Source organism: Chiroxiphia lanceolata, chromosome 24 (genome assembly GCF_009829145.1).
Source record: "Chiroxiphia lanceolata isolate bChiLan1 chromosome 24, bChiLan1.pri, whole genome shotgun sequence".
Taxonomy (NCBI): domain Eukaryota; kingdom Metazoa; phylum Chordata; class Aves; order Passeriformes; family Pipridae; genus Chiroxiphia; species Chiroxiphia lanceolata.
This window is the reverse complement of record NC_045660.1, coordinates 6,845,510-6,911,840: the sequence shown is the minus strand read 5'-3', so window position 1 is coordinate 6,911,840 and position 66,331 is coordinate 6,845,510. Positions and strand designations below refer to the sequence as shown.

The 66,331-nt window shown below is 53.9% G+C and overlaps 6 protein-coding genes and 1 long non-coding RNA gene across 14 annotated transcripts in view; 5 read left to right on the top strand and 2 right to left on the bottom strand.

Annotated features, from left to right (window-relative positions):
• The first annotated feature begins 10,940 nt into the window (after positions 1–10,940).
• On the top strand, positions 10,941–23,271 carry RSPO1 (R-spondin 1). 2 transcript variants are annotated; one of them, XM_032709798.1, is made up of 7 exons: positions 10,941–11,200; positions 11,330–11,449; positions 18,594–18,982; positions 20,602–20,793; positions 21,615–21,764; positions 22,103–22,291; positions 22,844–23,271. In XM_032709798.1, exons 3-7 carry the CDS (start codon positions 18,889–18,891, stop codon positions 22,993–22,995), a joined length of 777 nt encoding a protein of 258 aa, XP_032565689.1. In that variant the 5' UTR covers positions 10,941–11,200; positions 11,330–11,449; positions 18,594–18,888; the 3' UTR covers positions 22,996–23,271. The 2 variants fall into 2 exon arrangements, with proteins under 2 accessions (XP_032565689.1, XP_032565688.1); XM_032709797.1 differs by having other exon boundaries at positions 10,943–11,000; positions 11,125–11,449.
• A 6,596-nt stretch (positions 23,272–29,867) lies between these two features.
• Positions 29,868–39,493, top strand: GNL2 (G protein nucleolar 2). Of its 2 annotated transcripts, XM_032709794.1 has the most exons (17): positions 29,868–29,913; positions 30,004–30,140; positions 30,216–30,300; positions 31,153–31,247; positions 31,695–31,834; positions 33,089–33,273; positions 33,537–33,603; positions 34,660–34,818; positions 35,378–35,491; positions 35,615–35,743; positions 36,075–36,179; positions 36,263–36,421; positions 36,565–36,681; positions 37,006–37,424; positions 38,066–38,145; positions 38,815–38,912; positions 39,313–39,493. In XM_032709794.1, the coding sequence occupies exons 2-17, from the start codon at positions 30,077–30,079 to the stop codon at positions 39,460–39,462; spliced, it is 2,166 nt and encodes a 721-aa protein (XP_032565685.1). In that variant the 5' UTR covers positions 29,868–29,913; positions 30,004–30,076; the 3' UTR covers positions 39,463–39,493. The 2 variants fall into 2 exon arrangements, with proteins under 2 accessions (XP_032565685.1, XP_032565684.1); XM_032709793.1 differs by having other exon boundaries at positions 35,378–35,743.
• Positions 39,494–40,113: 620 nt separating this feature from the next.
• DNALI1 (dynein axonemal light intermediate chain 1) lies at positions 40,114–42,985 on the bottom strand. Its single transcript, XM_032709799.1, has 6 exons — positions 42,866–42,985; positions 42,646–42,752; positions 42,399–42,568; positions 41,794–41,972; positions 41,432–41,596; positions 40,114–40,460 (listed from the first exon to the last, which is right to left on the bottom strand). Exons 1-6 carry the CDS (start codon positions 42,944–42,946, stop codon positions 40,425–40,427), a joined length of 738 nt encoding a protein of 245 aa, XP_032565690.1. The 5' UTR covers positions 42,947–42,985; the 3' UTR covers positions 40,114–40,424.
• An 80-nt stretch (positions 42,986–43,065) lies between these two features.
• SNIP1 (Smad nuclear interacting protein 1) lies at positions 43,066–46,736 on the top strand. Its single transcript, XM_032709795.1, has 4 exons — positions 43,066–43,199; positions 43,276–43,378; positions 43,810–44,369; positions 45,272–46,736. Exons 1-4 carry the CDS (start codon positions 43,072–43,074, stop codon positions 45,534–45,536), a joined length of 1,056 nt encoding a protein of 351 aa, XP_032565686.1. The 5' UTR covers positions 43,066–43,071; the 3' UTR covers positions 45,537–46,736.
• Positions 46,737–47,356: 620 nt separating this feature from the next.
• MEAF6 (MYST/Esa1 associated factor 6) lies at positions 47,357–54,053 on the top strand. 6 transcript variants are annotated; one of them, XR_004360774.1, is made up of 9 exons: positions 47,372–47,489; positions 47,594–47,709; positions 47,789–47,876; positions 48,398–48,443; positions 49,021–49,213; positions 51,999–52,028; positions 52,132–52,189; positions 52,790–52,823; positions 53,291–54,036. XR_004360774.1 is itself a non-coding variant. In XM_032709801.1 (8 exons), exons 1-8 carry the CDS (start codon positions 47,394–47,396, stop codon positions 53,297–53,299), a joined length of 612 nt encoding a protein of 203 aa, XP_032565692.1. In that variant the 5' UTR covers positions 47,369–47,393; the 3' UTR covers positions 53,300–54,053. The 6 variants fall into 6 exon arrangements, 4 of the variants coding, with proteins under 4 accessions (XP_032565692.1, XP_032565693.1, XP_032565694.1 ...); XR_004360775.1 differs by lacking the exon at positions 51,999–52,028 and having other exon boundaries at positions 47,357–47,489; XM_032709801.1 differs by lacking the exon at positions 52,132–52,189 and having other exon boundaries at positions 47,369–47,489; positions 53,291–54,053.
• Positions 54,054–56,809: 2,756 nt separating this feature from the next.
• Positions 56,810–58,307, top strand: LOC116797891. Its single transcript, XR_004360776.1, has 3 exons — positions 56,810–56,912; positions 57,245–57,347; positions 57,616–58,307. It is a non-coding gene; the product is annotated as an uncharacterized LOC116797891 (long non-coding RNA).
• Positions 58,308–61,538: 3,231 nt separating this feature from the next.
• ZC3H12A (zinc finger CCCH-type containing 12A) overlaps positions 61,539–66,331 on the bottom strand; it is a 7,848-nt gene continuing 3,055 nt past the window's right edge. The window contains exons 2-5 of the mRNA XM_032709892.1: positions 65,922–66,061; positions 65,151–65,385; positions 64,548–64,654; positions 61,539–64,443 (exon numbers count right to left, since the gene is read on the bottom strand). Coding sequence (XP_032565783.1) covers positions 63,425–64,443; positions 64,548–64,654; positions 65,151–65,385; positions 65,922–66,061 — 1,501 coding nt within the window. The 3' untranslated portion in view covers positions 61,539–63,424. The remainder of the gene's footprint in view (positions 64,444–64,547; positions 64,655–65,150; positions 65,386–65,921; positions 66,062–66,331) is intronic.

Sequence of the window (66,331 nt, the reverse complement as noted above, 5' to 3'; positions counted from 1 at the left end):
TATTCATTTCTGGCAAAGGGCTGGAGCAGGCTCATGAGGAGGCTGGGCTCAGGCTGGGGTCTTGCAGACCTGTATCAAGAGGATCTGCCATGGCAGAAGTGGCATCTGGATGCCTCAGCCCAGCAGGATCTGGACTTGCCAGCCCTTTGGCAGGGCACTCAGTGTTTGGAAGCCAGCACTAGCACATTGTTACTGCTGTGCAGTGGGATTTCATGGCAGTTTTTCATAAGCCTTGCACGTGTTTGATGGTACAAATAGGAACTGAACCTCCCCACAAGTGACAGCAGCCTGGCTGCCCAGGGCCCGCTGGGGCTTGGGAGCAAAGATGTCCATTCTCATTCAGAAACTGGGCATGAGGGGACAATTTGGCTTCTTTTCTCTGGTGTCATGGCAGAGGAAGGGCTTCTCACTCTCAATTGCAGGTGATCATGCACGGGAAAAGAGCACTCCTGAAACCAGGCAGCAACCTGGAGCTCCACTGCTACATCCTGCAGCGGGAGCTCTCCCTGGACACCTCTGCCACAGGCAATACATGGGTTTGCATTTTGATTTCTTTTGCTTCATCTGGAGAAACTTTGAGAAAAACGTCGTGCAGTCAGGCTGGCTCTTCTTGGTCTCATCTCCTGAATCTGAAAGGAGCCTCCATGGATGGGAAAGGACTGTCTGGGGCACTCAGAGTCTCCCTGTGCCTCTGTGGGGCTTCTTCTCATTGAACCGTCGTCAGATCATCCCTGTCTGTTCCATCACAGGGTTCACTTCCAAAAAGCACGTGGTGGCTCTGGTGACCAGGATCCATCTTGAGACATCTGGAGGGAGGCTGATCTTCAGGAGACAGCAGCAGAAGGGCTTAGCACCTGCTGAAAATTAGGCTCTGCCTATATTGTCCTGAAATTCCTCATGGGTTTTGAAAACACAGGCAGCTGCAAAATTCTCAGTCTTCTAAGGGCAGGAGTTGGTGATGTCCCCACTTCACTGGCCTGGCTCATTCCGTGTGGGGCAGAGGGGGTCATGCATGTGCAATGGCTGCAGTGAAATTGGGAAAGTTTCACTGGATTCATTTTTCACCAGAAAAGGTCAAGAGGTCCAGAATGGGTGTCCCACCCTGGAAGCAGAAGTCATCTGCTGCCAGTGCAGCCACCATCACGGCGGTCTGAGCTGCTGCAGCCCCTGCCTCGCTGGCTCAGTGTGACCCATGGCTATTGGCTATTCCGGAGATGGTTTCCATGAGGACTTTTTATTTTGGTAAAAATGTTGAACAATTCTGGTTTCATCCCATGTGGAGCGGGAAAAATTTTGAAATCTTGAACATTTTTGAGGGCTTAAAAACAATTTCCCACCCAGCTATAGCCACCAGTCTCATCAGGATGTGTTTGAAAACCCTCCAGCAGGAGCTGAGCAGAGCTGGTCTCAGCTGGATACCACTCTCCACGAGAAATGCCGTGGCGAGGGGTCATGTTTCTTCAGAAAAAAAGTATCTTCAATAGCTCAGGAAGTTATTAGTGTCTGCTAACAATAAGAGCTTTGGATTGATTCAATAGATGCTCATTTTAATTGTAAAATGCCAGTAATGAGAAATGTGCCATCCAATGACTCATTTTTCCCTTGTAAAAATTATTGGACATTTTTATTAGTTTTACAAATGACAGGACCTCGTATTTCTGAGAACACTTTATACAAGCCTTGCACAAGCCCACTCTCATAAAAGCGTGTCTGTGGTGACATCCAGAGCCACAAGAAGGGGAGCGGTAGAAAGGCCCAAAGTGGTGAGGACAGCCCACAAGTGGAACTGGCAGGACTGAACCCCAAGAGGGTGGGAAGGGGTGGATACAGCACCGGAGACATGAGCCCCGGCACTCCTTCCCAGCAGTGCCTTTCTGGAGAGGCACGGGGCAGGCAGGGGGATGGGTGCCAGCCGGCGCCCGGAGGTCTACCCGGCGCGGAGCCCCAGCGCGGGGCAGCGGCCGCGCCGCTGAGCCTGGGCGGGCGATGCGCTGGGCGCAGGGAGGGCAGGAGCCAGCCCCGGCCGAGCAGAGCTGAGCCAGGTAAGCGCCGTCCCACGGCACCGGGCAGGGCAGGACCACGGAACCTCTTCCTGCGCTCCCACGGAGACGCAGCTTCGTGCCGCTAGCGCGGCACCCGCCGTGATCCGTCCCGCCGTGATCCGTCCCGCCGTGATCCGTCCCGCCGTGATCCATCCCGGCGTTATCGGTGCTGGAGACAGCCGGGCCCTGGCGCGCGGCGAGCGCAGAGCTCGCCTGCCCTGGCCGGGAGAAGCGCGATAAGAGGTCAAGCACGGCCGGGGAGCCGGGGGCAGGGCCACCGGGACACCCCCGAGCAGCCCAGCTGCGGCAGCAGCGCTGCTGGACTGCGGCGGGCCGGGCTGGAGGGGAGCGCCGGCAGCGTGTTCCTCCTGCTCCAGAGAACAGCAGAGCTGCTCTGGCCAGACTGTGCTCTTTTAAAAAATTCAAACGATTGCCCATGGAGAATTAATTTGCACAAGGGGAAAAAATTAGTTTTAGAGAATTTGTCACTTCAGCATTTTATTTCTCCTCCGTTGCTGACATTATTTGCATTTTTGTTTACATCTCCTCGTGACAAGTCATCTGTGACTCTGCGTGGTGTACTGTGAGCTGGCATGATATGACATAATGCAAGAGCTGAGATAGCCCAACGCTTCTATTTTAGTTCGGAGGATATTTTAAACTTTATGTTATCCAGGAAATTTCTGACATATTTGTCTTCATTCCAAGCCAGAATGAAAACAATTTTGGAAATGTCGGAAGTTCCCATGAAATAAGTAGCGAGAGCTTCCAGCTCACAGCCGCGTGCGACAGGGCGGCCGGCGGGGAGGCCCCGGCCTCGTGCAGGAGGGTGGCAGTGGGCAGTGGGGAGCAGGGTTTGTGTGCACCAGAACATCCCAGGAGGGACCTGAGGTCACTTTACAAACCCTCTCTGGTTTGTGGGGCACCAGCCTAGGGAAGGAGAGGCTCAGTGGGGCTGCAGGCAGGAGCGGTCGGGTCCGAGCCACCAGCCCCGACACTGCATTCGCCAAGGCTGCGCTGCTGTGGGACAGACAGGGCTCTGAGGGGGCCACAGGAAGTCGGGGTCCACATGTCTGTGTGTCTGGGTGGAAAGTGCTATCAGGTTCCCAAAGTCCTTGCCTTTGCCTCTGTGCCGAGACTCAGAGACTCACAGTCCTCAGAGCTTTGTTTTGTGTACTCCGGGAACCGACAATTTGTAAAGACATGCTGCTGGGCTAATCCTCCATCAGCTCCTGGAGCGGAGACCAGCTGGGATCTGGCAGCTCCCTCCCTTCTCCCACTACAGCCTGCTAAAGCAGCGAGTGTCTGTAACCAGTAGCTCACAGGTTTTGACTTCCATGCAAAGCAGAGCAGCAGCTTTCCCAGCCGGCAGCCAGGACCGCACAGGCACCTTGCCCTCCGCGCCAACGCCGGCCATGGCAGCGAGGTGTGTGCACCCCGTGGGTCCTGAGGGTGATGCCAGCCTCGGTGCTGAAACCATCTTGGCTCTCTGCTGGCCTCAGAGCCATTGTTATGCCCTAGAGATGCTCTGAGGGAAGGGAGCTCTTTCCACAGCAAGGTTTGCTGTTGCTCTGCTGCACAAGCTGCTGTATCAGGGAAGCAATAAAATTAAACTCAAAAAAAGACACCTTCCTCTTTGCACTCAGGAAACCTCACAAAGGGGCAAAGAGGCAACAGGCATCACCCTGTTCACAGAGCTCCTCAACAGTGCAGTGGGGTCCCCTGTGGGCAGGGGTGGCCTGGGGAACTGTGGATGTCCACCAGGTTCATCCCTGGAAAATGAGATCACCCTGCAGCCCTCGCTGAGAAGGTACCAGTGCCATTGCTTGGCATGTACAGGGCCCCAGATTTCAGGAAAATTCATTTTGAAGCTGCTTGAGGTCTGTCAGAGCAAATCAGTTGCAGTTTCAGCAGCCACTTGTTCTTGCTTTAACCCTGGGAAAGCAACTGGGCTACAAATATTTACCTGATGAGGTAAACCATCAATATCCTTGAAACTTACATTAAAAAATACTGGACTAGAGCATCTTGTGGACTTCGGCTTTTTCCCCTGCTGATTTGTTTCACAATATGCCAGAAGCATGGCTTGAGTTAGGGCTTTGGCAGGGGCTTTTATCATGATGGATATAGTGGAGGATAGAAAAGAAATTTGGTTATCAGAGGATGCCAAAACTCTACTTCCTAGCACATACATTCAATAATGCAAAAGTTCTCCTTTAAAGATCTCCTTAGAACAAATCCCAGTCATCACAAAACCCATGGAGATAAATTAAATTACATTTTAATAGTGGAGAATTCATTCCTGGGCCGGGCGCAGCAGTGAAAGTATGTTCTCTCTTAGGCAAAAGTAGCGTCATCTCCCATCAAAATTCTGAATGTTACCATATGAAAAACTTAATTGGAAATGAAACTCCGAAGTTCCCAGGGCAGAGACACCACAAGAGGATGTGGTAGTGCCCACCCCACCACCCCAACTCCAGCTCTGCTGCCCCACAGCTGCTCTGGCCATGGTCTCACTTGTCCTGCCCACTCTGGGTTTAGTGTGTTCTGCTCTGCCTCTTGAGAAAGCCAGGCTTGACCTGACTCTTCCTCGTGCCATTGTCCTGTAAATATTTAAAATAACACATAAATGCTTCCTGTGCAAGCAATGGTGTTTAGAGTGGTTGGTGTGTGCACCGAGTGCCGCAGTGCAGGGTGGTGGTGCGGGGTGATGGGGGTGGTGATGAGGGGTGATAGGGGTGGTGATGCAGGGTGCAGGCTGGACCAGCCTCACCCTGAGGTCACACATGACATACATGTCCAAAAACTGAAAGAAAGAGGAAAAAACAGAAAGAGGGAGGGAAGAGCTGCTGCAGCGGTACTGCCGGTCCCTCTCGCCGAGGGGAAGCACGGCAGTCATCCTGCCCTTCACTCCTCATCCTCCCCATCTCAGCCTCCCCTGTCCCCCTGCCCCAGCCCCAGGAGCCTGAATGTTGCTCCCTGCCCAGCCTCCTTCATCCCGGCCTCCTCCTGCAGCACCGGCTGGGCCTCGCTCTTCTCCGTGTCTGTACAGTGACCAAAACCCCCAGGCAGAATTAGCTGCTCACCAAGCACTGCATCCAGTTAATTATATAGTTTAACACACAATACGTAGACATTTCCCATCCACACCAGCAAAGCTCCCAGCTCTGCTGGAAACCTCTGCAGAGTCGCTGCAGGGCAGAAGGTGGCTGGGCACGGGCCGAGCCGTGCGCCCTTGGCACGGGCACGGGAGAGTCCTGAGCTCTAATTAGAGTAATTACAGGTGCCCTGTAAATGGCTCAGAACAGAGTGAGCACATCACTACGGCTTTTGCTGCACAAGGATCCCCTCCACGTGTTTTCAGCTGATCTATTCAGCTGGTTTCAGCACCGTGATGCTCCTGGGCCAACCTGAGCAGGTCCCTGCCCGGGGGACGCGCGTCTGCTGTTGGTGAGGACACACGGACAGGCACTGCTCACCCTTTGGTCTTGTGTCAGTACAACCTGGAGCACCAGCACCAGTTCTGTGGGCCAGCAAGAACCTCTAGCTCATGCCTGGGAGGTTCCCAAGCAACCCCAGGCTCCCCAAATCACCCCCGTGTCCCAAAATCACCCCAGGTCCCTCCTGCCGCAGCCTGTTCTCTGCGGGCACAGCTGGGCCAGGAAGGAGCCCTGTGTCGCTGTCAGCACCAACCTGCCGGCCAGGGCTCTGCTCCCACTGTGGCAGGTAACCCGTGGGGCACTCAGGAATCCCCAGGTCACCAGCCTGTCCCCATGCAGTGATGGGAGTCCACAACAATTACAGGCTTCCTGCGTATCCCGCCTCTGGGGTTTTGTCACACATGATGTCCCACATCTGGGACTCACCAGTTGGGGATGGCAGTGCTATTTCCATGTCAAGCTGTAGCTTTTTTACCCCCAGCCGTTCCAGGGCTTACAGCTATTGTGTGGGGTTTTTAATGTTGCAAGAATTTATATTGGGAAAAAAGTGCCTTTTTTTTTTCCCCTCAATGCCTTGGGAAATGTCATCCAGCAGGAATGTTCCCAAGAGCTGATCATGGCGGAGAAGAGGATGGGCTTGAGCAGGGACTGCATGCCCAGCTCCCATCCCTGTCCCCAGCCTCCCAGGACCAACTCCTTAGGCTGTTGCTCCTGTGGGTGCCCCATCCCTGCTGCCCAGACTCTGCCCCGTGCTCCTGGGGGACCTCTGTAGCAGCAACAGCAGAGGCAGGAGGGAGGGAGCAGATGCCTGGAGAGGGACAAGCTGCTCACAGAGCCACTCCTGCTGCAGAGGCTCTTAGTTTCATGTCCTCTTGGCTGTGTCAGTGGCCTCTTCCACTTCCAGCTCTGGATGGAGTTTACAAGAAACGCTGGAAGTCCCAGCCCTGTGGTGTGTCATCATTCAAACTTCTCTTTAATAGTGTCCCAAAGTAATTTATTTTTCCCAAACATCAAAGCCCCCCGAGCAATCTGGGAGAGGCAGAGCTTCCCCCCAAGCCCTGGCAGCTCCCACACACCCCTGCCCTGCTCATGGGGGCTGGACACCCTCCTTGGCTGTCCTGGGGGAAGCGATGGTCTCAGGTGGGACTGTGGAGCACAGGGGGGCAGAGCTGTGACACTGCACACAGGATGAGAAGGCAGATCTTCCCCCTGAAAACACAAGGGAGATGCATATTGATTGCTCTGCTGTGAGGGTGCTGATGCCTTTTCTGGGCTCAGCATCACATCACAGACCGCTTCCACCAGACTCAGGAGAGGTACGAAGGGAAAAAGAATAATGAGGAGAAAGAAACAGCGAGGAGATGTGAGTCTGCACCTCCTTCTCTTTTGCTGGATCCTGAGCTGCCCTCCACCTTCCAGTATGCCAGAAAATGCTGGGGATGCAGGCAGAGCATCTCATACCCAGGGTGTCCCCCCCGTCCCCCCAGCACTGCTCTTCTCCCCCACCGCAGGAGTTTTGTAGAGGGAATTTGACAGAAACATTGCAGCAGCCTCTAAAAACACAGTGTGCTGCTGTCCCTGCCAGCACTCCATGCTGGTTTGCCTCAAGGAATCTGTGAGATCCGTCCTGCTGTGATCTGTAACAATATTGGGATTAAATTAGCTTCCCTGAGCTGCAGAGGGGTCAGTGTGTAAGGCCCCTGGTTAATCCAGCAGGCCAGAGAGAACAGAAGCCTCCCTGCATTGGGAAAGGAAAACAACAGGGTCTGTTTGCAATCCGTGGAGCTAATTCAAACAGCATTCCTCAAACAACAGGGGAAAAGGGCCTTCAGAGCAAATGGGAAAGGAGCGTTTCCCAACATGCGCATAACATCCCTCCTTGGGGAGAGGGGAAACGTCCAGACTGCACGGCTGAGGTGTCAGAAAACCTGGCAGGCACGAGAAAGGGGTCTGAAGAGCTGGGCAGCTGGTGTGGCACATGGGAACTACCCCCTGCTCTGGGCATGGTGAGCCCAGAGCAGGTCAGTCCTACCGGACGCCACGGGGAGCATCTGGCTGCTGCCTGCACCACACCTCGGTGGGGTGGAGCACCTCATCCCACCCAGCTCTGTGAGTGATGGGATCTTGCTCTCCTGTCTCCCACAGAGAGTTTTACACCGGTGTAATTATGGCTCTGCAGCTCGTGGTGCTCAGCACCAAATGGGGATGACAACCCAGGGGCAATCCCAGATGGAGATGCTTCCTGCCCTGGCCGCTGCCGGGCTGCCAGTGCTGCCACCTCCGAGCACAGCCAGCAAGCAGCTCTGGCTGGATGAGAGCCTGGGCTTGCTTGGGAAGCAGAGGCATGCCCGAGTGATCCTATCAGGAAGTCAGCTCCTCTGGCTCCCACTTCTCCTGTGGAAGGCGTGGTCCTGCGTGCCCCTGTGCCCACCCCAGCATGGGCTGTGCAGCCCCTGCAGGAAGCCAGTCATTGTCCTGTAGCCAGAGCGAGTGTCGGTGCAGTGAGTGGGCACTGGGAGAACAGTGTTCCTGGGACTGCAGGCTGCAGGTGTGCAGGTGTTTACAATTTACAATTACAAATAATTGCCCGGGCTATCAGTCATCCTGCAGCAGAGAACCCTCGGAGCAGCAGACTACAGCAGAGCTCTCATCGAGGCTGGGAGCGTCTCAGACACTTCAGGACGTACTTGCTTTCCTTCCGCTTTCTCTGTGAGCACCTTTTCTGCTTTTTGCTTATGCTGAGATATTATCAAAGGCTTATGAGGCACCAGGGATGAGTAATACACCCTCTGTGCCAGCAGGGAACTTGTAGGCACTGGTAGGGTTAACATGGGTCTGACAGAAGCTGTGGTGCTCAGTGCTGGAGCTGCTGGGTGCAGACCTGGGTGCATCCCCAGGCCCACTGACCTCAGCTGCACCCTGGGCTGAAGGACACGGCTCCTGGATGTCCCTGTGGTCCATGGGCAGGGTGGGCCTTCCATGGAGAAAACCCCTTTCCCCTTGTTGAGAGAGGCAGAGGGGTACACAGGGCAGGACAAAAAAAATGGCAAGTTTTTAACATAAGGGAGAACAACATGTTTAAAGGGTGGTCTGGGGGATGTGGGGGAGTTGGTGCTTCCTCTGCAGAAACAGGAAGCAAGGTTCTCCCCTCAGCTTTGTTCAGTGCCACTGTGCCAGAGTCCCAGCTGGAGGAGCCTGGGCTGCCGGGCACCTGCTGTGGGCGTGAAGGAACCCTCCAGTCAGAGCTCTGCTTTCAATCTGGAGTCACTTGGCATCTTAGCCTGCTAAAATGTGGAATTTCATGTCCTTTTGTAGAAGAGAGAAACAACCTGTTTAGGATTAATTTAGGATCAGCCTGAACAGCCATTAGTTGAAGAAAACCAACTCAGTAAACAAGCTCCTGTCAGAGGGAGAAGAAATGTGGGACTTGATGCTGGATTTACTGTGGAGGGTGTTAAGGCAGGATTTAGTGTGATTTACCATCCCCTGCAATGACACCTCTAGCACCAGGGCACTGTGAGCACGTCCCTTTGCCCTCAGCCAGACCCCCTGCTCTGTTGGCTCATTCCTGCCCTGACGGTAGCCCTGCTCCTGTCAGCATTGCCAGGACAGTGCTCTGTCTTCAGGGTTTATTGCTCACTTATAAACATTTGCTCCAGACTGAAACTTGATCTACAGCTGTCAACTGGGGCTACGGTGCTCCAAGATCAGAGAGGAGAAGGTTTGGCTGTTCAACAGCAGCATAAAAAAAGATCTTGGGTTCATCAGATTTTTCATTCTTACAGTCAACAGAGTGATGTTGTCCCAGAGCAACATTTGATTGTACTTGAGAATTCCCTAGAACAGAAAGTAGAAAAGGTCCAAATATAAATAGAGAAAGGTCTTCAATATGGAGACTTGTGGCAGCGACTGCTGAGCATCTGCCAACATTCAGAACACATTCACAATGCTCTTATGAGATAAGAAGGATCTCGGTGATATCATTTACAAGTGGGAAACGAGGGACATTTAATGAGGTGTCAAGGAAAATTCAGGATGAATAAAACTTCCATGTACATGTGCATTGACCCACACACAGTGCAAAGGAAAAAGCTGCAGAAAGGATGAGTTTTCCCTCCCACCTGTTTTGGGTTATTTTGCACTCTTGTGTTCCCACCTGCCCCCACACAAGCACTGTGCAGAGCAGAGAAGATAGCAGGTGTGTGAGGAATTCAGGAGGCTCTCCAAACCCATGTGGCTGGGGGGCTGCTCGATGCAACATCTTGTACCCATATCCCTGCCCTCCTCTTCCTCGGGGCTGTCAGGTCCGTGGCAAGTCCCATGGAGCATTCCAGGGCTCATGCCAGGGGCTGTCAGGGATGCTTCGGGACCCATCTTCAGTGGGGGCTTGTGGGCAGCAGAATGTCAAAGGGGAACTGCCCTGGCCCCAGCGAGGGACCCAGGAGGGATTCGGGAGCCACCGTAGAGTCTGTCACAACCTTCAAATGAGCCCATGCCCTATGGCTTCCAGCTTAGAGCCCTGCCAGCCTTGGGAGTCTCCCCCAGGAGACTGCCAGGGTCCATGGGCACACTGAGGGGCTGGCCATCGGCTTCTCACACAGCTGAGCCCTGGGACCACCTGCTGGGGCACCAGGGCCCTCAGCAGAGCCCCAGGGCCACGGCCACAGCCCTGCAAGAACCGGGGACGAGGGTCAGTCGTGCCTGGCACCCACTGCCACTGGCCATGTGGCACCGCTGGCCCTTGGGTGGACACTGATTCTGTGTGTGGCTGGTACAGGGCACCGGGTCCAGCATGGTTCCATGCCCACGTGTCCTGGGGCACCAGTTCCCATCTGAGCTCCAGTGCAGGATCCTGCTCGTCCCACCCGGCACGGGGAGTCTCAGGGAAGGTGCCCAAGCCCTGACATGCCCTGTGCACCTGAGAGAAGCAGAGTTTGTCCCATAGCCCTCCTGGACACCTCAGTTCAGGCAGAGGAGGAAAGGGGAGCTGATGGCACTGGGAGCAGGACTCCCAGGCTGCTCAGGTGTGCTGGAGGGCAGGTGTCCAGGCAGCCCCACCACAGGCACCCTGCTCTCCTGAGCAGGAGCATTTCCTTCTGCTGTGCAGCCAGTGATGGAAAAATAAGCAGGCAGTGAGCTCTTTGACTTCATGCCTTCCCCCCTCCAGAGGATAATAAGCTGCTTTTAATATCTAACATGTTTATTAACAGATGCAGTTGTGACAGTTGATGACTTCATATGCCACTTACCACTAAAATGTTAGTAATAACTCAGAATTAACTGTCATAAATAAAAAAGACTACAAAGACAACTCGATGGTGTGTCACTCTGCAGTAATTTACTGAGACCCCATTGGCTCTGGATGTGAGGCTAGAAGGTCCTTTGTGGAGCTCCAGTCCGGGTTTTGCAACAGTCACAATATTTTGGCTGGATATTGTCTTAGGAGGTGGTACTAGTGGGGTGGAATTCCCTCATGCAGGAGTTTGCACTGGATGCCTTTACAAAGCTGGATACTCTGGTAATAATAATAATAAAAAGCCCCGACCCCGTGGATGGGGATGGAGTCTACGGATTGAGACCAGGATTTATTAATGTGCAAATTGCTCTGATATGATCACATACTTTCTGCTTTGCATACGCAGGGAGCAGCGTGGGCTGATGGAGTAGGAACTAGCCTGAGCGATCTTTACGAGCTGAGATCCCGCACATCGCAGAAGGGTTTGTTTCTCCGCGCAAAAGCTGGGACCCTGTAGAAACCTGCTTTAAAAAACAAGTGACCAAAATACTCAAATGCACCAGACTTCTTCATGAACTCGCCATGAACATATTTTTCATTTTTTTTGGCAGAAACGTGCGTGTAACTTTCTCTGGAGGAACTGAGGATTTTTGTAGTTGGTCTCCTAGTGTTTTAAATCTGAGAACCCAGTAGAGTCTTTTCCGCAGTGATGAGGGAGTGACAAGTTGGAGGTAAGGGCTTCAGCATGCATGTTTGTGTCGATGGAGCTTTTGCAATGTGGGCTGCTAATGAGGAACGCGAGCCGTGTCAGCATCCGACTGCGGGTTTGCCTTGTGCAACGTGGATAATGAGTTCAGACAATGAGAGCTGTGCGGAATCACAGCGCGATCTGTGGGATCCACATCCCCCCACCCGAGGGGTGCAGGGAATCTGGGCTGCTGCGTGTGTCCCCTGCCACCGTGCTGCTTCCCGATCTGGGGCAGGGGACACGGAGAACCGGTCTGGATGTTGATCAGCTTGCTGGAGCTCGTTGTTGATCCTGGACTGGCTGCGGGGTCTCGCAAGCCATGGTGCGGCGGGTGGCCGTGCCCTGCTGCCCTCCACTGATCCCAGAGACAGGGAAAACGGGGGGACGGGGCAGTTAAGCAGATGCTGTGTTCAGTACCGCTGTGGCTGTGCCTAACCCAGCCTCCTGCCAGGCACCCATGGGGGCACGGCAGGCACCCAGAGAGCGTGGGGTAAGTATGTGCTCCTTGGGGTTTCAGATGAGGGATCAGTGGAGAAATGGTTAACAGGGATCATGGCAATAATTAGATGTGGTGTGAACACCCAGTGCTGATGTGCCTGGGAAGTGCTGCTGGATCTGTGGCTGCCGTGGGTCAGTGAGGGCTCCCGTGGCCGGGCTGGGACATGGGTCCCCAGTGAGGCTGCTGGTCAAAGTGACATCTCCACACTGACAGAGCTGGGGTGCTGTGAGACATGGGTGTGGGTGACCCTTGGGCTGCTGGAGCATTTTATAGACTCGAGCGTGTATGCTCCCTTGAACAGCCCTGGGGACAGAGGAAGGGTGTTCGGGTGATTCAGTTAAGGTTTGAAGAGGTGCCTTACAGTAAAAGGCATTAAAACAGGGTAATATTGGCAGAGTAAAATGCTGCACAACAAGGCAGGCATGGAGCTTCCACTCTCCAGGAGTGCACCCATGCCTGCACCAGGGTCAGCAGGTACCCATGCAAAAAATCCTGTCACCTGAGTGTCTGTGAACTTGTGGCAGTGCTTACAGTCCTATTTGGGGTGGCCAGGTCTGTGCTGAGATCCCATGGGGACTGGGACTTGCAGTGAAACATCTGCCTGGAGGGTTCTCCAGTTGGAATCATTTTGTCTGAAGTCCATCCATGACCCTGGAGCAGGTGAGCTCCTGACTCCATCCTCTCATCCCCACTGTGGGGCCAGGGCAGCAGAGGCTGGGTGGGAGGATGGTGGCAGCACTGCAGGTCTGGGAATGCCAGCGCTGTGACATGCCTGGAAACCACCCTGGAAAAAGGGCTCGTTTCAGCTGGATCAGCTCCCTGGCCCTCGCGCAGCCGCTGCGAGAGCAGCAGCACCACCCTGAGGGATGCAGCAGGGAGGAGCTGGGGTGAGGAGCACCCGCTCTGGAGGTGCAGGGCAGTGACTCCCTGAGCACAGCCAAAATGAGCTGGCCCTGCCAGTGTGTGCAGGCAAAGCAGAGCTGAGCATGAGCCCCACATTTCCATTACCTGAGTTAGATGTGAGCTGGCAAAGCTCTGTCTGCACTGCAGGGCCGAGACTGCAGTGAGCAATAGAGCTGGGGGCCAGGTCGGCCCCCCTGGCCTGTGGGGACAGCCCTGGAGTGGGCAAAGGGGACCATGCAGCTGAGAGAAGTGGCACTGGCAGCAGAGACCGTTCCCCAGGGCAGTGTGAGGGCAATCTGTTGTCTTGCCAAGAATGGAAGTGCCTGTCTGCCTAAGACCTGGCAAACACAGGCAGGCTTACAGTTGTATCCACCACCAACCTGCCTCCAGTAGGATCCTCTGGGATTGCAGCTTCCCCACATGCTCATGGGCAGCAGGGTGAGGGGCTGGCTGCAGGATGCCCTTCATTGCAAACCACCCCGAGCGCTGCCAGGCCTGCAGAGCTCAGAGCTCATCCCATCCCAGCAATGCAGGGTGCTGTCGTCCAACGAAAAGGCAGAATTTGGATGTCCTCAGTCCAGGCTGGCAGCAGTGGCTAGTCTGGAGGACACCCTGGCTGCCCGATTGCTCCCTCCTACCATCCGAGTGCCCCGTCCTGTCCCATGCCCAGGCCTGAGGCTGTGGGTTATTTTTCCCAGTTTGTTTTCCTCTGCTGCTGGAGTTCACACTGCTCCTGGCTCTGCAGGGCTCATGTTTCCCAAGCAGTGACATCTCACTGGGAGAGCCAGAGCACCAGGAATCCCTGCAGGAAGCTCCACTTGGCAGATGGTTCCTATGCACATGGCCAAGCAGAAAGTCCCAGGTGCTGCTCAGGGCTTTGCCCTGGGCTTTGGGCTTTGGAGAAGCAGATCAGCACAGGGCCTATGGCTCAACGGGCAACCGTGGCTGTGCTTCCAGGTTTGCATCAGACCCCCATGCTCCCCATCCCCGCGGGGTCTCTGCGAGCAGGGCTGTCCCTGTGTGGTGTGTGTCCATCCTGCACATCCCGGGGCACCTGCTGAGCACGTTCCTGCTCAGCAATGGACCTTTGGGGCTGCTGGGGAGCCCTTTCGGGGGAAGAGCAAGGTTTTTGGTGCCCTGATTTGTGCTGCCCCAAATAGTGTTGTTCTGAGCTTCCTGGTCTGAAATTTGCCTTTGTTCTGCTGTTCTAATGCCTTTTGTTGGCATTTGGGGAGTTACTGATCTGTAGGAGGCTCAAACTCACCTGAGCTGTACCTAATAGACCCAGGTTTTCTTTTTTCCCATGACTGTAGCCAGATGCCCAGGCAGTGTCCCAGTTGCATTACAGAGCTGTGTTTGCTGGGACAGCTCCAGTGCAATTCCAGATGCTGCTCTGGTTCTGTGCAGAAGCAGCAGTTGTGGATCCTGCAGCTTGCCTCAGGGCTCTGCCTCCTCCAGAGTGTGCCTCCTCGGCGCTGGCATGAAGGCCCTGGAAATCCCCCTGTAAAACATTTCCTGATGTTTTACAGCGCCACGGACAAGCACTCCTGGAGGGAGGCCTGTGGCACTGCTGATCTCAGGGTTACTTGGAGCAGCTACTGTGGCAGGCACTGAGCGAGGCAAACGAGGAGACCCGTGCCGAGTGGGGCCAGGGCTGGAGCTGGGGGCTGGAGAGGGGACTGGGTGCTGCTGACCCCCGGGGCAGCTCCCACTGCCAGGCCAGGGCAGAGGGGCAGCCACGAGCAGCAGCCTCTCCTCGGCGTATTCCCCATCAGCGGGTCACAGCACGGCTCTGCAGACCCGGGGAATGCAGTGCAGGAGCTGGTGGAAGGAGTCAGACCTCAACAATGCTGTGGAGAGCTCTGCTGCCAGATTGGGCTTTATTATTTTATTTTTTCAGTGAAGTTTATGGGTTGGGGATTTTGCAGAACTTGGCACTGGGATCTAATATCAAATGAAGACCTTCTGGTTCGGAAATTTGACTTAACGCAGCCGTCTTTTATTGTTTCAGGGATTAAGCAGAACAAAGTGGCTCTGCCTGTGCATGTGCAGAGAGGTTTGCTGGAGGTGCGTGAGACACCCTGTGGCAGCTGTGACGGCCGAGCCAAGCACGGTGGGACCTTCCTCCACGGAGGGTTCCACGGTGCTGCTCCCGCAGCATCAGCCCTGCCGACAGGAAAACAGCCCTCGGGAATGCAGAGAGAGAGGAGGACTTTCACAAAGAGAACAGGGCCCAAGCCCTCTCCCTGCAGCCCTGGCTGCCTCCCTCCCGTGGCAGGGCTGGTGGAGCAGGCAGGGAGCTCTGCCACGGGGTCACCAGTGCAGGCACAGCAGGCACTGGCCTTGGGGAGCACCAGCACTGTGGGCACACCCCTGCGTGCCTGTAGAACAGGGACAGTGCTGCCGCCTCTGATACCTGGGTGCCATCGTTGGTATTTGAGGGGGTTGGTATTTGAAAGTTCCACAAAGGCAGGCTGGGGAATGTGCTGGTCTTGTGAAGATGGACTCTGCCCTGGGGCTGGGCGGGCTCAAGCTGAACTGTCCTAGGTGCAGACCTGGGACCAAACCATTTCGTGAAACTGCGATTCCTCCTGCAGGAAACCTGTTCCTGCACATTCGCACCCCTCGCTGACTACCAAGGGGAAATTCAAATACCCTATCCAGCCCTGGGACCTGAAAAGCCAAATTCTCCCCATCACAGCCGGTGCCCAGCTGGCTGTTGGCAGTGACCTGGCAGTTCCCAGGGGTTGGTTCCTGCTGCTGCTTGTCCTGCCTCCAGCATCTGGTCCTTCTCTCCCAGGCTCAGTAAACCTTTGGAGAGCCCGTTTACATTACGGATCCCTGGTACGTTCAGCAAGAGGCAATATATCAGCAATTTAGTTATTGTGGATTAGGTCTTGAATATCCTGGGGCTATAATGTTGGTCTTTCTCACCTTGTGTGTAGGAGGACTAATGGCAAATTATCTGGATGGTTTATATTTTCTGGTTTGTACTGGAGCTCACAAGGACCAATTTATCCTGATTGAATTGCAAACAAGGCTTAGTGCCATCTCAGGCTCAGGGGCCAGGCCTCTCCATAAATGAATTCAGAGCAATTCAGGTTACCCCAAATTCTTCCTGTCGATGGGATAATGGCATAAATCCTGCTAATGTTTAGACTGGAAACTGTTTGCAGCAACCTGAGCTTGATTGATGGATGGAATAAGAGAAAGAATCATAATTTCTGTCCTGAGGTGAGGGTGGGAAGAGCTGGCAGCCTGACCCTTCTGCTGCAGCCCCCTCCGGTGGGCTTGCCACAGACCCTGAGTGCTCAAGGAGGAGATCTGGAAACCTGTGGATCGTGTGTGACCTGCTGCGGCACTGGCTCTGCAGCACCCGGATGCCAGTGACCTTTCTGTGATAAGTGGGCAGTCGTGGTCAAACCCAGGCTCTCTTCAGGCTAGAAAGCAAGGAAATAAGGAGGAAAAAGTGTGTTGTGCTTGTCTGGTTTGTGCTGTGGCCTCAAGGTTTCCCATGGCACTTCCCTGCCCTGGCACTGCACAAGCCCTCAGGGATGGGGGACGTGGCGGTCGCACAAGCTTCACACTGGCTCTTGGCGCGCTGGGGCTGTGTTTGCTCTCTCCAGACATCCATCCCTGCTGCTGTCCTCGCGCTGGGGGACCGTGCCCAAACTGTGTTTTGTAAACACGGCGTGTGCTTCCTGCGAACGCCCTTCACCGGCAAAGCCGCCGTAATTAAAAGCCGAGGGCGGGCGGAGCAGGCGGCGGCCCCGCGCTCCCTCCGGAGCCGCTGGCGCTCGGTGCTCATTTGGGGAGAGTTTGGGTCGTGCTGTCCTGACGTGCCTGCTCACACCAGCTCGCGTCCCCGGGCTCCTCTGGCCGTGCCGTGCATTGCCGTACCGTGCCACACGGCTCGTCTGGAGGGTCTCTCCTGACCCCCCCTCGCAGGGATGCCCCGCACCATGCCCAGGTCCCTGCACAAGGTACTGAGGAGCTGCAGGGCTAGAAGGATCCCCAGTCTGCACAGCTCTCTGCTCCCTAAATGCTCCCACAGCTCGGCTTAAGCACTTGACAGTGTTTATAAAGCAGCTTGCAGCAAACAGGCTTGGAAGTGCAGAACAAGTTGGTGTTTACACGAGTGACTAATTATTTATTTGAAAATCCTGTGGACGAGCCGCGAGCTGTAACGACAAGCACATGGGGAGTGCTGGGCTCCTGCCCCAGCGATCACAACAGGGATACGGTGAAAAGTTCAGAGCCACCGGGGTGGGGGGACAGTGGCAGTGCCCCACAGCACCCGATGGCCTCCAGCCTGGCCAGCACGGGTGGGCCAGCGCTGCCGGGAGGTGCTGTAACCGGGCACAGCTCAGCGCTGGGGCGTGTGCTGCACAAGGCCTGGTGGTACCCGGGTCACAGCTCCCTGCAGCAGCTGCCTCAAGGTGCTGCCAGCCCACACCTGCTGCTGGAGCAGCCCCCTCCTTTCAGGCGTTCTCCTGCTGCAGCCATAACCCACCTCAGGGGGGCTGGAGAGAGGGGGCTGCAGCAAGGGGGCTGCTTGGGCCAGGGGCCTTTTAACCGATCCCCCACCCCAGGGTGGGTAAGGGAGAAGAAGACAGGCTGCCCAGGGCCTGTGTCCACCCGGGCTGCAGCCAGGCTCCCTTCCAGCACCATTGCCACCAGTCATTTGGGGCATCGGTGATTGCGCAGTTATTATAAAGGGATTAAAACAATTTTCTGTTTCATTTGACTTCACAGAGCGAATGTTGTTGCCTTTATTCTCACACAATGGCTGCCGTCGGCGGGGCTTTGCTCTGCCAGCTGCAGAGAGGAGCTGGTCCCTGCCTGGCTGTGCCAGAGCTCTTGGTGCAGCCTGAAGTTCACCCTTCCTGCACACCAGGCACAGGGCACAGGGAAAACCACCTGAAAACCACCTGGAAAACGCCCCTGGCCAGCAGCCAGGCAAAGCAAGGGCTTGGGCATTCCCAGGCAAGAACAGGGCATGTGGAGTCCTGGGCACCAGCAAATGCCCTCTGCCTGGGCTTCCCTTGGCTCTCCAGAAGTTCATGCAGAGCCATTGGTTTGCTGCCCACACTGTCCTGTTGGTGTTGCCATCCTGTCCCTCTGTCCTGCCACACATTCACCGTGGTTGGCAAGGGCAGGGTGGCACTCAGAGCAGGGCCATGGGACACAGCAAGCCTGGGCAGAGCAGCTCCTGCTGACCCTGCCCTGTGCTCCAGGGAATGGGAGCTGGGAGGTTTGGAAATTCCCTCGGAGCAGAAACACAGCATTTTGGGCAGCTCATGAAGGAACCCATCCTGTCCCCAGACAGCCCCTGCCCCTGCTGGGGATTGCAGGCTCGCTCTCTCTTCAGCTCGACTACCAGCCCCAGAGGTGCCCACTTGATGGGAAACATCTTGTGTGCTTGGCACCCGCAGCAGCAGCCATCTGCCACTCGGGGAGGGCGGCCCAGGGGTCTGGCTCTCTTTTAAACAAGTTCCAGCTATAACTGTTTGCAGCACTGGCAGATGGCAAAGCCGCATCAAGCATTTTGATGGGTGCTCACTATTAGCAAGAGGGACCTGTGGATGAGGCTGGAGCGGTTCTACCCACGCCGCTCGGGTGCCACCAGCACCTCCAGTTCACGCCACAGCCCCCGTGCTCGCCCCCAGCCATCGTGGGAGTGGTGCTGGCTGTCGAGTTAACCTCTTGTCCTCTTCCTTTGCAGCTTCTGTCAGTGCACCTGGAAACTGTGAGCAGCTAAAGCCTGCTGCCAAGCCCCCAATGGGACCAAGGCCAAGCTCCTGCGCTCCTCACAGGGATGAAGGTAGAGCCATGTTACCTGCTACCTAAGCTCACTGGTGCTGATGTGGTTTGTGGATATGGTCCCAGACCAGGCTCCGTGCACAGACTCTCAGCTCTGATCCCACCTGAGACGTTTTAGCGGCAGCAGAGACCCCAGCTGTGGAGTGGGCTCCCCCGACCACCCCGTGACGGAGGGCCTGCAGCGCTGGAGAGTTACTATGCAGCTTGGACTGCTTGTGGTGGTGGTTTTTCTAAGCTCGATGGATCTAACAGGCAGCAGCAAAGTGGTGAAGGGCAAGAGGCAAAGACGAAGTATGTATGAAACGCTTTTCTTCTCTCCTTCCTCTCGTGGTGCCGGGTGGGTCGTGCGGGTGCCGACGTGTTCCCAGCACAGACAGCTGGGCAGGGCCTGCCGTGCCCTCGAGCCCCCCCAGTCCCACTGCCGGGCACAGACACACAGTGCCCTGTCCCTCTGGACCTGCCACAGCCCCGAGGTCACGGAGGGGTCAGTTATCCCCCCTGCCCAGAGGGTCCCTGGCCAGGGCTCATGTGGGGCAGCCAAGCAGAACTGGCACAAGAGCAGTCACAAGCATTTGCCCTCCTCTATGTAAGCTCGTGTTAGAACTGTTTTACATTAAAACTGTTTTAAATTAAATTATATAACATTGATTTGATATTAAAACTGGGACTGCTGAGCCCTGGGAGAACAAGGAAAACCTGACATCATGGCTAATGCTATAAAGGGCAATTTCCAGCAAGGGCCCAGTTTATACCTTTGCCATGGATGCAGAGCTTGGGGCCACAGCTCAGTGCTGCAGGAGGGATGGGGTCACATCCCCAAGAGGTCCCTGCATACAGGGGCCAGGGCACACAGTGCCAAGTGGCATCCAGACCCAGTGAACCCTCCTGGCAGCCGGGGGGCTAGGGGCTTCGGGATCCCTGCTGGGGACCCCCCTGCTTTCTGTGTCACTTCCCCAGGCTGTGGCAGCCCCCACACCCACAGACCCGGCAGTGGGGCTGGGGCAGGCGGGGGGGCTGCTGGGCTCTCGGGTCATGGTGAGGGGACAGGAGAGTTCTCTTACCTCTCCTCTTGGCACATGAACACTGTGCTGCTCTGTGCTTGCTTTTGAAGTGTAGTAAACAAGGTATTTAAAAGAATACATCTTTTAAATATACAGCTTTTCTATAAACAAGGACATGGCTTGCATAATAAACTAATAAAAATAACCTGCATTCTAGCCTGTAAAGAATGCGATTGGTTTCAAAACAACCAGCATTTTACATGATAATTAAAAGCAGAAAACTCTCAAGACATGGGATTGAGTATTTTTCTTGGACTGAACATAGGAGCTGAGAACACATCTCTATTTTGGGGGCAGTGACATCTCCTGACTGCCAGAGAGAGTTTAACATAGGCAGGGTCAGAGCGAGCTCCAGCCTGGGATGCAGCATGGATGGAATTAGTCAAATGGTTTCGCTCCAGGGCCATGTGCTCTGGTCCCCACCGGTCCTCGAGGTGGAGGCACTGCCAGCTCCGAGCAGGAAGGCTGCAGGAGGTGCTGGAGCCCTGGGCTCAAGCCCATCGTGAGTGTCTGTCCCATGGTGTGTCAGGACTGATGGGCAGGGCTGGGAGCAGTAAGAGAGGCAGTGCTGGAGCTCTGGGTACAGCTGGTGGCTGCTTCTGGATCCTGTTCCTCACCACTGCCACTGTGGCGACTCTGTGCTCCAGGCAGCAGTGGTGCCTGTGGGCACCGGGCACGGGGCTGTGGTGCCCGGCCAGAGCGGTGCTGGGAGCGTGTCAGTGCTGCAGGACCCCAGCCCTCACTCTGCCTCAGTTCTTCCCCTTCCTGCCCGTGGTGCTGGTGGTTTGGGGTCGCAGCTGGTGCCTGCAGAGCCTGGCACTAACCACCACCTCTCTCCCGCTCTTCCAGTCAGCACCGAGCTGAGTCAGGGCTGTGCCAGAGGCTGCGACCTGTGCTCTGAGTTCAATGGGTGCCTGAGGTGTTCCCCCAAACTCTTCATCCTTCTGGAGAGGAACGATATCCGACAAATTGGGATCTGCCTGCCTTCTTGTCCACTGGGATACTTTGGCCTTCGCAATACAGACATGAACAAGTGCATCAGTGAGTGTGGGGCTGGGAGGGAATGGGCACGGGTGGGTGGCAGAGCTCTGCAGGGCATCGTGTGCCTTTGCTCGTGGCTGTATGGAAGGGGAGAGCATTGCTGAGCAGGGCAGTCACCTGTCCTGGCAATAACCCCACTCAGCACCACATAGGCATGCTGTGGGCACAGGATCTTGCAGGACGTTTGGGCAGCTCTGTTTGGGCTGCCAGACTGGCACCATTTTCCTCTGAGAGGAGGGGGATCCTTTCAGCCATTTAGGTACTGCTCAGACAAGTGCCTTTTCTCCTCCCCTCCTGCTCACCACAGCCACGCAGCTCTGAGGGAGATCATTGGCCTGTGGCTGCCTCCTGCAACCAGAGCACCAGAAAGAGCTGGACATGGAAACATGTGATCAGTCCTCTGGCAGTTCCATGCACAGCACCCTCCTGGCAAGGCTTCCATATAACTCCCTTTCCCTGCAGCCTGTCCTGTAGCTGCAGTTGTTGATCTAGGACTTTGCACTGTCCCCTTCAGCTGACTGATGATCAGCTGCACACCAGCCCAAAACTTTCCCACCCTGTCTGATTCTGTTCTGGCAGCAGCTGCTGTGGGCCATGAGAGCTGCAGCACAGGTCTGTCCTGTACAGGGAATGGTGCAAAGAAAACTGACTTCTGAGCCACACAGTCAGGCCTGGCAGGACACTCAGAGACATCTCAGAGATGAGCCCTGCTGCTGGAAAATCCCTGGGAGCCAAGACTGAGCTCCGGTTGGCAGCGTGGAGCTTCTTGTGTCTTTTGCTCACATCAGATTACATGATGGCTTTGGTGTTTTTTTCCTCAGAATGCAAAATTGAGAACTGTGAGTCCTGTTTCAGTCGAAACTTTTGCACAAAATGTAAGGAAGGTTTGTATTTGCACAAAGGGAGATGTTATGTCACGTGCCCCGAAGGCTACGCTGCTGCCAACGGCACCATGGAGTGCAGCAGTCCTGGTAAGTGGCCTCAGCAGTCCTGGTAAGTGGCCTCGGGCCCAGCCCTGTGCCCTGTGGTGGGTGGGGGTGACGGCACAGCCAGACGCAGCTGGGGCAGAGCCCTCTGGGAACCAGCCTGGATGGAGAGCAGCCCCCAGGGTTTGTGAAGTGCGACCCGGAGCTGGTGTGGTGCAGTAAGGAAGGGGGTGCTTGGGAATTTAGGAAGCTGCTGGGGAAACACACGTTCCCTTCCAGCCTAAGGTGGGGGAGAGATGCTATGTTGTGCAGGGGCTCTGGGAAGGCCTGAGGTAGCAATCCAGGAATGGGAGTTACTGCTGAGCTCTCTTGTTATCTGGCAGCACAATGTGAAATGAGTGAGTGGGGGCCCTGGGGGCCCTGCTCCAAGAAGAGGAAGCTCTGTGGCTTCAAGAAGGGCAATGAAGACCGAACCCGGCGGATTCTGCAGGCTCCCTCTGGAGACGTGTCCCTGTGCCCACCCACCACAGAGGTGCGGAGGTGCACTGTGCAGAAGAGCCAGTGCCCTGAAGGTGAGCAGAGGGGGAGTCTGTCGCTGTCCCTCCCCACACCCTGTATTGCTCGGTCAGACACAAATATTCAGCTGGTTGTCCAGTGTCACAAATGCACTGCACAGCTCCCTAACCCTTTATGGAGCAGGGTACACAATGTGATGGCAGCTAGGAAGAGGCATGGCCCCCAGGGGGAAAGGGGCATAGCTTCCAGGGGGGGTGATGCTCAGCACAGCTTGCTGCATGTCCCACAGGCTTTCAGCTATTTTAGCTTCTTCCCTGGCCGAGAGCAGCTGAGGGTTCATGCCTGTGTGCTGCCACGGTGGGTTTTGTGGCAGGTCTATTTTTCACAGGAATTAGAGTGTCCTCAGGAGGAACTGTGGTTTGGTTATCCTGTTATAGGATGGACAAGGATTGCAGCTGGGTTGAGTGTTCTGAGGTGAAACGGTTCTGAGCAGTCACTAACAGCACAGGGATTAACCAGCAGGGTAGGGGGAGGTGGGCATGGCCGATCCATCCCCTCATGGCTTGTTCCAGCAGAGAGCCTCACACTGCCTCTTTGCTTTACTGCAGGGAAAAGGAAGAAAAAGGAAGAGCAAGGAAAGCAAGATAATGGAAATAGAAATCGGAAAGACACCAAAGACACTAAGTCTGGCACGAAGAAGAGGAAGAGCAAACAGAGAGGGGCCGCGGTGCCCGTGACGCCTGCCAGCCCTGCCCAGTAGCTGGCCCTGCGTGTCACCCGATGGCAAGACTCCATTGCTGCTATGTATATGAAAGCTTTATTGAACAGAGCACTGCTACACCACACCTACACATGTCCAGACAGACATATACTCCAGACTGATCCAGAGACCAACAGAGGCCATGCACACAATACTTCAGGAGCCTGCACGCACCCCGGGCCCAGGAAGGACAGAAGGACACCGCCGAGGAGAGGAAACTGCCGAGGAGTGGAAGCGCACACAGAGAGGGGAAGCCCATGGGTCCAGGGCTCTGCGGGGACAGCAAAAGACACAGATGTGAGATTTCATGACCAAAGGCCTCAACTGGAGCCTGAGTGCGTGGCCCCACACAGCCCCAGTGCAGCCCCACAGAGCCAGGGATGAGACTGGACTCGCAAGGCTCACCCCAACCCGGGACCCAGACACACATGGCAGTGGCCTCTTTCTCTTCCCCATACCCTTTATTTTGTGTTTTAAGCTGTATGACTTTATCATTGCGAATACATGTTAAAAGTTTGTGGTAAGAAGTCAGTGGTATCTGCCCTGAATCTGCTTCAAAGAATTATTTCAAATTAAAAAAAAAAAAAACAAAAAACAAAATGACACCCAGCTCCCTGAGTGTGTGGTTCATACCTTGGCCCCTATGGAGGCTGGTGTCCCACAGGACAGAGACTCACTTGTGGAAGGGAAACTCACCAAAGCTTTAAGAAAATCCCAGAGAATGCTGCCAGCTGCACTGCAGCCACAAACCAGCTGCCCTGCACACAGGACCCCGGCTGTGCCCCGCCGAGCCCCGAGGAATTCCCTTCTGAAGGATCCAGTTAACACACAGCAAATTGAGAAAATGAGAGGTTACAACGAACCACAGGTTGTCGAAACACTGTGACTCCGCTCGGACGGTCACAGCTGTGGGACCATCCTGGGCTGGAGACACACCAGTCCAGCTACTGGACACCACCCCAGCACGTGGCAGGAGGGAGGCAGGCAGGAGGGGAAGGCACAGCTCAGGTTCTACAGAAGAGAAATAAATTTTTAAGTTGGGTAGAAACTACTTGTCTGCATGCCACCGGCTGGAATTCCCTGGATTCTCCTGCTCTGCACGAGCCGACATCTGGACAGCGGAATCAGGACAAGGATTGTGCAGAACAGATCTAGCAAGGCCCATGCAGGGTGCATGGGAACGCTGTCAGCTCTGTACAGGGAGTTCTACCTTTGGTGGTGTCACAAAGTACCACATCACTCACTGCCCTCGTATTTTAAAATGTGCTTCTTCTGTAGAATTGTGTGGAGACACATTTAATTCCTCCAGAGTTCAGCAAAAGCCCTCTGGTCCTGAGGGATGGAGCTGGGGAGATGCTTGGCTCCCAGAGATGTGCCCCGGGTGGATCAGGGACATGCTGCTGGAGCTCCAGCTCCCCTGGGAGGGTGATGGGCAGGGGAAAGCTCACCCCAAACTAAACCTGACAAGTCCGATCACCGCTGCACTCACTTCGTACGTCCCTCTGCTCTCCAGTTTTGGAGGGCAGAGAGAGCCAGCAGGTGTGCAGGGACCCCTGTGGGAGAGCCCCCATCTCTCTGAGGGGTCACCTACCCACACCTGCAGCCCTGGGTCTCTCCTGCAGCTCACGGTGCCCGCTGAGGACTCGGCTCTGGCACAGGACACCCCGAGTCCCTTCCTGCCGCCCCGGGGCTGGCTCGGCTCGCTGCAGGATGTGGGGGCTGCACAGTTGTTTCAGCTCCAGAGCTGTACCAAGCCCTCCGTGACTGCTCTGCTGGCAGAAAACCTTTCAGCCCATCATCCACTTTGTGTTTAAGTAAACAAGAAGCTGTTACATCTTTGAAAGGGGATTCCATTTCAGCACAATGATAAACGACCAGCATACCAAGCAGGGAGAGAAAGAGGTTCTTAAAAGTCATGCTTTGAGTTGTTTATGGATCATGTTCAGACGATTCCTGAAAGCCTCCTAGCTGAAAGATCCGATCTCATTCTATTTTCTAGCCTGTGAGAGAAGTATTTTGTTTGTGCCAGGGTGTTGCACGTAAGCAGAACCATTTTCCCTTTTGCTTTCAGCAGCACCCACCAGTGACCCGCTGGTGAAGCTGAGCTCACTCCCTCGCTGTGCCTCCCTCCTGCTGCCCTATCCCCATCCAGTCCTCAGCAAGGATTAGGGAAAAGAGAGAGTGCACAAGGAAGGTTTTCTACACGAGGCTCTGTTAATGCCTCGATTCCCTGCAGTGACTCCTGGCACTATTAGCACAACTATTTCAAAACTAAACTGCATATAATAAATGAACAGAACCTATTTTAGAGAACTCTAGAGATTTTTAGAAAAACTGTCAAACTTCTTTTGCTTGTAGCCTCTTCTCTTCTTTCTTCCTTTTTCATAGCAAAATGGGAAGAAAAAGGGACAAAGGCAACAGGAAGTTTAAAATGCATATTAAGAATATCCAAGATTTTTCGGTATGGTAATTTTAAAATTAAATTGGTTTAGAACAATTAGGAGAAAAAATATAAGAAATCAATTTTTTTTTAAATCAGCTCAAGAACTGTGCTTATTCCCACTCCCAGAGAGCAGGTTTATTTATGAATTTAGGAACATTACGCCTTTGACCAACGTGAACTGCATGCTGAGCTCCCCAGTCCAAGCTGAGATGTCCTTAGCAAGGTGATGTCACCTCAACTCACACGCACATGAACGTTCTCTTTCCGCCCACCAAATAACCCTGTTGTGGTGTTCTCTCCATGGCATCACTGTAAAATACACATGTTTAAACAAATAAATCAATAAATGGGTTTGCTGAAGCAGCTTAATTTGTTTATTCACCAAAATTGGAGTCAAATCCCAAATAACCAAAAATGTCCACAGACAGAGCAAGCCTCTCCTGAGAGCCGTCTCTCTACATCCAGGAGCCAAAGGAATCGACACAGATCATGATGGGAACATCACTGCTCCGACTCCTGGGCGTGTTCCCACCCTGTGCCTTGACCAGCTCGATGCTGAACTGGAGAAGTGGCTGCTGGATGGACAAACAGACAGACAGATCCTTTGTCAGGAACTCTGCTGCACAGAAAACATCCTTATTTTCCCTGCTGAACAACCTGGTGTTATTCACTGGACAGAATTCCACTCAGAATCTGCAGGACAGTTTCTAGGCAGTTTCCTCAGCTTTTGGGCAACCTCTCCCATGCCATGGGGGACAAAGGGCCAGGAATAATGAACAGCTTACAGTCGTGGGTTTGAAAGAGTTCCATTTCTCTCTCATTTGCTGAGATTTAGAAGCTAAAGCAGATGAATGTCACCAAACACAGGTTGGTTCTATCCTGTTCTTACCCTCTCTGGGTAATATAAATCTGTATTTTCTGTCAGATACAGTCAATGAGCTGTGTGCACACACTCCTCATGCAGTAATTCACTGGCTTTCTGCCCCAGAGAGGTAGGGGCAATGTATATACTGCTTAGCCCGTGTTTATGTTAAAATGGTTTCTCACTCAGAAGAAATCTTACCTTTGATTAAAGGAAACAGAGTAGAATAGTGAAACAGGTTATCTCCAACACTATTGTTTGGATTACATTTTCTGAGAACACTAAAAGGGGTAGCTCAGATATATATTTACAGATTTTATTAAGTCAATAGCCTTCACAGGGAGAGTGTGAGAGAGAAATGTTAGGCACCATGCTTTAAAAAATCTCTATTAAAATTACAGAAATACCAGTGTATTTAACCAGTCACCATAAATAAATCACCCTGATCGCCTTTATGTACACAGTAATACATCACACCCAACTGAATGCCAAACCATAGTTTAGAGGGAGCTTCTTGCTGGAATCTCCATGATTTTTGAAGAACAGCAGGATCTTAGTAAGAAAAAAAGAGGCAGCCAGGTAGGTTGTGTTGTTATTTACAGCCCAAGGTGAAGTGCCAGGTTAGAGGCACTGACAGGGCTGCTCAAGGCCATGGCCCCTCTTGTGCCCCATGGGACCCCGGCCAGACAGGGAAGTTACTTTTCATCACTGTTAAAATCAAACACTGCAGGAAAACATTTACATGTAACTGCTTTAGCCCTCAGGGTGCTGGTGAACTCCAGGTCTCCGTGCCCAGAGTGAAGCCGAGGGCTCTGCAGAGCGGGCACAGCTCTGAGCCCCCCGCGCTCCGGGGGCTCAACCCCGCTGGGCACAGCTCAGCCTGGGCTCTCCAAGTCCTCTTACACCTTTTGGCCTTTTTTCTTGTCTTGGGTTTTCTCCTCCCTCCCAACTTCCAGCCCCCATTGTGGGAACAGTCTGGGATCACTTTGGTTTTTCTGTTCAGGAGCCATCAAACCTGAAGCCTTTTGCCGGGGAGCCTCTTGCTCCTGTCAGCTGTATCCCTGGAAAGCTATTCCTCAGGAACTGAGCCGGGAAAGCTGCTGTGCTGATAAACCACCTATGGTGTCTTCTGGTTGTGATTTTGAAGATGAGCTACAAAGGCCACTTGAGTCCCTGTGCTCTGCAGGGAATCACTGCAATAGAGTGAGATGGCTGATGCTGCTTTATCCTGTTAAATAAAACAGGAGCTGGATACCACACTGAAAAAGGGCTCTGAGTGCAAGTCCAGTCTTGTTCTGAACTCTTGGAAATCTACTTTTCCTTCATTTAATTGACAAAATGTGTAGATCACACAAGGAAGACAGCCCCTGCCAAAAATCCAACATCACTAGCTTTTAATAATACAATGGGAATAACCCCTCAGAACATATGCAATTATGGGAATGAGTCATTCCAATGGCATCATGTAACCCCATTCCCTGGGATTTGACAAGGATGAGGCCACATAAAACTCGAAATGATTTCATTTCAGCCCTGGTCAGGGCAGTGGTGCCAAGGAGCTGAGGCTGTGTGGCAGAGCCGATGGACACCGAGCTCCAACCCCGCTGTCCCGGCCGGTCCCGCTGCACCCATGGACACAGGACAAGAAAAAGTTAAAGATCCAAAAGGGAGGGATGCATCAATAGCAAAGGAAAAGCTGTGAGTCATAGAGTAACAAAAGATCAGTTTAGAGGAACAATATCCAACCCGTACTTATCAGATACACAACAAACAGCCGCGGGGACGCTGTGAGTTAAACACCAACTGTTGGCCCCAGTGATGGAATTTGGGTCAGGGAACATGTGAGAACAAGGAGAGTGCAGCAGAAAGGATGAGTTGGTGCCAGGCTGAATGCAGGTCCCACACGTGACCAGCAGGATCTTAGGACAGAAAATCCCGCCCATAGCCCACTCCAACGGGGACACGCTGTGAGCACAGCCAGGGACAGGGGCTGAGCCCTCATTGCCAAAGCTTCCAGCCTGGGAATTCAGCACCCAGCTCTGAGGCATCCCCAAGACAAGTTCTCCACACCACAACCTCCTGCCCAAAGCTGGCTGGGTTTGTTCTCTCACAGAAAGAGACAGGGACTTTCTGGCTGCACCCCAAGATCTCTTGCTAACAATAAAGAGGGAGTTTTCTTAAGGGAAAGGAAGAAAGAGTGGGGGAGAGCAGAGCAAGTATTACTCAACTATTTAGTCTAAAATTTTGAAAATCAAAAGGATCTTCTGACAGATTGATATCGACTCTAATAGAAAACACACTTGTCCTGGGAAAACTCTCCTACATGAGCCTCGAGTCTGATAGCTTAGACAATTATCTACAATTTGGAATTGATTTTTATGCCCACATCAGTGTGTACTTTTTCAATGCCCAAGGCACAGATAATTCTATTAAGAGAAAAACCAGAACTTGTAGGCTTAAGCCAAACAGCCTCCAAACTCCAGGCTCCATCTTACAAAACATCTCCCAGGCCTGACTCATCAGGGCTCCCTTGCACAGCAGGGACTCTGCACCTCACAGCAAAACGCTGAAAATCATTAAAAGAACAAAACCCCAGCAGCTCTGTTATTGTTCTGGGTTTAGAGGAGCATTAGCAGCACCAGAAGGATGTTGCACTGGCCAGGAATGCTCTGCTGCTAATAAGTGTTTAGGAAGGATGGGCCAGGGCTGTGTTTTGGGGAAGGATTTCCCAAGGTGCTGAGCTTGGCCCTGGCCCAGGCTCTGGTATCAATTAACACCATTTCAGTGCAGCTTTGTTCATTTCCCCTAGGTGAGGAGCTTTCAGACTGCTATTAAAATCTGGTAGTAACACAAATGTAGGCTTAGGCTTTAGACATAGAATTTGCCTAAATTTGATTTGTTACTGCACTGTCCATGCAATTCTTTACACGTACATAAAAACACCAATGTTGTTATTTCTAATTTTTAAAATTCTTTGCCAGTAACCCAGAAGGAACAGCCCCGTGTGCCTGTAAACACCCACCAGTACTGCCCTGTGCATGAGTCTCTGCCACGACAGTGGCCCACCAGCTACCCCAGTGCCCTCCAGCAGTCCCAGTGCCCCTCCAACTGCCCCAGTTCCCCACCAGCAGCCCCAGTCGCTCTCCAGCTGCCCCCATTCATCAGCAGACGGCGAGGAGCGCTACTGCCGCGCTCCCAAACGATTCCCATTATGTGTCTATGAACAAACATTCCCAAACAATGGGGGCTCCCCGTGCCAGCGGCCCCGCCGGGCCTCAGAACCGCCCCGCGGCCCCGGGAGGGACCCGGCCAGACCGCAGCGCCCCGGGCCGGGCACAGGCGCGTCCCGCCGCCCTCTGGGGGCCGGAGCCCTCCCGGAGACGGGGGGGACACGGGAGGGACAAAGTGACACAGGAGAGACAGGGGGACACGGGGGGGCGGGAGGGGGGGCACGCGTTGCCATGGCGACCGGGCGCGCACGTGGCTGCCCGGAGACGCCGCTGCGCCTGCGCCGCCTCGCGGCGGCTCCCGGAAGTGGGTCAGGCGCGCCGGAAGTGCCGCGCGCGTGTCCGCGGCCCGCCCGAGCACTCCGGGACCGGCGGAGACACGGACGGGACACCGGGAGCGACAGGGACACCGGGACCGACAGGGACACCGGCACCGACAGGGACACCGGCACCGACAGAGACACCGGGACCGACAGGGACACCGGCACCGACAGGGACACCGGCACCGACAGGGACACCGGCACCGACAGGGACACCGGCACCGCCGCGATGGTGAAACCGCGGTACAAGGGCCGCTGCTCCATCAACCCCTCCCGCGCCAGCACCAACCCCGGTACGGGCCAGGAGGGCCGGGACGGGGCGGAACGGGACGGGCAGGGCCGGGACTGACCCTCTCTTGTCTCTGCAGATCGAATCGGGGGCGCGGGGGGGAACAACATGCGGGACCGAGCGACCATCCGGCGCCTCAACATGTACCGGCAGAAGGAGCGCAGGTGGGGACGGGCGGCAGAACGGCTCGGTATTGGAACGGGCCTGTGTCAGTGCTCTGTGACCCCGGGAGCTGGGGAGCCTCGCCCTGAGCCAGCCCCAAGCCTGGCCCAGAGCTCCAAGCAGCCCAGCCATGTCCCAGAGGTGCAGCTGGAAAAGGCGCTGCAGAACAGCTGAACGTGTCCCTGAAATGTCATGAGTCCGAAACCACCCAGAATTCCCAGATTTCCCGCAGCAGCATAGCTCAAAAGCTGCTTCCCAAATGCCTGAAGAGCCTGACTCCCCCTGGCTCCTGCATGGAGGGATCCCCTGAGGGGATTCCCCCTGTGCCCCACTCAGGGATCAGGCTGGGGAGCAGCTCCCACCGTGTCTGTGCCGTGGGGGCTCTGGGAGTCCTGGTTCACATCAGCAGTTCTGGTTTGTTTTGCCCTGTTTCTTGCTGTCTGGGGAGCAGATGAGGAGGAGGGATTTTGAAATGTTGCTGAACTTAAAGCAGGTCTGAGCTTGGGAACGCTGTGCTGATGAGTGCCCTGCAGAGCTGGTTAAAAGGCTCCAGAGAGAACTGAGTGGGGTTTGCTAGAAAATGGTCCTTGATTTCTTTTGCAACCCCAGGAGCCCTCCCTGGGCTGACCCAGACAGCTGCAGGGAGGGTCTGGCCAGGTTGGAGGGAGAGCCAGGGCTGTGAGTGCCACTGCTGCTGTCAGAGCTGGATTGACTCCCCTGCACAGACCAGGGAACACTCTGGAGCACTGGCTGTGGGTGAAGGGTCTCCCTGGATTTCATGGGTGTGCTCCTGGCCTGGTGCACACAAGTGCTGGAGGGGTGAGTGCACTGACACGTCCTCATTTGTCCCTTAGGAACAAACATGGCAAAGTGATCAAACCCCTGCAGTTTCAGTCCACCGTGGCACCAGGCACAGTGGCGAGGGTGGAACCAAATATCAAATGGTTTGGTGAGTTTTGTTCAGCTTCCAGACTCATCAAGCTGAAAAACTGTTGAGCTTTGTGTGTTGCAGGGTGTTTGTTTCAGAGTTGTGGTCTGAGGGCCATGTGGGGCAGGGACTGAGCTGAGGGACCCCTCACCTCTAGCTGTGCTCTGGGGGTTTGCTTTCCCTAAGGGTGGTTATTCTGGTTCCTGTGATCAGTCCCTGGTGTTTGCCCATGTACATGGATTTTAAGTGTCCTAGAGATAGTTTTAAAATTTCCTTTAAATGGTGGGAAAGAGAGGGATTGGCCTATTTGTGCATATTTGGAACCCCAAAGTCTCAAGTAAAATCCTCTGGTTTTGTCCCTGGTGTTTTTGATCCCAGACAGAGAGTTCGTGTTTTATTGGTGTCCCTGGGGTGTGTGGAGCAGTTAAGTGAGGAATGGCCAGGTGCAGTGTCTGTTTTTACATGCAGGAAATACTCGTGTGATCAAGCAGTCATCCCTGCAGAAGTTCCAGGAGGAGATGGAGACGGTGATGAAGGATCCTTACAGGGTGGTCATGAAGCAAAGGAAGCTGCCCATGTCCCTCTTCCATGATCGGATCAAGCCACACGTGGGTGTCACTCCCTGTGCAGGGGGGGCTGTCAGGAGAGGCATTTCCCTGTGGACATGTCTCTGCTCAGTCTGGGGAAATGTTAGGTTCTGGAAGCTTTGGGAGAGGCAGCTGTAGTGGATTCCTTGGGGAAGGATGGTTCTGATTCCCTGTCACTGTGGGCATCGAGTGTTAGGGCAAAGAAACAGTGAGAAGATACCTTATTTAATAGAAATTCTCATTTTGCATTGGGAAATTACCCAAAAATCCTTCCCTGTGAGGGTGGGGAGGCCCTGGCACAGGTATCCCAGAGAAGCTGTGGCTGCCCCATCCCTGGAAGTGTCCAAGGCAGATTGGACAGGGCTTGGAGCAACCTGGGACAGTGGGAGATGTCCCTGCCCACGGCAGGGGTGGGACTGGATGGGCTTCAACGTCCCTTCCAACACAACCATTGTGGGATTCTGTGATAGGTTATGATATAACCATATTACAGTATATTCTCTGATAGGTTTGTGTGCCTGCTGATGGTCTGAATGTTCTAATGCCTCTAACTGCTCCTGGACCTTTTCTGAGCCTGTTTCACACTGCAGACACTGGGGATGAATTTGAACGTGTGTTTTATCCTGTATCACAAATCCTTGTGCATGCAGACTTCATTTCTAGTACATCAAGTTTTAGTTATTGCCAGTTTTTTTCATGGTGTCTGAACTATTATTTTGGACTCTTGGTAGCTATTTTGTCATATGGAAACTTTTTAAGTTTTATGTAATAGAAATGTTACTTAAATTAAGAAAAGGTTATGTCAAAATGTGCATTACAAAAACAAATTGCTGCTTTCAGCAATGAATTGTTTGCTGTTCCAAGAAAAGTTGGCTTTCATTGCAAGCTTTAAAAATCTACAATTTTGATGGTAATTGTCCCTGACAAAAATCTGAGAATTTGGCGAGATTTATGCTCTTGTTAGAAAAATAAGAAATGATCAAAGATAGCAGCTGAATTTTCATCATTGTGGCTGTAATTGCATTTGACACCATTTATGGTGGAAGAACTGAAGCATAGTTCTTTGGCAAGTGCACAGTGTTTCGTTGCTTATTAAATATCCACTCTTATGTTTCCCAAAGCTTAAGCTGGAAAACTCAAACATTGTTATGGACATGCCTGTCACTTGTCACAGGCTCCAGGGCTGTGTTGAACTCCAGGCTTCTTCAGTATATGTCACGAGAGATGGAAAAAGTGGTGCTTGGGGTTTTTTTTTACCAACCTGTTTTTCCTCAGACCTCCAGGGTTCACATTCTTGACACGGAAACATTTGAAACAACGTTTGGCCCCAAATCACAGAGGAAAAGACCAACGCTGTCTGCAAGTGATGTGCAGGCTCTGGTGGAGAATGCTGAGGCCTCCTCAGAGTCTTATGACCAGGACAAGGACCGAGACCTGGTGACAGAGGACACTGGTGTAAGGTGAATGGAAAGGAAAAATGATTCATCGTTTACCTGTCTGAAAAGCCAGCCTTGTTTTTAAAGAAGTATCTGGTACATCCATCAATGCTGTTTCTGTGTGAGGACTAAGGAAAGTGAGATTAGCTGAATTTGGGATTTTGGCTAAATCCCAGCTGTTACTTGGGCCTCGTCTTCTCTTTTGTCTGTAAGGGGCTTTAGAGAAGAGAAGACAACACTGTGACCCTGTTTCTGTGGTTGCTGATGTCTCTGGTGATGTCTTCCAGGGATGAAGCACAAGAGGAAATCTTTAAGAAAGGACAGTCCAGAAGAATCTGGGGTGAGCTCTACAAGGTAAATGGCATTTGGAATTCACAGCAGTCACGTCTGTGGCACGGGCAGGGCCTGCAGCACAGCACTGGAATCCTGTACAGCAACAATGAGAGAAGCTCTAGGAGAAAACAAGAGTTTCATTTCCAAATCTCTGCGTGACTGAGCTTGATTCTTGAGCTCTTGTCCTACTGGAACAAACATTCTTAAAATACATTATCTAGAGAAGGACTGGCAGAGCAAAGATAACAGTTTCTCTTGGATTCCTGGGGCTTCACCACAAGCAAACCAGTCATGTTCCCTGAAGTTTCTTTTGGCTAAAAACATCTGGTGTGTGGATGGGTTTGTCTTGGGAGAGCTCTGACCCTTAATTCCCTGTGAGCCACCTTGGCTGCTAGAGAAATGGAGACTGAGAGTTTATGCTCTCTCTCTGACTGTTAGGTGTGAAATTGCTTGACTTTTTGCTCTGAATTTCTGAATGTAGCTTAAAACCTTTTCATTTGGATCTAAAAGCACTGGGAATGATGGAGCAAAACAGATTTCAGTAAGAGGCTGCCAAAACTGCAGGAAAAAGCTGTGAAACAAATTCACTTGGCTTGAAGCAAGTCATAAAATGACAGCTCCCTGCTGTAGATGCTTAGTGGACTAACAGCAGGTTCCTGCTTGGTTGTGTGTTTCATATTGATCCAGAAAACATCCTTTATACCCTGATCCATTATGAAATGGCAGAAGGGAATTGCTGCTGAATGGATGACGAACACTGGGGGTTTGTGTACTGAAGCAATTGGTTTTTTCACATTTGGGTGCGGTGTTTTCTTTCCCTGCTGCATAAGAACAGGTAAAAGCTATTCAGCTGTCCAGCCTGAATTTGGAGGGGATTTAGGAGAGGGGAGAGCGGAGCATCAGTGGGTGTTAGTCTGAGCTTCACAGGTCTGAGGGGAAGTAGCAGTTGTTTGTGAAGGATACAAGATTTTTAAATTAATGTTGTAGTTTCAAAAGTGACTAGTTTTCACTTAGGAGGTACAGATGTCCTGCTTTCTGTAAAATCCTTTCCTTCTGTGTGATTTTTTTATTTTTCAGGTGATCGACTCGTCAGATGTTGTTGTTCAGGTTCTTGATGCCAGGGATCCCATGGGCACTCGCTCCCCTCATGTGGAATCTTATCTGAAAAAGGAGAAACACTGGAAACATCTCATTTTTGTCCTGAACAAATGTGATCTCGTTCCTACCTGGGCTACTGTAAGCACAGTCCTGCCTGTTATTCCTTGGACCCTCTTTGTTCCTGTTGCAGCTTGGCTGTAGCTCCATGCCAGTCCCCATGCTGGTCTGGAAGGGTGTACTGCAACTGGGGCACTGGGAGCTCTCTGCTTGCCTGCTGTAAAAGTAACAATTACCATGTAAATCTGTCCAAGTTTGGCCGAGTTGAGCAACACTCACCAGCCACAAATTCCCTACTTCCTCTGTCTGGATTTAACAGTTCAGCTGTTGTCTCCAGAGTATGCTAAATGTTAGTCTGCCTAGGATCCATATCCACCCCAGCTGGTTTGCTTTATGTCGTTAAACTAATGAGTTTTAGCTAGCAGTGAAGGCGTTTTTGGGAAATTGTTTGTCTTTTATACAAACAATACTCAGTGCTTTTAGCTGTTGGGTTGGGGAAATGCTTCAAAGGTTCTTCCCTAGCAATGTTCATGGCCATTGCAACTGTAAGCCCAGTGCAGACACTGTACCCCCCTCTCTGAGTAGATGGTGTCACCCCCTGCAGCCCCAGGTCCCTAACCCAGCCTGTTTGCCTCTCCAGAAACGTTGGGTTGCTGTCCTTTCCCAGGAGTATCCAACACTGGCTTTCCACGCCAGCCTCACAAACCCTTTTGGCAAAGGTGCTTTCATACAGCTTCTAAGGCAGTTTGGAAAGGTACAGAACAATTCTGGGGATCTGTATGGTTGGGGTGGGGGAGTTAGTGTGTGGTGTTTTGCTTTGTTAGGGTTTGGGGCTCAGTGCTGCAGTGGTGTACAAGGACGTGTTATTTCTCACCAGTTACACTCTGACAAGAAGCAGATCAGCGTGGGGTTCATTGGTTACCCCAATGTTGGCAAGAGCTCAGTGATCAATACCCTACGATCCAAGAAGGTCTGCAACGTGGCCCCCATTGCAGGGGAAACAAAGGTAAGAACATCCCTGTGTTACAGATACAAATAAGCTCGTGCTCGAAGGCAGAGTTGGTGTGAAATCAGCCCGATGACGTTGTCGAGTCCAGCACTGAGCTGCACAGGCTGTGTGGCCCCAGGAGTGGCTGATGGGCAGTCCCTTCTCTGAGGCACTGCTCTGGCAGCATTCCCAGGTTCCCACTGTGCCACTCTGCAGTCGTGGGAGTGCTCCGGGTCTGTGCTCTCCTGAACCAGGTGCTGGCTCAGGCTCTGTCAGTGCCGGTTCTGTGACTCATCCTCACAAACGGGACAGTAACCAAGCACTGACCAGCAGCTGCTGCTCTGTTCAGGTGTGGCAGTACATCACCCTGATGCGGCGCATCTTCCTCATCGACTGCCCCGGGGTGGTTTATCCGTCGGGAGACACGGAGACAGACATCGTGCTGAAGGGAGTGGTACGTGTCTGCACGGGGGCTGGGGAGCTTTGCTGTTGTCCGTGGGGTGGGCTCAGGGCTGATCCTCTACCGTGTGTTTTCAGGTTCAAGTTGAAAAGATTAAGAGCCCCGAAGACCATATTAGTGCTGTGCTGGAAAGGGCCAAAGCAGAGTACATCAGGAAGACATACAAAATTGATTCCTGGAAGGATACAGAAGACTTCCTGGAGAAACTTGCTGCTAGGACTGGAAAACTGCTAAAGGTGTGACAACTTCCTGCATTTGCAGGCTGGAGAGCGTGGTCTGTTACTCAGCGTGGGAGATGGGAACGTTTCTGTTGCTTACAAGGCTTAGGAAGGCGCTGTGCCCTGCAAATGTGGACAGAGATTGTTCCTGGTTCTTTCAGGGTGGTGAGCCTGACTTGCAGACTGTGAGCAAGATGGTTCTCAATGACTGGCAGAGGGGCAGAATCCCATTCTTTGTGAAGCCACCGAATGCAGAACCAGGTGAACCAGGTCCCCAGGTGAGAATGTGAAGCTCATGCCTCCTCTTCTACATATTATTTGATTTTCTTAATGGAATTCGCTGCTGCTTTTCCCAGAGTGCCATGAGACTTGGGCAGTGACTGGGCTCTGCACAAGCCTGGTCACTCAGGTGACACTTGAAGTCGGTGAGGACCAGGTTTGTGCTGTGCTCTTTACAGAGATATCTGAGCCACTACTGACTACCAGAAATGTCAGTGATTATCACATTGTCATCGGAGGCTTTTTCCAAAGAGAGAAAATAGAAGTTGGAGATGATGGGACAGACTTTGTGGATAATATATCCATGACACTCTTCCTTGCAGCCTCCTGCATTTGAAGCAAGCCAAGATAATACTGAGGAGAAAGTCTCTGAGTCGATGGCATCAGGAGTGGAGCCAGAAGAGAGGAACAACCCAGACAGTGAAATCAGGCAGCTCATGTCCCACGTTCGGCAGAACTTCGGCAGGATTAACGTGGCACCTCAGTTCTCAGAAGAAGACCTGGTTCCTGTGGATGTGCCAGGCTTTGATGAGACAGACAGTGATTCCTGTGGAGAGGAAGAGCAGGAGGAGGAGAAGGAGGAGAATGAGCAACAGCAGGATGCAGGAGAGGAGGAATCGCAGGTGGCTGCGCCGGGTGCCAGGGAGAGTTCTAAAGCAGTTCTTAAGGCTCTGGAGGACAAGATTGCAAAATACAAAAAATTCCTGGATAAAGCCAAAGCCAAGAGGTTCTCAGCAATAAGGTACCTGAATCTGTCCAATGTTTTGCAGGGGAGGAGAGGGTTGATGTGACTCTGCTGTAGTTCCATTCCATGCCTGACTTGCTTGACAGTTCCCCTGTGCTGCCTCACATAAGCCACAGTTTGTCTGGTTTAGCCATAAGGGTTGGAAATTTGGCCAAGCAGCAGTTTGTTTTTGAAAGGTTATTCCAAGAAGTGCTATTTACCAGCATAATTAAAAATGTTCTCACTTTTGAAAGTTACCTCTTAAGCTATGGGTTAGAAATCTCTTGGTATTCTGAGCAGCAAAATTGTATCCTTGGATCTCTCCTTGATGTTGGGTTATACCGAGGCTGATTCCTACCTCGATATGCCAGGTGGGTCCCTGTGCACATGCAGAGTATCCTGGCCCATAGAGCAGGCCCAGTTTTAGCAAAGCTCACTCACCAGCCTTGTGAGGACTGAGATTTCAAGGTTAAGGGTTATATTTTGTCTCTTGTGCAGCACACAAGCCCAGTAACTCCAGAGACAAGAGTACTGCAATATGTTTTTTAGGTGCAAAGACTGTGGCTTTGGTGCTGACGGGGGACTGGGATCTGCTGGAGACCGGTGGCTTCTTGGTTTGTGTTACAACGACCTTTTATTGCTGATTTTATCTTCTGTAGAATCCCTAAGGGACTGAGTGACAAAGTGTTTGCAAAATCCATGCAGAAGGCTGAAGAACCCAAAGAAACTGAAGACAGAGGTAAAACAAGATTAGTTAATGTTCTTAATCTGTGTTGGGAAATCCTGTAAACCAGAGAAGAAAGGGAGTTAGGGGGAGAAGCGTCCACTGGCTCCTGCATCCAAGTTCTTTTCCCCTGAAGCTGCTTAAATGTCCCCTTAGCTGACCCCAGAGCTGCTGCTGACCTGCTGTAGCCTCGCTGTAGAACACCTGTCAGTGTGATGGGAGATGTCCCTGTGAGTGAGGGAAGGTCCAGAGAAGGTAAATGTTGTGTTCCCAACAGCCTGGGCTCCAGGCTGCAGCCAGAGCAGCTCCCTCTCCCTGGGGTGTTACACAGGAGGGAGTGAGGGGGGTTGGGATGTTATAAAAGCACAGAGATACTTCAGTCTGTAGGTTTTACTGTGGCTTCAGCTGCCATAGGCAGTTTGATTAAAGGCACAGTCAGTGGGAGAGCCCCATTCTGAAAGGACTATGGAAATCTCCTGGGCTTACTTGAGGCTGGAAGCAATCTGCTTCTTGAGAGCAGCTTTCATAGTAAGAGCTACATGCACGTTGTTTGGGTAGAAGCTGTTAAATAAGGCCAAAGGAATGCATTGCTCAAGGAGTTGGGATGGTGGCCCCAGTCTGAAGTTCTGCAAACAAATGGGTGTTCTGGAAGATACCCAACTGTGTGATTTCTGCTGGTTGCAGGCAGCACAGAAAAGAAAAGAAAGAGGAAAGCAGAAGAGGGAGGTGATGATGATGACCAGTTGGGTAAACAGCCTTGCAAGAAACTCACATCCAAAGAAGTAAGTGTGATTTCTTGTAGTACAGCTGGGCAGGGAAATAGAGTGGCTTTTTTATCCGTGGATTGCCCGTTACCACTAAAGAGCTTTGAGAGCAGGAGGGGAGTGAAGACTGAATTCTGTTACAAATGTCCTGTCACAACTATGTCACAGCCCTCTTACCTGACTGGGCACACTAGGTTGCTTCTTTTACCTTGTTGACTCCTCATGTAAAGATTGAAGCATAGCTTTCTTTTTTAAGAGCATGGGTGGGTGGGTTCCCTATAGGTTCTCATCAGTAACATTTTGTTGGAAATTATTTATTTTACGTAAGGCGTGTGGAATGTGAACACCATTGGAGAGCTGCAGACACTGAGGCTATGGATGCTGGGGATTTGCTAATGTGTTTTGTCTGTGTTTGCAGAGGAGACGAGCCGAGAGGCAGCAGCGCTCCAAGAAAGTTGGAGTCCGGTATTATGAAACTCACAACGTGAAAAATAAGAATAAGAACAAGAAAAAAACTGGCTTGGAGGAACAAAGATCAAAGCACAAAAAATACAAACATAAGCAATAGCTGCTTATTCTATTAAATTTTACATAAAACAGTTCTAGTATGCGGTGGCTTTTTTTACTATAAAACTTGCAGTTCCCGTTCAAAGCCCAGTGTGACCGGTCTGTCCTGGCCCCAGGAGCAGCATCTCCCTCTTTGTTTCTGCATCATCTGAAAGTTCTTTGTGCAGTTGGAGCTGATGGTATTTCCACATCTCCATCCCAGGCCAGCAAATCCTGCACTGGCCAAACAGCTCCTCGAGTGTTGCTCAGTGGTGGGTTTTGGGTGGGTTTTTTTCTGGAAACCGGCTTTATGGGATTTTTCACATGACTGCAGGGAATTCTCTTTCCCATGTCTGCTTGCTGTGGAACCAGCTGCTTACACAGGTACCTCAAGTAAAGATTTCATTTGTTTCCACTGAGAAGTGAATCCATGACTGGCATGGTGTCCCTTTGTCTCACTAGAAACGATCAGGCCCAGTGCTTCACTTACCACTGACAGGGATTTCCAGGTATAATCGACACCAATTTGCAGCTACTCAAGGAAATACCCCAGACACCTAAGAATCACCTGCTATTCGTTTCTTGGTGCATGGGACTTTCAATTCTTACAGACACCTTTATATTGTTTCTGAATTTTCTACAACATTTTCAAATTAATAATATCAGAGAGATGTTTGCATTTAAAAATGTTTATTAGTTATTGCTTTGAAGGTCATTAGCACATTACCAACAGGCAAGTCCCAGACACGTTCACTGCTCAAAGAGCTGACTGCTGAGATGGCACTGAAAGAGGGAGCAGTAATTAATGAAGCTCTTGAATTTCAACTCTTCAAGAGAGAAAGAAAGAAAGAACACAGTAATGCTGCCTTCAGTTACTGGTAAGTGAAAACTCAAGATCGTTGTAGGAAGACAATTCTTTGTCACTAATTGCAAACTTCTTGCTCTGACAGCTTTTCTGAGCCTGCCTCGAGGACAACAAAACAATTAGTTCTTTGCTGCAATGATGCTTTCAAGTTGTGACTGAAAAACAAATGAGACAGTGAGGCAAATTAGATTCAACCTAAGAAATAAACCTGCAGTGCTGAGGGACTAAACTGTTGGATGTTCCCATTGAGGAACTGAAGGATCCTGCACTGCTGCCAGGAGAGCCAGGCCAGGTTTGTTCCCCAGCCATTCCATTCCTTACTACATGTTTTATAAATTAGCTTGTCGTTCCTGGCATGCCCGGTTGTTGCATTCTGAGGAGAACAGAGCTGGCCTTGGCTCTGTGCACTGAGGCACTCAGCTTAGAATGTAAAGCATCAAGGGGGAAATTAAATAAAAGCTGTTGAAACAGTGGTCTGAATTCTCTGATTTCAGGCTGGACTATGTGAGCTAAATTAAATATTTGGCTCTCTAGCATTTGGAACACAAACTGGGAGTAGAGGAGCTGGGAACAGCAAGTTTTGTGATTACTGAGACAACTTGATGCCCAATTAGTGGATTGATGGGAGCTGCCCCCAAAATAACCCACAGCAGTGGCACACACAGCTGCTGGAGTACAGGCACTTCAAAGAAAAAGCCATGGATTCAGGGGCAATGCACGTTTGATCTAACAGTTACTCCATTTTGTGCCCTAAAACATTCCAAGACAGCCTGAAAATGTGGGTTGGCAAGTAGGTCCTGCAGGAGAAGTGAAGGTAAGGAAAGCAGCTTGCTGTAAGGGAAATGTTTTTACCTGTAGCCAGAAACATTCGCTGTTGTGCAGGGTGACATTCTTTCCTTACTCGAAAGATGTGGGATTTTTCCTTTCAAAACCAGAACATGGAGCAGAAGCTCTTCTCACCAAAGCCACATGCACAAATAATTACCCAGTCCCTGCTGCAGGACTACGCAGTTGTTCTTGGGTAATATTTACTGTTCAATGGTGTGTTGTGTTCCCAGAGGGGCAGCTTTAGTGGCTTTACTGAGAATGTTACCATTAGTATTTGGAGTTGTGGTTTTTTACTGACCTTCAGCTGCTGGTTTGTCCGTTTGAGGAACAGAACCTCCTCGTTGTGTTTCTTCTCCTCTATCTCTCGCCGTTCTACTTCTTGTTGTTCAATAGCCTCACATTTGGCTTTCTCCTCACTCACTTGCTTTTCCAGCTCCCTCCTTTCCTCTTCTAGCTCTGCAATCTTGGGAAAGAGCACGGATCTCTCAAGTTTTGTTGATGGATAGTCAATTTTCAGTTAAAAGTGGTGTGTGGTACAGTCTCTAAAGCATTTCAGATAACAACAGAACCAGGCTTCAGGAGCGCAGCAGAGCCCGAGGACTGCGAGCCGAGCGTTTTGATGGTCTTTGCTGCCATCCCGCGGCAGCACCCCCGACTCACCCGTTTCTCCATGAGGGCCTTGCCCTGCTCTGCCTGCAGCGCCTTGCGCACGCCGAAGGCCACGCTGCTCTCGTACAGCGCCTGGTAGGCGGCCAGGGTGAGCTGCAGCTCGTCCCGCACCCGCAGCAGCAGCAGCCCCCGCTCCGCGCAGCTCACCGTCGTCTGCCGGATCAGCTCGTCTGCAAGGGAAGCACGGCACCTGCAGTGCGACCTTTGGGAGTGCTGCACACACACACGACCTCTCTGACAGTTCTCTGCTCCACAGGAACAGGGATTTACCAGAGCAGCAGATAAAAGAGTGATGGTGCAGCCTCTCAAGTAACAGCAGTGGTGCTGATCCCCTAAAGCTGTAACAGGGAACACCTAAGAACGTGTACTGACTTTTTGCAGTTACAGGGGAGCCTCCAGGGGATCCTGGTCCAACCCATGGCCACCCCTTGCATTTGGAAGATGAGCATCGTGTGCTGTCAGAGTGTGTGAGTTAGACAGGCTTCTGAGCTATTTTAAATGAACTGTTGGGTAAGTACAACTAAAAGGATTTTGAGCTGTTTTACACGTGTTGCCAGCCCTGTCCTTGGCGTGTCAGCAGTGGGAGGAGCACTGACCGAAGCACTGTGTGTAGAGCTCCCTGCGCACGGGGCACAGCCCGGTCTCCCGCGCCTGCCGCTGCTGCAGCTGCCGGTCCAGCTGCTCCTGCAGCTGCACGACGTCCCGGCGGGTGCTGGGCGCGGTGGACACCTCCTGCACCCAGAGCTTCTGCGCCTCCTCCCACTCCCTGCCAGAGAAGTAGAAGCGTCATCGGGCGCCCCGGGGCCCACCGGGCCCTGCCGGCCCCGGCCCGGCCCCGCTCACCGCGGCGGCAGGATGGCGTTCAGGAGCTCCTGCGGGTGCTTCGGGGAGGGGCTGACGGCGCCGGGTGTCCGGGGCGGCGGCGAAGGGGTCGCCTTCGCCGAGCGGGCCTGCGGGGGCCGGAGAGGAGAGCGCGGTAGGAGCGGGCGGGGGAGCGCAGCGCCCTCGGCCCGCTCGCCCCCGGCAGAGCGCGGCGTTCCCCGGTGCCCCTGTCCCCGCTCACCCCCGCGGAGGCCCTGTCGCCCCGCCGGCTGATCAGCTGTGGTGGGCAGTAGCGCAGCAGCGACTCCGGCGGGGCCGCCATGGCGGCCAAGGGCGCTGTTGCCGTGGCGACCGGGACGCCGCGGCCCCGCGCAGGCGCAGCAGCGCTCAGGCAGGCGGAAGCGGCGCGAGGCCGGAAGTGGTCGCACTTCCGTCGGCACGGCCGCCATGGAGGCGGGGGGGGAGCGGCGGCGGGAGCGGCGGCGAAGGGACGCGGCCGTGAAGGCCGAGCGGCGCAGCCCCCGGCGCAGCCCGTCGCCGCCGAGCGAGGAGCGGCGGGGCAGCCGCGGCAGCAGGTAGGGAGGCCCGGCCGCTCGGGCCCCGCGCACGGCCCGGCCCCCGCCGCTCACCCCTCCTCCCGTTGTTTTCCAGGTCGCCCCGACGGAGGAGCCGGTCCGGGCGGAGGAGCCGCTCGCCCCGCGGCAGGAGGAGCCGCAGCCGCAGCCCGTACCACGGCACCGTGAGGGTGAAGCAGGTAAAGGGTGCTGTCGGTGCGGCGTGGTCCCGGTGGCTGTTCCCGGAGACTCGGCCGTGCCGGGCACGGGAGGCACCTCCTCACTCGGCAGTTCGGTTCTGCGGCCCCTACAGCCCGTCCCTGAGAGGAGGGAGGGTCTGGACGGGTCTGCCCACCCCAGGCCGTGCCAGCGGTGACCGGAGCACCCGTGCGAGCCCAGCCTGTGCCGCGGCGCAGCCGTCCCTGGCAGCTGCACTCTGAGCCCAGAGCTGGCGATACTGCCTGTTTCTTGTGCTTCACTCGGTGCAAATTGTGGGAACCGGAGTCATTTGGGCAGGAGATCCATTTGTCTGGCGCTGTGTCAGACCTGGACACGCCTGCCCCAGCGTGTGATGTTCGTGTGTGGGGTTGGGGTTTCGCTCGGACCCAGAGCCCGTCCCTGTGCCCTGCAGGAGCGGGACGAGCACGGCCGCAGGGGCAACGAGGAGCGCAAGCCCAGGCACTCGTCAGAGCAGGAGCAGCGGCGGGAGCGGAGCGGGGACCGGGACCGGCACAGGGAGCACTCGGAGCGCAGGAAGAACCAGGGGCCTCGGGGCCACGAGCGGGACGCGCAGACCCTGCGGGAGCAGCAGGCGGAGAGGGAGCTCTACAACGAGAGGCGGCGGGAGCACCGGCAGGGCAGCGCCGAGCACAACCCCGAGCTGCGGCCGCCCGAGGGCAAACCCAAGGAGAAGGCGGCCGCCAACAAGGAGAAGCCGAGCTTCGAGCTGTCGGGGGCGCTGCTGGAGGACACCAACACGTTCCGGGGGGTGGTGATCAAGTACAGCGAGCCCCCCGAGGCGCGCGTGCCCAAGACCCGCTGGCGCCTGTACCCCTTCAAGAACGACGAGTTCCTGCCCGTGATGTACATCCACCGGCAGAGCGCCTACCTGCTGGGCCGGCACCGCCGCATCGCCGACATCCCCATCGACCACCCCTCCTGCTCCAAGCAGCACGCCGTCTTCCAGTACCGGTGAGCCCCTGGGAGGGAGGAAGCGCAGACCAAACCCCCTGCAATGCACAGCTGTCGGTGTGTGTGAGGGCCAGGCAGTGGAAGGGTTTAGGGGAGTTTGTTTTCTAAAGTCGGGGACGCTCAACATACCAACACAAATCTGCACTGGGCCTGAGAAGGAGACACACTCTCTGTTCTTCTCAGGGCTTTTGTCATTCCTGGCCCCCTCACTCCCCTGTGGGGCCTTCAGACATGTCTGCAAGAACTTATCTTCTCTCGTACCCAGGAGTCAGCTCCTCGGGAATGCAGGAGGAGAAAACATTTAAAACTGTCTCTGGGAAAGATGCCTTTCTCCAGGCAGGAAAGCTTCCTTAAGTGAAAAGCCCAAATCTCTTCATAGTAAAATTTCCAGAAGGGTCTTCTACACTTACATTACGTTAGAAATGGAATTTCTGTGTGACTGCCACGGGTTCTCCCAGCAGTGACCCAAAGATACCTTTAATTCCTCTTATTTAGCCATAAGTAGAAAAATGACACAGCGGGGTTAGACACAGGGTAGGGTGTGAACCCGGGTTGGAATCACATGAGGTGTGATTGGCAGTGAAAGCATTTCAAGGAGAGGTTTGCTGCTTTGCTCTCTCGCTCTGACTCAGCAGGGGGGTGCTGCTGCTGCCAGCAGCGGTGCTCTCTTGGGGAACATTATCTCTCCCAATGCGAGAGTTGCTGTGTGAAATCACCAGAGGCTTAGGGGATGCTGCAGCCTCTCAGAACCTGCTCTGCCACACACAGTTTCTCGTTGCTCTCCTCAACCTGTTCTGCTCTCTGCAGAAACCCACTCGCTCGTGGAGCACGATTTCTGTCTCACCTGCCTTTGGGGCATGTTCTCTGTGCCTCTCTTGTGACTCAATGTTTGTGTTTTGCAGGCTGGTGGAGTACACCCGAGCTGATGGCACCGTGGGCCGCAGGGTGAGGCCCTACATCATCGACCTGGGCTCGGGGAACGGCACCTTCCTCAACAACCAGCGCATCGAGCCCCAGCGCTACTACGAACTGAAGGAGAAGGACGTGCTCAAGTTCGGGTTCAGCAGCAGGGAGTATGTCCTGCTCCATGAATCCTCAGATAAGTCTGAGGCCAATGCAAAGGACGATGATGAGGATGAGGAAAAGGAAGAAGAGTCCGACAGTTAACAGATGAGGAGGAAGTTGGAGAGGGGCAGAGGAGAGAAACTCTTTGCAGTTGAACGGGATGACCACGGAGCATCGCAGCACTGATGCCTCTTGTTGCCTTAAAGTCCTTTTTCTGTTGCTGGTCTGTTCTCACAGTTTGTTTTGGGGGACTTTGCTGATTATTCATCTTTTATAGGTTTTGCATATCAGGAAATACAGCTTTACTTTTATTTTATTTTTCTCCCAACAAGCAGAAGAGCACCTGGACCTGAAAGCTCTGGTGCTGGAAACCCTGCACACACATTGCCAGCAAACCATGTCAAACACAGATGACATCTGGAAAATTATTTTTATGACCTGTTTTGTTATAGCCCTTTGAAATAGTACGGACTGAAATGTTAGTTAGGGAGTCCCCGATGCACGTCCCATTCGGTAGTTTGCCAAATTCTTCTGCCTGTTGGAAGTTCTGACAGGAGAATTTATCCAGGTCACTGCTGAAAGGGCAGAAATGTGGCAAAGCCCCTCCTGTATTTGTCTGTTTTGGGTATTTAATTTGCCTCATGGTGACTGAGGGGAGGGCATTCCACTGGATTTTTGCCTGGAAATCACAAGGGAACGTGAAACAGAATTTAAACACTTCCTGGGATTTCAGGTGACTAGGCTGTGACGGGGGCTGAGGGCAGGGGCTGCCCACGTGTTCCCACATTCGATGCTGACACTGTCCTTGGATGTGGAGTGTCTGGGTCAAAAGCTGGAGCTGTTATTTCTGATCCCACCCTGCCACAGGGTTTGTTTGTCACACGGAAACTCCTTCGATGTGGTGACACGTTTGAACCAGAGTTTGCACTATTTAAGTTCTCTTTTTATAAAAACTTACCTTAGTTCCTTGTTTAACTCAGTCTCCCCCTGTAAAGAAATCGCGTTTAGGAAGAGAAGCACCAATCCCCCTCGCTGGGGGTTGCACAGTCTTTGCTGTCTCCTCCCCGTCGCTTTATGTTAAATGTGTATCTCCCACACTTCGCGGGGTGTTTGTGGCCGCACCTGTTTGTTCGTCCCGGCCGTGTACAGACTGTCCCCCGGCCCTTCTCGTTGTACACCCGGCTGGAAACACTGACGGTGTAAATACGGGGCATTGCCGGGGGGGTTCGGACGGGGGTTAGAGCAGGAGGAGCTCCTTTATATCTACTCCAGGAGGTTTTTAAATAAAGACTTTGTAAATCCCCCGGGTGTCCCCGTGCCGGTGTCCCTGTGTCGCGGTGTCCCCGTGCTGGTGTCCCGGTGTCCCGGTGTCCCGGTGCCGGTGTCCCGGTGCTGGTGTCCTCCTGTCGCGGTGTTCCCGTGCCGGTGTCCCGGTGTCCCAGTGCCGGTGTCCCGGTGTCCTCGTGCCGGTGTCGCGGTGCTGGTGTCCCGGTGCCGGTGTCCCGGTGTCGCGGTGCCGGCGTCCCGGTGTCCCGGTGCCGGTGTCCTGGTGTCCCAGTGCCGGTGTCCCGGTCCCGGTGTCCCGCTGTCCCGGTGTCGCGGTGTCCCGGTGCCGGTGTCCCGGTGTCGCGGTGCCGCTGTCCCGGTGCCGGTGTCCCGGTCCCGCTGTCCCGGTCCCGCTGTCCCGGTGTCCCGGTGTCCCGGTGCCGGTGTCCTGGTGTCCCAGTGCCGGTGTCCCGGTCCCGGTGTCGCGGTGTCCCGGTGCCGGTGTCCCGGTGCCGGTGTCCCGGTGTCCCGGTGCCGGTGTCCCGGTGTCCCGGTGTCCCGGTGTCGCGGTGTCCCGGTGCCGGTGCGGGGTGGGCTGGGCTGGCTCGGGGGTCCCGCCCCGCCGGTGCCGCCGCCGCCCCCGCGCGGCCGTTGCCGGTAGCGCGCGCCCCGCCCCGCGCAGGCCGCGCCGCCATGGCCGCGCTGCACGCCAAGGCCGGCGGGCCCCCGCAGATCCCGGACACCCGCCGGGAGCTCGCCGAGCTGGTGAAGCGCAAGCAGGAGCTGGCGGTGAGCGCCGGGAGGGGCTCGGGGCGGCCCGGGGGGCGGCCCGGGGCGGGGGGGCGGCGGCGGCGCGGCCGGGCCTGCTCCATGCGCCGCGGTGTTCCCGGCAGGAGACGCTGGCAAACCTGGAGCGGCAGATCTACGCCTTCGAGGGCAGCTACCTGGAGGACACGCAGATGTACGGGAACATCATCCGCGGCTGGGATCGGTACCTCACCAACCAGAAGTGAGTGGCAGAGGCTCTGCCCGCCCGCCCGGCCCCCCCCGCCGGCCCGGCCCCGCCATCGCGCCTGTCTCTGTTTCAGGAACTCCAACAGCAAAAACGACCGGAGGAACCGCAAGTTCAAGGAGGCCGAGAGGCTCTTCAGCAAGTCCTCGGTCACCTCGGCAGCGGTGAGTGCCGGGATGGGCACCGGCAGGACGAGCAGATGCTCCTGACCCCATGACCGTCCCTGTGCCCATCCCCGCCCTCATCCTTATCCCCATTTATGTCCTAATCCCCATCTTCGTCCCCTTTCCTGTTTTAATCCCTGTTTCCTTCCCTGTCCCCATCTCTGTCCCCATCCCTGTCCCTTGGTGCCCCGGTCCTGCCATGCTCCCCTGCGCTGCTGCAGAGCCACTTTTCCATTGGAACTCTTGCACCTGCCCTGTCTCCGTGATCTGAGCACCTCCAGCCCACCCCACAGCCTCTTCCAGAGCCCCTTTCCCGGATGTCCAGGGAGTGGGAGGGCAGTCAGAACCCCGGGCCCCTGTCTCTGGTGTCACTGCTGTCCCCTGGCTGTCCCTGCTCCACACCCTCTGTGCCTCTGGGCCATGGGCACTTCTGAGGGACACGTCTGTGTGAGCTGAGCTCTGTGCTTTGAGCGTTGGGAAGTGAATCCCTGCTTGCCTTGACATCCCTTTCGGTTTTCCAGGCTGTCAGTGCTTTAGCTGGAGTCCAGGACCAGCTCATTGAGAAGCGTAAGTCACTTTGTCATTTCTCTGGGAATTTGGGAAGAATTTCACTCTTCCCACCATTCAGCCCTGTTTCAGCTCTCCAGATCTGGGCTGGACTCGGGGCTCCTGTCCCAGGCCCTGTGGATGCTGCCCTTGGGCTGCTCCCGCCCACTGCAGTGGGTGCTGTGAGGAACAACTGGAGTTGAACCTCCTGAGTACCTTCCATGCTCAGCAGGGGTTTGTTGTTCAGAAAATAAATTGAAGTGGGTTTTTGCTTTTTGGAGGAAGAGGCTGGAAGAGCTGGAGCGCCTCATCACTGTAGGTGTGTCAGTCATGAGGGACGTGGAGAGGGGCCACTTACCTCCAGGGTATTTAAAAACATTTCTTTGATCAGCACCAAATGGGATGTGGTTCCAGAGAGCCCCAGTGCTGAGGAGCAGCTTCCTCTCTGTGCTGCAGAGATGTTTCCCAGGTTGTGTGATTCACCTCCCAGTGCTGCAGGGCTCAGGTGTCTCTGCTGCTGTTCCGGGGTTGTTTGTCCCACTCAGGGCTGTGCCAGGGCAGCTCACCCTGGCGCTCACCTGGGTTTGTCCCGCTCTAGGGGAGCCAGGCAGTGGCACAGAGAGTGACACTTCTCCAGACTTCCACAACCAGGAGAATGAGCCCAGTCAGGAGGATGCTGAAGAGCTGGATGGCTCCGTGCAGGGGGTGAAGCCCCAGAAAGCTGCTTCCTCCACTTCCTCCGGGAGCCACCACAGCAGCCACAAAAAGCGGAAGAACAAAAACAGACACAGGTCAGTGGGATCAGCAGCCTCTTCGACACCTGAACAGGTGGCTGGGGCTGGATTGAATTTATTGTAACCTTTGGAATAACGGGCAGCTGGGGTCAGTTGTTGGGGAGGTTTTCCTGGTTTGTAGCTGTGCATCCCATGGCATTTGGCAGGACCCCGGGGCCCTTGTACTGAGCTGGGGAAAGTGCTGAGGGTGCTCCCTCCAGCTATGGCACAGCTGTGCTGGGCAGCTTCTCCAGCTCTGCTTTCTCTCCAGGAGGATAAAGCTGATTCCTTCTAGCAGGTCCTGACCTCCTGTTCTTGCTGCTTGGTTTCTGCAGATCCCAGTAAGACAGGAATGTCAGTGCTTTCTTTGGAGGAGGGGGGAAAGCAAATGGGAATGTTTTGGGGGTTGTGGGCACTCCCAGTATCTGGATTTCCACTCCAGTGCCTTCCAGCTCTCATGTCCCACCCAGTCTCCATGCTGGCAAAGAGGAGTTGCTGTGTCACCTCAGAGTGTTTGTTATTAAACTGACCCGAAATTCACGTGAAACACATTCCCAGAACTTTTCCTGGTTGGATTTATCTGTCCAGCTCTGCCTCTAAGGTGTGATGAGGGTGATGTGCTGGTGGCTCAGACCCTCAGTGACAGGGCCTGTGAATCAGGCCCTGAATGGGGAAAAACATGGAAATCCACGGAGAGGAGACTGCAGAGCTGCACCTTCCTGGAAAGATTTCTGGAGCTGGGACCTGAGGATTTATAGAAGTAATGGAGCTTTTAAAACTCCAGAGTGCTTGTGCTGACTGAGCTATTGGCTCTGGGAAGGGACAGGCTTCCTCTTTAAGGGACTTGCCCATGCAGTTAAAGAGAGAAGTGGTTTAAAGTGGTAAAAGTTTACGAGGGGGGCTGGGGGCATTTGGGGTGGGGACACAAGGTAGGTACACTGCTTGAAAAATGCTTAACTCTTTTTTCTCCTTCATTAGGTGTTGAGTCATTAGCGTGTCTTTAATTCTTAGGTTAGAATTTCCTTCCTACAGCAGCCTGAATTGGGCAAACACCCAAAAGGACTGGATGTCCCTTTGGTTCCTCACGAACTGGGAATCCAAAGAAGTTCAAATCTCTTTTTTTGCCTGTAGATATTTGGAAGAAGTTCAGGAATAACACAAGAAACCACATCCGTGAACAAGTCCAGAGAAACAACCTGTAAAACTGAAGTACAGCTTAAGAAAATTGTCATTTCAAACAAATTATAAAATATTCTCCCAAGCACTTCCCTGGACAAACCATGGCCAGCAACATGGTGGGGTGCAGGGCAGGTGCTGTAAATGATGTAAATCCCTTTGCTCCATTCCATAAACCCAGATTTTAGTGACAGGAGCTGGGGGAAGCTGCCCCCTGACAAGTTGTGTGGCTCTGGGTTCCTTCCCGTTCCTCCCCTCTGCAGCTGTGGCTGCTGCTGTCAGGTCGGGCTGTTGGACAGAGGAGCCCTGCTCTGCTCAGCTGGGGCAGCTCCCTGTCCCCAGGACCTGTCAGACACACCTGCAGTGCTGAGGGGCTCAGGGAGGCAGGAATGGACTGTTTGTAATGCTTAATGGGGCCAGATAGATAATTAAAACAAGACAATTAAATTTTTCTGTAATAAAAGCTCTGTTAAAATTGTGATTGCTGTTACTGACTATCCCCTAAATTTTGGCAGACAAGACCAAACAATTTTCAAATATATTTAGGTTAAAAAAAACCAGCAGCAACCCCATCCCAGTGATCTGAGTGTGCAGCAAGAGCATTAACAGGCCCCACTCCAGCCAGACCTATGGGTCTGTGTCCTGAGTGTCCTGGCATGAAAAAGAGAAAAATAAAACGAAATGTTGGCATTTCTCTTTGTTCAGAAGCTCTTCCATTCACCAGCACACCTCTGGGTTCCGGAGGGAGCACGGAGGGAGCACGGCCTCACTGGGGTTCCTTGTGGGGAACTGGGTCAGACTGGGCAGCACGGGGTGAACGGGACACAGCTTCAGCTGCACACAGGGTGGAGGTTACAGAGCCTGAGCTGTCACCCTCTGCTCCCTCCAGCACCACAGGAAGGCCAGGATGGGTATTTTCTGTGTGCTCAGCCATTTCCACGGCTAACAAGTGTTTGAGGGAACGTGGGCCTCTTTGGTCTTAGCAAAGCAGGGCTGAAATGGGGTTCCATGGTCAGGCCTTCCCAGCCAGTGTCAGCTGTGGGCAGAGTCTGAAGGCTGTGCTGTGGCACCTGTGGGAAGGGGTGGGACTGTCACCAAATTAATCAGCTCTGGCCAAATAACTGGTCCCTCGTTAGCTGGGGGGGTGGTGCTGGGGGGGGTGTGGGGAGGAACAGCCCAGTGCTGAGTTGGGCACCACGTTCTGTCGCCTCTGCCTGAACCACCTTTGCCTTGCCCTGGCAGCCCAGCCCACCCCTGCTCCCTGACCCCCCTCTTTGGTTTTCCAAGCCCACGGGTTCCTCTCCCAGCCCTGAGCTCTGCACTCTCAGGGTCTGGCAGCTGCCCCTGTCAGCTCCTAAAATCCCCTCTGCAAACCAGCCCCACCTCTGTGCTAACCTCTTGTTCCCAGAGATCCGGTGGGGAGGGGGACTCTGGATTGCCATTCCAGAGTGCTTTTTGTGCCCAGTCCTGGTTAAGATACCTGAAGAACTTGATGGCGTTTGAACACTGGCTTTATTATTTATTTTATTTTTTAGCAATCTTGCTAGGGTGGCTAATCAACTAATTGATTTAATTCATTAGTATATTAATTTCTATTGCTTTCTTCCTTTCAAATGCTGCCCCTCAGCCCGTCTGGCATGTTTGATTATGACTTTGAGTAAGTTTGACTTGAATTAGTACTTGTGCTGTGTTGTTAGTGTGTAGACACCAATGTGCCTTTTGAGACCTCGCTAACCCCTAGTTTATCTGTTTAATTGTAGGTATGTATATTAGGTTAGGCTGGGAAGTTTTTTTTAAAAACAGAAAAGCGTGATGGAGGTAACATTTTATTTAATAACTTCAGCAAAAATTAAATTAACTTCACTCTTCTTTACCTTTCTGTTTCATATTTAAATAGATAAAACTTTTTAACTTTAAAACTTAGTTTAAAAACTGATTCTTCTGGCTTTGCTGCTTAAGGAGATTAGTATAGACTTCGATATTTCCTTCTGGAAAAATGTACTAAGCTCAATACCTTTGGCTCATATAATCCCTGTCATCCTAACTCCTCTCTCTCTCCAAGTAAATAACCCTCACACTATGTCTGGATAATTACCTGTGGCATAGTTACACCCCTGACAGATTAAATTAGCATAGAGCATGCATAGTTCCCCCCTTCACCTGCCTAACTGCCCTGTGATTGATTGTGCCCCTTGATTAACTCTGTCTGGGAGTGGATGGAATCTGCTTTTTGGCAATTAATAACGGCTCCACTCTCCTGCTGCTCTCATTCCCAGTAATCCTGGGACAGCGCCCTGGCTCAGCCAGTTGGGAATGGATGGATTAACCGTAGTCTCTGTCGTAGCTGTGCCCTGTGCAGTAGCTCTGGTGTCGGGTCAGGTATTGACATGGACGTTTCTCTTGTCTCTCCAACCACAGGATTGATCTCAAGTTAAACAAAAAGCCAAGAGCCGTAAGTATCTGTGCTCTGTCCGTGTTTTCATTGCTCACTCTACACCTGAGGGGCTGCCTGACTCCTAAGCTTAAAAAACCCTCCTTGTGCTGTCATTTAAGTTCTTGTTTTGGTGGTTGAGGAGTGTCACAGTGTGAGATCAGCACTGTCCTGTGGCTGTAACAGCAGCTGAGCCCAGCTGGGCTGTTCTGAGACAGGGTCACAGGTAATTCCTGTGCACTTCTGGAAAAAACTGGTTTGCACCCTGTTACCTTGTCATTATCTGGAGCATCAAAAGCATCTGGTTTGAGTTGATGCTCGGGGTTGGAAGGCTCCATCCTTTTCAATGTTTAGCTACAAGAAAAAAAAAATCTGGTTTACCTGCAACTAATGGTGTGTAAAATGAGAGAGGACTGAGCTCCCTAAGTCCATGAGCAGAATCAGAGGTGGGAAAGTGTTAATGTGCCTGTGCTGTCCTTTCTCTGCAGGACTACTAGAGCCATGAGTGCTGATGCTCCTAGAATTTTGGTCTGTGACTCCCCACTGAGAAGCCCTGAAGCAGGATGGCAGCTGCAGCTGGAGTGACTCACTCTGAGGGACTTGGATGGGGGGAGGAAATCCTGGACCATGTACTTTGCATCATTTTTAAATCACCTGAGTTGCAGGAAGACTAAGGTGGTGTAGGTAATATAGTAGTCCTGAATTCCTGACTGTTCTGTGCTTCCACCTTGGTCAGGAACTTGCTGAAGTGGCTGATGCTGCTGCCCCCCTGCCACCTGCAGACCCACAGAGAGGCATTTCCTTTGCCACTGGAACCGGGGTAGAATTCAGTGTGTCCCATCCATGTTGTGAGACTTAGATTACTTTTGTTGCTGATATTTAGCTTTGTAGGTTTGGTTTGGTTTTTTGTTAGTTTTATTGTGGTTTTTTTAAAGCCAAAGTGTATAGTTAAAAGTCGACTTTGAGTTTCTTTGTTTAATCCGTGTAGTGGAAGGTTCTTCATTTTGTGGAGCAGCTTGTTTGATTCTTACTCAAGCAGAGAAGGTGGTTTAACCCTTTTCTCTTTCATTTTAAACACCATCTCCCAAGATTCCACAGTGATTTAGGTGCAGGAAGGGCCAGAGCTCAGAGCCAACTTGCTCTTTGCTGTCACTGACTTTGGGTGGATTCTCTTTTTAATACAAACTTCTGTCATTTGTACATAAACAATAAAAGTTCCATGTTTGTCTCTTCCCATGGTTCGTTCAGTCCAAACTTTGACTCCTGGTGCTTTTTACTGTCCACCTGCTTTATGAGGACTTTGCTGGAATTCTTCCCCGTTGGCACAGGAGCAGTTCCTTGTCCCGTGGCCCCCGGGAGGTTCCCTTGGTGCTTTCTCTCCTGGGGTGGCTGTGACTGAGGAGTGGCTGTGGCTGCAGGGAGTGCCAGGCTCCAATCTCCAGCTGTGCAAGGCAGGACCGGGATGTCTGTGGGTTCTGCTGCTGCTGGCAGATTGCCCGTGGATCAGGGATGAGCTGATGGGATTGTCCCTGGAGCAGCACAGAGGGGTGAGGACCAGGTGCTGCTCACAGCCCCCAGGTCAGGACCTCGGAGCTGCTGTGGAACTCAGCTTTGCTTTGCTCTGGGTGGGGAGCTGCTGTTGGAAGTGGTGCTGCTGCATGTTTGTGTAACCCCTGCTGATGGGGAGAGCCTTGGGAAAGGGGCCTTGGGACAGGGGTGTCACTGAGCCCTCAGAGTGTGTGTGGCCCTTGAAACAGCCAATGGTTCATCCGTTCTGCTGCACCTCTGATCCCCTGGGGTCGTTCTCAGCTCCCTCCAGGCACCCCAGTCCGTGCAGGGCAGGACCTGAGTGAAGGTGGAGGCACAGGAGCAGAGTTCTCCCTCGAGCTGGATCTGGTCCACGATCAAGACAGCTCCGTGTTTGCTCCTGGAGGGAGCTGGTTTATCCCACAGGGAGCTGTGTCTCTGCTCAGGGACTGGTTTATCCCACAGGGAGCTGTGTCTCTGCTCAGGAGGGGCTTATCCCACAGGGAATGTGTCTGGTCAGGGGCTGGTTTATCCCACAGGGACCTGCTCTCTGTGCTTGGGGCTGGTGGCTGCTTCTTCACAGCGGGGAGTGGGGGGGGTTGAGGTGGAGCAGCTTAAAGGCCAAGCTGCAAAGCCGGCCTACGTCTGTGTTTTAAATTACAGAGGTTAAATACAGGGGGGTGGAAGATCTGGGAAACAGGCCTTGCTGCTCTACAGTTTTGGAAAAGAGAACTCAGCCGATGGTTTTGATTCCCTGCCCTCGGTACAAAAGCAGGCATGGCTGAAGTCTCTGCTGCACCTCTGACCTTGAGGAAAGCTGACAGGCTTTTTTGGGCAGAACATTTTTGAGAAGGGCTGGTGTAGCTCGGAGCCCTGTGTGCGGGCGGGCTGTGTGACAGGGTCAGACAGCTCCACGTTCCCTGTGACACGTGGGGGTGCTGCAGGGACAAGGGGGAAACGCAGCCAGTCCCGCCTCCGGCCGTGTTTGTCACCGAAGGAGGGGACAGCCTGTTCTGCCGAGGCCCCTGTCTGATGGCAGCAGCCTGGGGGGAGCATATTGATTAGAAAGCAAAATGGCAAACGCTTGGTTCAGTCAAAGGCACAGCTGTTCCCTGCCAGGTCCTGCCACTCAACGGCCGCCCGCTGACTCTGGCACTTGTGCCTAAAACCTCCATTTGATTTCTGAAGATTTCTATTTTCCTTCCTAAAGAGCCTGAGTGACTAAAGACCCCCCGGATGGCCAGTGCCTGGGCACAGGATTCAGAGCTGCACAGGCTTTACCCAGATGCTCACAAAAGCCAAAAGTAGAGGTTAGAAATAAATTCCAAGTCCTTTGCTTGTGAAAGGTGGATCCTGAGCACAGAAAACAAGGATTGCAGAGCAGCCACTGTCCTTATGGCCCCCAAAGGTGGAGCAGGGAAACGCTAATCCCTGCGCAGCCTCGTCACCAAGAGGATTAGGCAGGAGTTCATCTGGGCCGAGGGTTGTCACCCGGCAGGACAGGAGGCAGCGCATGGCTGGGTAAGGGGGCAGAGGGGAGGGGGCCCGGGGGTCCCTGCCGAGCGCGTGTCCCATGTGAGGGGATCTGGCCCCACAGATGTTGAGGCCCTCTCTCGTTGTCCTGGCAGGTGGAGAGCCGGGACAGGCACTGGCGTGTGGTGGCACCGCGCGGCTGCCACACAACCCTCCACTGCACAGAGCGAGGCGTCGGCTCCGGGCCTGCAGGGCCGTGCCCTCTGTGTCCTGCTCCTGGGGGTGCCATGGGCCGGCAGCGCAGCCCCCCGGGGCCGTGGTGGGGGCGGCTCCTGCGCTCCGGGTGCTGGTGGCTGCTGTGGCTGTGCGGGACGGTGCTGCGGGGGCTGCGCTGGCTCTGGAGGCTCACGTGGGTCGGTACCGCGGGGCCCTTCCCGGGGACCCCCACGCGCCTGTGTCAGCTCTAACGGGGCGTGTTTGGGGGGCCGGAGGCCTGCTGGGCTGCAGCCTCTGTACCAGTGGTGCTGGGGACTGTGGTTTGGTGCAACTGGGGCAGCTGGGGGGTGTCACCACGTCACCGTGTCACCACGTCACTGTGTCACCACGCCATCTGGTAGCACAGCTGCGGGATTGGGGCCCTTGTCCTGCGGGGACTGGCTCTTGGCTCAAGGCACTGTATGGTTCTGCCCACCAACAGCCCTGGGCCATGGGGACATCACTCCAGGCTCTGCACTCTGCAGAGCAGATGTGAGCTGTTCTCTTCCCCAGGTCCTACTGATCTGCTACAAGAGCTGCTGGGACAGCGCCTTCCAGGTCACAGAGGAGGTAAATCCCCCAATGTGCCCCCACACCACAGGGACTGTGCCGTTTGCCAACTCTTGGGACATGGCCGAGCCCGGTGACGCGGTTCCTTGAGTGGCACCAGGGGAGTTCCCCTGGCAGGGTCAGTGTCAGAGGCCATCCAGGCTTGGCTGCCCATGGATGTGTCAGTCCCCACTGTCCGTGTTGACTTCCAGCTCGGAACATCGCTGCAGCTGAGGCTGGAGGGGAGCGAGGAGGAGGAGGAGGAGAACGGGAGCTCCGATTCTGTGCTGGAGCCTGGGCAGCCAGGTGAGTCCCCAGCCTGGGGATGTCCCTGGGGCAGAGGCTGGGGCTGGCAGGTGTCAGAGGGTGCTGGCGGCAGCTGAGCTGTGGTGCCGGGGCAGTGGCACAGTGGCAGGGGCACGGGGATGCCAGTGAGGCCGTGCTGGAGAGGCTGGAGGGGCTGGAGGCCGACGTCCGCTTCCTCTGCACGGAGCTGGGGGCAGAGAAGCTGCTGTGGAGCAGCCGGTTCCTGGAGCTGCTGCGGGAACAACAAAGCCTTCGCCAGCGGGTGAGTGTCCCGCGGGGTCCCAGCCCCCCCAGCCCCCTCTGGCACCCCAGCCCGTCACACCCTGTCCCAGCTGCAGGAGCTGCCGTGGCAATGGAACCGCAGCGACAGCCCCGAGCTGCTGGGGGAAGTGGAGGATCAAAGTGCCAGTGGGAGCGAGGGAGAGAACCCAGAAGGTATAGCTGGGGACTGGAGGGGGCACGGGGAGCGGGGACCTGCCGCCAGAGCTGGGGATGGGGCAACATGGGGAGCATGGGGAGCCCACTAGTTCCCCACCTGGGCATTGGGTGGCACTGGGGTGCCCTGGGGGATATTTGGGAGCAGGGGGCCAGGAAAAGCTCCCAGTTCTCTGCATGACTTCCCACCAGGAGCCTGGCTGGGTGCTCCCACACTCAGCAGAGCTCTGGCCATCACATCCCCTCTCGCCCCTCTGCTCTGTCCCAGGACTCGGGTGGACAGAGCCACTGTGGCAACCACGCAGCACCACCCAGCCTGATGGCAGGAAACGTAAGTGAAGGTGTGAGCAGGGCATCAGCGAGTCACCAAGGAGCCACACGTCCCTCCCTGCCCAGGCTGCTCAGGACACAGGCCAGGATGGTGCAGTCCCAGCTGTGTCGCCGTGTCCCTGTATGTGCCTCCACCCGTCGGTGCCAGCCAGGCCCAGCCCCATCCAGCAGAACTGCAGCCATTCCTTAGGAGAAGGAACCAGCCAAGGGGCAGGTTGGGGTGAGCCGCTGGCCCTGGGGCTGCCCCAGGAGGAGTCACAGCCACCCCCCTGCCCAGAGCCACCCCAGGGCTGACTGTGCCCTGGTAGGGCTGGCTCTGGTGGAGCCCGCTGAAGAGCATCCTCCTGATCTACTGCACCTTGTTGGGAGGTTCCAGGAACAAGGAGTCTGCTCACCAGTGGCCACAGACACTTTGCACAAGCTGGAGCTGCTGGAGCAATGGATTGCAAAACTCCCCCCTTGACTTCCTCGTGGGCCAGACCCGGCCCCTCTCAGCAGCTCTGCACGTGCTGCAGAGCTGGGCCAGCTCTGGTGACAGTGGCTCCCCCCTCAGCCCCCAGCTGATGAGCCCTGGGAGCTCTGGTCCCGTTCGGAGCAGGGCTGAGGGGCCTCCCCATGCCCAGGAGTGGCCGAGCACAGAGGGGCTGTGTCCTGCCCCCACCCCGGGGTCCCCAGGGCCCACTGTGCTGGGGCTGTTCAATACAGGCGGCTGCTTCCCATCGACTGTGTCCACCTGGTCTTTCCTCGGCAGAGCTGGGACAGCTGCACCCCCAGGTCCCAGCTCTTTGGGGAGGGGGACAGGATGAGCTCTCACTGAAGCAGAGCAGGGACCAGCACCCACCCGTGGCAAGGGCTGGGGACAGGCTCCTGCAGCAGGCAGGGATCGGCAGGATCCGTCCGACGTGTCCGTGCAGCTCCCACACCAGGGAACTGATGCAACACAAATAGCAGCAGCCTGACTCACCCACACCCACCTGGCTGAGGGGGGACAGCCCCACGCTGCTCAGGAACACCAAAATGAACCAGGTCCTGCAAATGAACTGCTCTGGGGACACCACTGCAGCCTCAAACACCCCTCTCCCGCAGGGATCAGCAGCATCCACACAAAGAGGCAGTGGGAGCACTGGCCATGTCCCACAGCAGCTCTGCAGTGTCGGGATGAGGTCCCGTCCCTGCTGCAGCCACCGTTCACCTCTCCCGTGGCAATCCTGGGGCTGGAAACCCCCAGCCAGCCCCACAGGGACAGGGACATGGCTCAGGAGGTGGAGGGTGACATCAAACAGCATCAGCTGAAGCCACCAGCTCTCCCTGCCCCTGACCACCCTGTCCCCAGAGAGGGAAGAGCTGCCTCACAGGGAACAGAACATTTCCCAGGCCACAGAAACCTTTCCCAGGCCACCACACCATGCAAATCCTCCTGACCTATTGCTCAACCCGAGGCTGTGTTTACTCCAACATATTTGTGCAGTATTATTCCCTGCTCCCTGCCTGTGGCTTCCTCAGAAGGGCTGAGCTGGCAGCTGCTCTGCCAGCAGGGCTTTGGCTCCGAGGGGCAGCCCCTGGCCTTGGGGAGCGTGGGGGTACAAGGGATATAATCCTCAGGGCCTAAACCCTAAGGAAAGCAGGTGATAGGACTGAAAAAAACACATGGCTGGAGGGCACCTGCACAGGTAGCACTACCATCATCATCCCATTCCAGCACCAGCCTCCCCTCCCACCACGCTGGGACAGCATCCAGCTCCTCCTCAGCACCTTTCTGTTCTCTTGGGTGCAACATTTATTTTGCAGTTACTTGCTTCCTGCAGTTCTGTCTTACAGCAAGGCTGTGTTGCAAAAGAAGTTTGGTGTACAGAGTGCAAAGCTGCTGCTGTGTTTGGACACCTCTTCCTCTCTGCTGCAAGAGCAGCAGCCTCAGCACTGGGGAAACAGTGGGTTGATCCTGAACCTGCTCCCGTGTATGGGAGCCCCAGCTGGGTGACATCAGCATATTCCCTGTGAGGGCACACCCACGTGTGCTCCTGTTACACACCAGCCTCTTTCCCATGGCCTGCACAGGAACCTTGGGTCAGATTCCTGCCCTGGAAATGCCTTAAAAAGTTAGAACCAAGCTAGCCACATCCTGGAAATCCCCTGATGGGAGGAACCAGTTGGGTTCAGGTAGAAGTCCAGTGAGCAAAGGCAGCACAGGCCATGGTGCCAGGGAGAGGTGAGCAAGCCCCAGGGAGTGGGCTGGGCTGCTCAGAGGAGCTGCCTCCCCCCGAGCTCAACAGCACACAGCCCACAGGATGAGGGCTGGGAACCCCCTGAGCACAGGAAACCTTCAACAGGCCCATGTGTGACCTCCTTCCCCCCGAACAGCCCCATGAGCTGACAAGCAGATCTGACCCATTTTGGCTGGCCCAGGACACAAAGCAAACACCAGCAGTCATGGCAGGCTCTCCCCAAAACACGAGAGGAAATCCTGCACTGACAGCCCAGGGAGGCTGCCCATGTGTGCAGGTAGGCAACTCCAACTCACTGCAGACTGTGCAAGGTGGGGAAAATGTGCAGCAGCAGCAGTTCCAATTAGCATTCCAATTTCCCCAGCTCCTGGTGAGCAGGCCCCTGGGGAGGCAGTGCTTACCCAGAACACATGGGATGCTCTGGGGGCAGGTTTGCTCCCACAGAACCTTGTGTGACAGGAGAGAATTCCGAGAGCAGCAGTGGGATGGCAGCTGGGTGGGCCAGCTGCCCCAGCAGCACAGGTACCAGCTTGTGGGAACAGCTTTGACCAGATCTGACCCTCCCAAACTGCTCCAATAACGAACCTCTGCACTTCTGCACCGATTCCTTTCATTGTGTCAGATCAGCTTTGAGGGAAGCAAAAAAAAACATCCCCCTACCCCTGCACATCCTGCAAAACTAGAATTACCTATTAAGGTCTTTTACAGGAAAAGCAGCCCTAACACCCTGCAGCATTTTTCAGCTACAGACCCCACCAAGGACAGGAGCAAACTCCACACCTGGTTAAAGGTGTGCTCAGATCTGCAACACTCCACTCCATCCCCCCACCACACACGCCCAGAGCCACGTGAGCTCTGTCACTGCAGTGACGTCCCCAGGGAGTTCCTCTGCCACAGCCAATAACAGACCTTGCAGCCTGTGAAGTTCCAGGTTTGTTTTGAAATGCAGCTGTCCCTGGGAGCACTTGCCTCCCTTGTTTCTGATTAACTACAGAGTCATGGCCCTGTGGTAAAGGAAGAGCCCAAGTTTGAATACAGACCATAAAGTTATTTAACTGGTGAGATAAGAATGTGCTGTGCTGCACTGGAGCAGGTGGGAGGGGAAGATCCTTACACAGCAATGTGAGCACTGATATTCCTGCTGCACTTCCAGTTCATAACAAACCTTCAGAGCAAAGTCTGGACAGTTTGCATATTCCATACTCAACAGCTGACATGGATGTGCCATAAATGAATAAAATGTGTATTTGTTTCCATACTGTACTATGGAATTGTCCCTTAAAACTGAACACAGCTCATGCTGATTTCAAAAGTCCCATGAGTGTTCTGTGCTTCAGCACCCGAGACACCCACAACTCCTCTGGTTCCACCTTCCCCTGCCAGTGCCTGCCCCAGGCACTGAGAAACCCCAGTGCTGCCAAACAAACAGCAAACACTGCTCGTGCTCATATCTGCCACAGCACTTGGATGTTTTGGTCCCGCTGTATCAATTAACAGCCTGTCAATAACAAGCCCTCAGACTGCATATGGAGATCGAAGCCTGTCAGGGGAACCCAGGGGAGGAAGGATAATTTCTGACTTTTCATGGAATGCCAGCCAAAATGTTGAATGTTCCTCCAAAAAGCCACCAAAGACCAAATATGCCAACTCAGCAGTTTTTATTTACATAACACAGTTCTTCCTTTGCCATGGCTGTCACATGGCCACTCGGTACGTGACTATACTGCATAGTGATACAGAAAATTCAGCAAGTGTCAGCTGGGGAGTACAAAATGTTAATCTTCTGATTGCAAGAGAAGCAGCAGATACCAGCATTCCACCAGAAACACAAACCCACCTCGCCCAGTAACACATGGCTGAGGCAAGAACAGCACTGAGTAAAACTGCAAGCAGCAAAGTGCTGGACAATAACATTTAAAAACCATTTTTCCTGTAATTTACAAATATGCAAAGTATCAGGTTACTTAAAATTAAGAAGCATTTTGCTTACTAACATGAAACATTACTAATTTGTAATGTATCATTATTAACCAGGTATACAGGTTCCTGTGTCCCTGTGGTCTCGTGGCACATGGTGCCAGTCTGGGCAGGTCACTCCTTGGACATAAGAGGGAAGAGCAGGAATGGACAACACTGTTCCCAGGAGGGTTCCAGGACCAGCTGCATTCTGCTCTCCACTTCCTAATTTGCCACTCAACGACCTTGGTTTAACCACAGAAGGGCGTATTGTATTTAGAAAACAACAACACACACAGATACAATGTGTATCAACAAATCAACTGCTTCTGGCCTGCAAGTGCCAGGAACATCTCTGCATCCCAAGCACAGTGAAATTCCAGGACCAGAACCAATTACTACAGCAACTGGGTTTGCATATTTAAAATCTCTTACAGTATCTACAGTAGAAAACATCTTACAGAGTAAGAGGAAATGAAACAGGAACAGTCTTGCCAAATAACTCTTATTCTACAATTCTGGATGCTGCTCTAGCTGGGCACAGCCAAAGGGGATGGGGGAACATTGGAGAGGAAGAAGATGAAGCAACAGCTTTACAGAGAGAAATATTAAGGACTCCTCAGGAAGGGCCCTGGCAGCAGTCCAGATGTGACTACAGCTGTTCTATTGCTGTCTGAAGGCAAAAGGCACATCATAAACCCTCATCAGCACTGCACAGGCCCAGCCTGGGCCAGGGACCAGCAAGGTGACTGTCCCAGAGCAGCACCCACAGGGTGCTCAGGTCACCCCCCTGCTCTGACACTGCAGTTGTCAGCACATGCAGCTCTGGAGCAGTGTCTGCCACTCCTCCTGAGTAAGGATCGAGCTCCTGGTCTCCAGGAGCTGAGCAGCTCACTAAGCACTTGTGGGAGAATTACCTCACCTCAGGAAGGAAAGCTGAGGTGGGAGGGTTGTGGAAAGCATCAAAGAAGTGCACCAGTAAGACCAAATTAAAGTCAGCTAAACCCATCTTCAGACTGGATTTACAACCCAACATTTGCCACAGATCCACATGGTGGGATTTAGGAAAGAGGCTTAGTGAGGAGCTAAGAACAGTTTTGACAATGCATTTGGGTCTTCACAAACCAGCCACAGGCCACTGCAAAGGTAGCATCAACTTTTCTCTTAGAGCCTCCCCGAGTTTTCCCTCTTAGCTCCATAGTGCACAAAGCCATCTCAAAACTGAAGGTAATGGGAGGGGCAAGGACACATCCAGTTCTGGACAACTGCAGTAATTCAGAGTGTGCCAGATTCTCATGAACCCCAAATGAACAGTCCTGCTCTGGAGCTGCAGCCTCTGCTCCCACTCAGCAGCCCCTGGGGAAGATGGGACCCCAGGTGCTCTCACCTCTCCAAAGGGCACACGGTCACAGCGAGAGCAGAATTTGCTGTGAGCACCCCACATCTGGCATCCAGCACCCAGTCGGACTCCGGTACTTCCAAGGAATAAGGAGGAGCACTCAGAAGGCACCTGTGGCAGCTGCAGAGGCAAACACAGCCCCCTCAAGCTGTCCCCATGCTCGGCTGCCCTCACAAGCCCGGGTTCTGGGCCTTGTAGGTGAGGATCTCGGCAGCCAGGCGCTGGGGGTCCAGCAGCCGCGGGAAGCGGCTCATCACGGCGTCCACCAGGTGCGGGTGGAAGATGCCGCACAGCTTGACGTGCACGCTGGCCCGCTCCTCTGCAAACTGCTCCGAGCCAGCCCAGGGCCCCGAGTCCCCGTAGGCCGGGCCCAGGCCCCTCTGCAGCGCCCGGGGGTCGCGGGCCCCGGGGGATCGGGCCTGGGGCAGCGGGAACGGCTCCGACCAGAATTCCCGCGAGGGGGGCGGGGGGGCACTGAACTCGCTGGGCAGGCTGAACTGCCCCGCACTGCCCGGGTGCACGGGCACCCCATAGCCCGAGAAAGAGCGGGGTGCTCCTGAGTGAGAGACCTCAGGGCTGTACTGCAAGAAGCTAGCACCAGAGGAGGAAGATTTATGGGAGCCGTGCTTGTAAGAGACCAGGTCGTTCTGCTCTAAGCTGGGAGAATGTGGGTACACGGGTCTCTGCCTGCCACAGCTGCAGACAGACACCTGCTCAGCATGGGAATGATCACAGTGACTGGTACATCTGTGAGGCCACATGTCAGACAGCTGGTTCTCCAGAGACCCGATGCCTGAGTCGAGACGCTCCTGAGAGATATAAGACAGAGAGTCCATGTGAGGCTGTTGGTACCTGTCAGAGGACCTGTGGCTCCCACTGTTCAGGGGGACACCGCCTGACACACAGCCTTTGGCCTGAAGGGGAACGTCGCTGGGCTTGGCTTTGTGGGCCGAGCTCTTCCTGTCTGCAGAGACCTTCTGCAAAGAGCTTTTGTCACCCTCTGTGGGCACAGAGCATAAGAGCTCTGCCTGGGAAACTCTTCTGCCCTTTTTCTCCTCTTTGGCACTGGTGCTTCTGGTTGGAGACAGCCTTGCATTGGCACGGAGTTCGTCAGCCAACGAGCGCTGGGGCTGGTTGATCCTTTCAGGGTGGTAGAACTTACACTTAATTCCATAAGTGCATTTCTTCCCTGTGAGGAAAGGCAGAGCATGGAATGAGCAGCTGGATTGGGCTAAATTATGAATGACACTTGCACAGTCACCTCATATCCTTCACATGTAGGAGGCATCTTACCATAAGGGCACTGCTGTTTCTTGTGTTCTGGCACCACAGGTTTCTTCCTGAGGAAGTTGTCCAGGCTGGGGCCATGACGCCCTAGGGGATCATCTGGAGGCATAAACCTAAAGAAAAACAAATTTCAGTCAGGAACAGCTCACTTTTCTGGGTCAGGATTTCACTTCTTCTCAAGGTCCCCAAATTCACTGAATATTAAAAGCTATCTGAGCCCCACAAAGCTCTCCCATTTTCTGCAGAGATAACCCTCCTGTCACCCAGTCCACACCAGCACAAAATGCTTCCCTTCAAGCACAGAAGAGGTTTAGTGCTCAGTTGCTGACCAGAATTAGTACCTGCTGCTGGGCCTGCTAACAATTGTTCTGTGAGGAAATCAAGTCCTGGAGCTCTCCTGGGAATTTCACTACAACAGAGCTCCTGGCTCCACACCACGAGCAGCTAACTGAGAGGCCTCCAACTCCTTTTGCCTTTGTATCCCTCCAGCTTTTTTTAATTCTGTACCAGCATTCGCTCTTTTCACGCATGGCTTGCTGTTGCCTCATTAAAACAAGCCAGCAGGCTCACAGGGACCTCCCTCCAAAGCCCGGGGGGACGGGGCCGTACTTGTCATTGACGAAGGAATACATCAGCAGCCGCTCCTCGATGAACTTCTTCCACTCGGGCCGCTCGTTCTGCAGGTCCCGGTAGGTGTCGTTGGACACGACGATGCCGTCGGACTCGTGGGCCAGCTTGACGATGAACCGGTCGTCGTAGCACACCACGCGCTTGCCCCCGACCCGCCGGGACGGCGTGAACACCAGGATCTTCTTCTTCTCCAGGTCACGGAGGATGTACTGGTCTGGAACACACACAGCTGTGAGCACACCCGCACAGCCCAGGGGCCTTCACGCACACAGAGTGTCACTGGAAGTGAACAACAAAACCCAGGCGAAGTCACCCCATCTCTCCACAACCCAGACTGTGCTCGACCCCGATCATCTCTGTTCCAAGTCACTTAGAAATCTCAGATGTTTACAAGTTCAGAGAAAACTCTCCTCAATTTGAATAATTCTGACTAAACATGCTTCAGTCAAATACAGCACAAAGTATATCCCTCAAGGAGGAGGAGGGGAAAATCAAGAAATGAGACAAAAAGTTATGAAGCAGAGCAGTATTACATTTGGTTCTCAGAATTACTCCAGCTGATTCAGGCAAAAGCTTGCTCAGGAGAGAAGTTAATGACTAATTCTCCCTGGTCAGCTTGGCTCGCTGTATCTCCTACTACTCAGACCTTCCATTCTGAAGTTAATTACTGACTTAGGCAGAACTCTGCAAGCTCATTAAGTGACAGAGAGTCAGCCTGAAAAGCTGCTTTTGGTTTTCGTATTTCCACACCTGTTATGAGTACATCTGGTCGGGGTTGCTCCTTCCTCCATGATGGCACAAAGACTGTGATATCCTTGTGTCCCCTGTCCCAGAACCACTGGACAGCCAAAAGGATACCTCGGCAGGAGAACACTTCTTTATTCCCATGGCTGCAGAGAAGGAGAAAATTAAGGATTTCATTAACTTCTTTATCCAGTACAGACCAGTCAGGCAATGCACCAAGCAAAGGGAGCCAGCAAGTTGGACAAGCTTCAGTGAAGTGTTGAGGAGCACAGGCAGCATTGGGTGCTTGTCTCGTGTAAACACCCTCACCCAGACCTGCCCAACCTCACTGTTCCTTTCAGCACATCAGGATACCAGTAAACACCCAAATCCTCACTGGGAAGGAGCAGCTGGAACTGTTGCAGCTGCTCTGAAAC

Excerpts from the sequence above, each read along its gene's own strand:
- MEAF6 (XM_032709800.1), top strand. The coding sequence starts at position 47,394 with ATGGCCGCGCTGCACGCCAAGGCCGGCGGGCCCCCGCAGATCCCGGAC. Across the intron at positions 47,877-48,397 it reads CCTCGGTCACCTCGGCAGCG|GCTGTCAGTGCTTTAGCTGG; the intron begins GTGAGTGCCGGG and ends TCGGTTTTCCAG. Across the intron at positions 49,214-50,227 it reads AAGAACAAAAACAGACACAG|CAGCCTGAATTGGGCAAACA; the intron begins GTCAGTGGGATC and ends TCCTTCCTACAG.
- RSPO1 (XM_032709798.1), top strand. The coding sequence starts at position 18,889 with ATGCAGCTTGGACTGCTTGTGGTGGTGGTTTTTCTAAGCTCGATGGAT. Across the intron at positions 18,983-20,601 it reads GGGCAAGAGGCAAAGACGAA|TCAGCACCGAGCTGAGTCAG; the intron begins GTATGTATGAAA and ends CCGCTCTTCCAG. Across the intron at positions 21,765-22,102 it reads CATGGAGTGCAGCAGTCCTG|CACAATGTGAAATGAGTGAG; the intron begins GTAAGTGGCCTC and ends GTTATCTGGCAG.
- DNALI1 (XM_032709799.1), bottom strand. The coding sequence starts at position 42,946 with ATGGCGGCCCCGCCGGAGTCGCTGCTGCGCTACTGCCCACCACAGCTG. Across the intron at positions 41,973-42,398 it reads GCTCTACACACAGTGCTTCG|ACGAGCTGATCCGGCAGACG; the intron begins GTCAGTGCTCCT and ends CTTCCCTTGCAG. Across the intron at positions 40,461-41,431 it reads GGACAAACCAGCAGCTGAAG|TCACAACTTGAAAGCATCAT; the intron begins GTCAGTAAAAAA and ends TTTGTTTTTCAG.
- SNIP1 (XM_032709795.1), top strand. The coding sequence starts at position 43,072 with ATGGAGGCGGGGGGGGAGCGGCGGCGGGAGCGGCGGCGAAGGGACGCG. Across the intron at positions 43,200-43,275 it reads CGGGGCAGCCGCGGCAGCAG|GTCGCCCCGACGGAGGAGCC; the intron begins GTAGGGAGGCCC and ends GTTGTTTTCCAG. Across the intron at positions 43,379-43,809 it reads GCACCGTGAGGGTGAAGCAG|GAGCGGGACGAGCACGGCCG; the intron begins GTAAAGGGTGCT and ends TGTGCCCTGCAG.
- GNL2 (XM_032709793.1), top strand. The coding sequence starts at position 30,077 with ATGGTGAAACCGCGGTACAAGGGCCGCTGCTCCATCAACCCCTCCCGC. Across the intron at positions 30,301-31,152 it reads TACCGGCAGAAGGAGCGCAG|GAACAAACATGGCAAAGTGA; the intron begins GTGGGGACGGGC and ends TTTGTCCCTTAG. Across the intron at positions 31,248-31,694 it reads ACCAAATATCAAATGGTTTG|GAAATACTCGTGTGATCAAG; the intron begins GTGAGTTTTGTT and ends TTTTACATGCAG.